Source organism: Hemiscyllium ocellatum, chromosome 11 (genome assembly GCF_020745735.1).
Source record: "Hemiscyllium ocellatum isolate sHemOce1 chromosome 11, sHemOce1.pat.X.cur, whole genome shotgun sequence".
Lineage (NCBI taxonomy): Eukaryota > Metazoa > Chordata > Chondrichthyes > Orectolobiformes > Hemiscylliidae > Hemiscyllium > Hemiscyllium ocellatum.
Window position 1 is genome coordinate 27,991,703 of NC_083411.1, and position 72,089 is coordinate 28,063,791.

Below are 72,089 nucleotides of genomic sequence, written 5' to 3' on the forward strand. Positions count from 1 at the left end.
GATCACGTCTGGGGGGAATCTGCGGTCCTTGAAGAAGGAGGCCATCTGGGTTGTGCGGTGTTGGAATTGGTCCTCCTGGGAGCAGATGCGGCGGAGACGAAGGAATTGGGAATATGGGATGGCGTTTTTACAGGGGGCAGGGTGGGAGGAGGTGTAGTCCAGGTAGCTGTGGGAGTCAGTCGGTTTATAATAGATGTCTGTGTTGAGTCGGTCGCCCGAGATAGAAATGGAAAGGTCTAGGAAGGGGAGGGAGGAGTCTGAGACAGTCCAGGTGAATTTCAGGTCGGGATGGAAGGTGTTAGTAAAGTTGATGAACTGTTCAACCTCCTCGTGGGAGCACGAGGCAGCGCCGATACAGTCATCGATGTAGTGGAGGAAAAGGTGGGGGGTGGTGCCAGTGTAGTTGCGGAAGATGGACTGTTCCACATATCCTACGAAGAGGCAGATTTTTTACTCTTATGACATGGAAAGCTGCATTCCATGAAAGGAAGAAGTTGCCAACAAAGACTATTATAGGTGATGTTATTGAATTGAAGAATGCTTGCCACTTTGAATATGCAGCAAATTTAGAAATTGACCTTAGAGGTAGATTTGTTGCAGAGGAGGCCTGTGCTGAGAGAACAGCCATAAAAAAAGGAAGACAGAGTTGCATTATTGCAAAGGAGACCTATTCCTAAGTTTGCACGACATCCACTAAATTTTAACAAGGTCCAGTCTATGTTCACAGTGTCAGTTAGAAATTTGGATACTACTGCATGAAAGCTACTAAGTATTTAAAACTTCCACATTCACAGACAAAATGTCATGCCAATGGGAAAGTCAATTATATCTGGATGGCATTCAGGAGTGGAGGAAACAGTAATGCTCCCATTTGTACTAATTCTCCAGTCTCAACCATGAAAGCTGGTTCAGGAGCATGAAAATTCTCAAATAGAAGTTGATGTTAACCAAGCAGAAAGATCAAGAGTTATAGTCAGAGTGAAAGAAAATAATACATCGAAGATGAAGTAAAAAGAACAAACACATCACCCAAAACAGAAGTAAAAGTCAGAGATTCACACCTTACTTTCACTGTAAATCCAACAGTGTCTGTTACCTCAAAAGGAGAGTATTAGAATTCTTCAAGTCATATTTCCTTTTGTAAAGCTAGTGTAAAACTGAAGAATTGTTCTAAAAACTATTCCAAAATTAGATTTAGAGGAGAATAAAGTGATACTTGTAATTACTTGGCATGAATATAGTGGTAGTAAGAGGGACTAAGTCTTGCTGGTGGGAACAAATTGGTTACAGAAAACATAGTTGTTTACAGCAGGAATCAGAAACAGTAAATCTGACATCAAGGAAGGGTTAAAATAGCACAAAGTGGTCTTTAAGAAAGGAGAACCCAATGATAAAATTAGACATCACAAGACCAAAGTCAAGATAAAGGACAATGAACAGCCAGTGTGCCAGGCTAGGCCAGTGCCTTATAAACAGTTGGAAGCAAAAACTAAAAAGAGCTGGCTTGATTAGAAATAACACGGTTATAAACAAGAAAACTGTGGGAATGAGTACATGTCATTCTTTTTATTTATTTTTAAGTGGAAGGGAAACAGTACTTTGTTTTTGTTGATTGCAAGAGCAAATAAATAAATATGGAGTCCATGACCAATTATACATGCCAAATCTATTGAGTCTTTGAGAAACTGGTGTCTGAAGATGGTCTATATTTCCTTCAGAAGATTAAGAATGGAGTCAAATAGGCTCTGGTATTATCATAGCACTCAGCATTGAATAGTGCTTCAGAAAAGAGTGTACAAATTATTTAAAAGGTCTTTGCAGGAGTATTTGCTAAATGATAAGTTAGGCAATAATTTCCATCTTGCTCTTTGACACAGGTCAATCTACTGTTTTACAGAATAACCCCAGAGTCTATAACAGGTCACTCTGTGAGTTAGTGTTTAAATCCGCTCTTGGACTTGATTAAGTTTGATATTGATAGCGAAGTAAGAAAAAGCAAGACAGTGAAAATGGGTTAGGATACACTATGCATTAATCTTAAACAGTTAAGTACCAGTTATGGAGAGAAGCTGAGGTGATAAGGAAAAGCATATGATTGGAATTGTTGGAAATAACAGTTTCGATTCCAATCGGGCAACTGTGTGGAGTTTGCACATTCTCCCCATGTCTGTGTGGGTTTCCTCTGGTGTTCTGGTAACCTCCCACAGTCTAAAGATGTGCGGGTTAAGTGAATTGATTATGTTAAATTGCCCATAGTGTTCAGGGATGTGTTGGTTAGGTGCATTAGTTACAGGAAATGTAGAGTAATAGGGTAGAGGTACGGGTCTGGGTGGGATACTCTTCGAAGGAACAGTGTGGACTTGGGCTTAATGGCCTGTTTCCACACTCTAGGGATTCTATGATTAAGTCGTCCTTCTCATTATTTTTCATCAAATGATGATATGTTAAAATACATAAGAGTGTTGAGAAACAATTAATAGGTAAATTTCTCCAGAAATATTGATTTGTGTGTTCTGGTTGTGATTCCAGCAGAAATAAATAAACCACCGATCTGTTAAATTTTCAAGTATTGCTGATTTGGTTTAGTGATCATGTATTCTGGAAACTTATAATCATTTTATATTTTAAAGTTCTTAATTGAAATGGTGAAGAAGCATGGTATATTGCAAGTTCAAAACATTTTGTTATATATTCTCTTGGCTACATCCTCTGTTGGCTAGGTGTAGATTTGTTCAATAATCTACTAGAGTCGACAGGCAAATCCTTTCTCATGGGTACATACCATCTCTTACTATGCTGCATTCATAGTAATTCTATTAAGAATGGGACTAAATGAACAGTTCTTTCAGGGAGCAAGCATCTTTCTTCAGTGTTCTCAGGTTGCATGATGACAGTTTCTTAGTTGAGAGCTCTGCAACATCAGTTACAGCTCCTGATAATTGTTCCTATGCCACAATTTAGACTGGACTTAATTTCTCCATTAGCCAGCACCCACAGTTTTAAATTTTCAAAACAACTGTTCATGCAGAAAAAGAGTATTTTTAAACTATTTCGTATTCATCCAAAAAAAAACACCTTGAATTCATTTAATTTAATTCACTAATGCTTAGCAGCAGTGTGTATTATGTACAAGATGCACAGACGTTCACCAAAGGTTCTTAAACACACCTTTCACACCTTCCATCTAGAAAGAATCATAGAATCTCTACAGTGTGGAAACAGGCCCTTCAGCCCAACAAGTCCACACTGACCCTCTGAAGAGTAACCCACCCAGACCCATTTCCCCCTACCCTATATTTACCCCTGACTAATGCACCTAACATATACATCCCTGAGCATTATGGGCAACTTAAGCATAGCCAATCCACCTAACCTGCATATCTTTGGACTGTGGGAGGAAACTGGAGCACCCGGAGGAAACCCATGCAGACATGGGGAGAATGTACAAACTCCACGCAGACAGTCGCCTGAGACTGGAATCGGACCCAGGTCGCTGGCGCTGCGAGGCAGCAGTGCTAACCACTAAGCTATCGTGTCACCTTTGGCATGGTGACATGGGTAGCAGATACATGGGAACACCGCTACCTGCAAGGTACACTCCAAGCCACTCATCATCCTGACTTGGAAATATATTGCCATTCCTTCAGTTTGCTGAGTCAAAATCCTGAAATTATCTCTCCAACTACAATGAGGGTCTACCAACAACACAGACTGCAGCAGTTCAAGAGGCAGCTCACCATTACTTTCAAGGACAATAAATGCAGGCCAGCCAGCAACACTCACATCCACAGAATCACAGAGTCATACAACACGGAAACAAATCCTTTGTTCCAATTCATCCACACCGACCAGACATCCCAACCCGACCTATTCCCGTTTGCAAGCATTTGGCCCATATCCCTCTAAACTCTTCCTATTCAAATACCCACCCAGATTCCTTTTAAACATTGTAATTGTATTTGCCTCCACCACTTCCTCTGGAAGCTCATTCCATTCACACACCCCCCGCTGTGTGAAAAAGTTACTCCTCAGGCCCTTTTTAAATCTTTCCCCTCTCACATTAATTGTATGCTCTCTAGTTTTGAACTCCCCATCCTAGATACACCATTCACTCTCCTATCTTGGCTCCCTTTCTATCCTTCCTGTAGGATCAGTACTCCGGAACCTTGGCTATTTATCCGATCCATATTCCTCATGATTATATAAACCTCTCGAAGCTCACCCCTCAGCCTCTATGCTCCAGGGAAAAAAGCCCCAGTCTGTTCAGGCTCTTCTTATAATTCAAGCCCTCCAGTCCTGGCAACATCCTTGTAAATATTTTCGGCACTCTTTCAAAGTTTAACAACATCTTTCATATAGAAGGACAATCAGAACTGTGCATGATACTCTAAAAGGGGCCTCACCAATGTCCTGTATAGCTGCAAGAAGACATCCCATCAATGCACAGACCATTGAATGCAAGTGTGCCAAATGCTTTCTTCTCTACCTTGTCCACCTGTGATTCCACTTTCAAGGAACTATGCACCTGTACCCATAGGTCTCTTTGTTTGACAACACTACCCAGGGTCCTACCATTAAATGTATAAGTCCGGCCCTCACATTTATCTAAATTAAATTCCATCTGCCACTCCTCAGCCTATCAGATCAAGGTCCCGTTTTACTCTGAGATAATCTTGACTGTCTGCTGCACCACTATTTTGTTGTCATCTGTAAACTTACCATTCATACTTCCTGTATTTAAATCCAAATCATTTATATAAATGACAAAAAGCAGTGCCCCCAGCACCAATGCTTTGCTGGGCACAGGCCTACAGTCCAAAAAGCATACTTGACCACCATCCTCTGCCTCCTGCCTTCAAGTCAATTTTATATCAATTGGCTGGCTCCCTCACAACCATTGTGATCTAATTGTACTAATCAGTCTACCATGCAAAATTTTGTCAAACACCTTGCTGAAAACCATTTTACAACATCTACTGTTCAGCCTTCAACAACCTTCTTTGTCACCTCTTCAAAAAAACTCAATTAAGTCAATGAGACACAATTTCCCATGCACAAATCCATGTTGACTATCCCTAATCAGTCTTACCTTTCCAAATGCATATAAAACCTGTGCCTCAGAATCCCTGCAACAACTCCGCTATTGTCAGGCTCACCCAACATCAGTCAGGTTCCCTGGTTTTTCCTTACAGTTTTTCTTAAGTAATGGCACCACATTAGCTGACTTCCAATCTTCTGACACCTCACCTATGGCTGTCAATGATAGCAAGGGGTCCAATAATCTGTCCACGAGCTTTCCACAAAGTTCTGGGAAATACCAGTTCAAATCCTGGGAATTTATCTACCTTTATGCATTTTAAGACCTCCAGAACCTCCTCTTCTGTAATGTGAACTCTTTCAAGATATTACTACTTATTTCTCCAAGTTCCTTATCCACAGTAAATACTGACACAAAATAACTGTTTAGTATCTCATTATTCTTGAGTTTCCAAACACAGCCATGTTGATCCATAAGAGGACGTATTCTCTCCCTTATTTAGTCTTTTGCCATTCATGTACTTATAGAATCTCTTTGGATTCTCCTTAACTTTATTTGCCAAAGCTTTCTCATGTCCCCTTTTTGCCCTCCTGATTTTCCTCTTCAGTATACTCCTACTGCCCTTCTACATCTGCAGGGATTCACTTGATCCCAGAAGTCTCGACCTGTCAACATTCCACCAGGACATCTATGCAGATAATCTTTAAAAAGTGAATTTCCTTTTATATGAGAAAGTACCTTTGCAGTCCAACCCTTGGAGTTCCCCTCACTCTTGTACAATAGAAACCTCAAATAGCCTTTTAATACAATGAATAACCATGGATAATTGGCATAGCACTGTTGCACCAGCAGCACATATAGATTCACAAGATCTTTACCACCCTCTGCTGGTCAAGCAGTATTTGTTGTTATAATCTATCAACCATGATCAAGTATATTTGCAAATAGTAAATTCTGATAATTATCTAAAAAATAAATCTGAACATTGCTTAATTGGCATTAAAGTGTATTAATACCATCTTTGATAAGAATTTGATTTCACATGTTGAATACCAAACCATACAAGAGGATAATATACTGGGCGTAGGGGCACTACTACAATGGAGATGCACCTATTTTCTAATCTAATCGACCAACTCAGAAATGGTATTACATAGCTCCAGAACAGGTGGTACTTAAACCCAGCCTCCTGGATTGGAGGTAGTAACATTATCACTGCGTCACAAAACTGTCTGATGGAAATGTAACAGTGCACATTGCATGTGATACAGGGGAGAATCAATTAAAGCAGGAAACAACTCCAAGATTTCACATTGACAGGAGGTTACAAACCTTTCATGAACAAGGCCTTATCAGCATCAAGCCTTGGTGTTAATTAGAAGTGAGTACAGCAAAGTGGTATTCTCACAGTTGCATAAACTTTGCTAAACTATGTTGTAAAGAACACATCTTTTTAGTTTATTTTTGATTATAGTCTGAAATGGGAAAATAAAGGTTTTTAAACTCAAGAATACTGAAGGAATGCTGCACATTTTAAAGCAAGTAACCAGACACTCATCATTGTCATGACACACTGGCATAGCGTACCAGAAATCTTCTGCCAACAACTATGTGATTGATTCCCAGGTAGCTGGACAGCTTGCTGACGTGAATATTTTGTCAGAAACAATCCAATCTCTGAAGAAGCTGTGTTTTTCTCTGCTGTTAAAAGCATCTCCAGCCTGAAGATAGCCAGTTTATTCCCCTTTCCAGCTTCTATTAGCTGTGACTTTTAACTGATAAGTCACGGACCTGTTAAGAGTGTGAACCAGTCACCCTGTGACTCCTACAAACAATGAACATATCTGGAGAGGGAGACCTAGAAGCAGCATTCCAATTAGCAAAAGGCTCATTTCAGCAATCCCTGTGGACAGTGATCATTTTTTATGTCTGTTCTTATAAGAAATAGAAATGGAGTTTTAGAAGTTGGTTAGAGTTTCAACTAGAAGACATACAAGTTAATGGTGCATAATTGTTTATCTGGAATTAGAATCCTTTTTTTAAAACATTCATTTGTGGGATGTCACTGGCTGGGCCAGCATTTCTATTGTCAATCCCTAGTTGCCCTTCAGAAGGTATTAGTGAGCTGCCTTTTTGAGCTGCTGCCATCCATGTGCTGTTGGTAAACCATCAGGGAGGAAATTCCAAGATTTTGACCCAGCAACAGTGAAGGAACAGCAATATATTTCCAAGTCAGGAAGGTGAGTGGCTTGGAGGGAACTTACAGGTGGTTGTGTTCCCATGCATCTGCTGACCTTGTCCTTCTAGATGGAATGGGTTGTTGGTTTGGAAGATGCAGTCTAAGGATCTTTGGTGAATTTCTGCAGTGCATCTTTTAGATAGTACACAATGCTGCTACTGAATGTCAGTGGTGCAGTGACTGAATGTTTGTGGATATGGTTTCATTCAAGCAGGCTGTGTCATGGATGGTGTCAAGCTTCATGAGTGTTGCTGGATCTGCACTTGTCCAGATAAGTGATGAATATTCCACCATATTTATGACTTATGCCTTACAGGCAGTGGTCAGGCTTTGGACAGTCAGGAGGAAAGTTACTCACTGCAATATTCCTAGCCTCTTGATGTGTTCTTGTAACCACTGTGTTTATATGGCAACTCCAGTTCAGTTTCTGCTCAATGGTAGCCCCAGAATGTTGATAGTGGGAGATCCAGTGATTGTAATGCCAAGGGGGGTGATTAAGTTGTCTCTTATTGGAGATGGCCATTGCCTGGTATTTGTGCAGCATGAATGTTACCTGCCTCTGTTCAGCCTAAGCCTGGATATTACCCAGGTTTTGTTGCATTTGGGTATGGGCTGTTTTAGTATCAGAGGAGTTACAAATGCTGCTGAACATTGTGAAATCATTAGTGAACATCTCCACCTCTGACCTTATGTCCGAGTGGCAATAATGTGCAAACAAAACAAAAGGAGAGAGAGAGAGAGATACTAAGTAAATTGTGACTCTGATTTTTTTGAAAGGCCTATTTATAACATGAGATTATTCAGGAAACTAGGTGGCAGGTGCCAAAGAATTTGACTCCCACAAAGGCATACCCAAATTCATTTAAATTTTGTTCCAAAGAAAATACAGAGTCATTTTATTTAAGAAGCACAACTATTACATAAACATTCTAAAGAATACAGTTTCTCAATACCTAAAAATTTCTGTGCATATTGTCGAAAGCCAGCTCGATTCAGCCAATTGGCCACGTCAGAGGGACACCATTCTATCAACGATTGCATGTTCACATCAAGTAGAGTATCCACTCATCTCACCTCACTGAAAAGGAAGAAACGAAAACCTGTGATCTTTAACAATCAACGTTAACTCTTTTCCAAAATTTGGCTGCTCAGAGGCAGAAAAAAAAATTTCATTATGGAATAGATTTGCAAATCTGCCATTTTAGAAAGTTTCAGCTTCAATAACCCAGCATAGAAGGCAAAGGGACTACTAGATCCATGAATAAAACAAATACATATTTTCAAATAAAAATTAAAATGCATGTGCAATTTAACAATTACTATCGTCATAGTGGATTACTTTATAAAAACACCCTTAAAAGAAACAAAAACAAATTGTTGGAGAAACTCAGCAGGTCTGACAGCATCTCTGTAGAGAAAACAGACTTAACATTGTGAGTCCCATAACTCTTCTTCAGAAGTTCACTGGATACAAAGTAGAAACAGAAACTGTGGAAATTAGCTCCCCTTCAAGCAAGTCAAGATCCCTACAACTACCCAATCAACATCATAGAGCTAAACATAGTCTAGATGTTGAACCAGAACACCGTGATATCTACATACTACAATGGACTGAACTTTAATCAACCAGCCATTGGGGAACCTTCAGAGTAGTTCAAATGGTAAAACATTAGAATGCACAATAAGCATTATATGGTACAAAGCAACAAATGAAGCATGCTTGATTCTATTTGGTGAATTCAGTATTCAACTGAACCCTCGCAACACACAGCCCTCCACTTCCTCCGCTCCAATCCTAACCTCACCATCAAACCAGCGGACAAGGGGGGGCAGTGAGTAGTTTGACGCACCGACCTGTACATCACTGAAGCCAGATGCCAACTCATGAATATCTCCTCCTTCTGCCCCCTCGACCATGATCTCATCAAACTAATCATCTCTCAGACCATCCACAACCTCATGACTTCAGGGGATCTCCCACCAACAGCCTCCAACCTCAGTTCGGGAACCCTGCACCGCCCAGATCTACCTCTTACCCAAAATTTACAAACCTGACTGCCCTGGTCAACCCATTGTCTCCGCCTGCCCCTGCCCCACCAAATGTATCTCCACATACCTCAAAACCGTCCTATACCCCTTGGTCCAGAATCTCCCCACATACATTTGAGACACCAGCCATGCTCTCCACCTCCTCCATGACTTTCAATTCGCAGGCCCCCAATGCCTCATCTTCACCATGGACATCTAATCCCTGTACACGTTCATCTGCCATGATGAAGGTCTCAAAGGCCTCCATTTCTTCCTCTCCCGCTGACCCAACCAGTACCCTTCCACCGACACACTCATTCGATTGGCTGAACATAGTCCTCACCTTCAACAATTTTTCCTTTGAATCCTCCCATTTCCTTCACGCCAAAAGGGTAGCCATGGGCATCCGCATAGACCCCAGTTATGCCTGCCTCTTCATTGGGTACATGGAACAATCCATCTTCCGCAGTTACACCGGCACCATTCTGTACCTTTCCCTCCACTACATCAATGACTGTATCGGTGCCAGCTTGTGCTCCCATGAGAAGGTTGAATAGTTCATCAACACATTCCACCCCAACCTCAAGATCACCTGGACCTTCTTGGACACCACCTTCCCCTTCTTGGACTTCTCCATCACCATTTCTGATGGCTGATTCAACACAGACATCTACTTCAAAACCACCAACTCCCACAGCTACTTGGACTACACCTCTTCCCACCACTCCCTTTTGTAAAAATAATATCCCTTACTCCCAATTCCTCCACCTCTGCCAGATTCGCTCTCAGGAAGATCAATTCCACTCTAGAACATCCCAGATGGTCTCCTACTTCAATGGATCACAATTTCCCCTTCAACGTGGTCAATAATGCCCTCCACTGCATCTCCTCCACTTCGCACACCTCTGCCCATATACCCCACCCCTCCAACCACAACAAGGATAGATCCTCCCTGGTCCTCACCTATCTCCAGATATAAAGCATCATGCTTTGCCATATCCGCCACCTACAATCAGACCCCGCCACCAAAGATATATTTCCCTCCCCACCCCTTTCAGCTTTCTGCAGAGACCATTCCCTTCACGACTCCCTTAGGTCCACACACACCACCACCCCACCCTCTACTCTCGACATCTTCCCCTCCCACCGCAAAAGCTGTAAAGCCTGCACCCACACTTCCCTCTCACATCCATCCAAGGCCCCAAAGGATCCTTCAACATCCGGCTGAGATTTTCCTGCACATCCAAACACCTCATCTCCTGTGTCCGTTGGCTCTTGACGTGTTCTCCCCTACATTAGGGAGACAGGACACCAACTTGCAGAACATTTCAAAGAACATCTCTGGGATACACACACTAAACAAGCCCACCACCTGTGGCCAACCACTTCAACTCCCCGTCCCACTCTGCCAAGGACATGCAAGACCTGAGCGAGCTCCACTGCCGAATCCAAGCAGCTGATGACTGGAGGAAGAACACCTCATCTTCTGTCTTGGGACCGTCCATTGGCATCAATGTCGACTTCACTAGTTTCCAAATCTCCCCTCCACCTCATCATAGATCCAACCCTCCAACTCAGCATCATCCTCTTGGCCCGTTCATCTTTTTCCCACCTATCCACTCCACCCTCCACTCCGATTTATCACCATCACCCCTTACCTTCATCTACCTTTCACATTCCTAGTTCCCTCCCCGCAGTTCCACCCCCCTCCCATTTATCTCTCAGGCCCCTTGATGAAGAGCTTATGCTCAAAACGCTGACTCTTCAGCTCCTCAGATGCTGCCTGACCGGCTGTGCTTTTCCAGCGCCACACTTTTTGATTCAACCTTACATGTCAATTTATGATTATTGACCATCAACGACTTCAAGGGTTGTAACAGTTAATGTTGCCATTAAAAACACACCTTGTTGTCTTGGTTCTTTTCCATGTCTGGTAGCACAAGGCAGAGAAAGCACAAGCTTTTGTCTGTTTGCATGACTAGTTTTGCCTGGAACAAGTTGCCAGAGGCTACAGCTTAAGGAACACCATTCTATATCAAGCCTGGTTGACCAGGAGACACACACACTGTTCCACCTGCTGTTTTGACCAGATTTAGAATTTGAAAGTCAACCCATTTGATCCAGTTATGAACACAGACATTAAATCCTGGAACAAGACTCAAACCTGAGGGTTGTGGTTCAGATGCTGCCCACTTCACCATCAAACCTTCACTAAGCACAATAACAAATCAGATATACATGTCAGAATTTTATCAAGTGCACTACAACAGTGATTTCTTCAAGAATCACATTTTTACAAATTAAATGGTTCTTTCAGCCAAACACTTTTCCATTTCCTTAATTCATTCCCAGAAAACCATTGTATGCAGGAGTGATTATAAGTGGTGCAGATTTACAAATTAGAATAGTGAAATCCTCTAATTATATCACTTTCTTTTGTACTGTCCAGAAAACGGAACCCATCGAAAGAATTAAACAAAGCAGATGTGAAATGGGCAAAAGTGAAAGATCTCAAAAGTGTACAGATATCAGATCAGGCAGAAAAAACACATTTTCAATGGAACACAAAAAGCATCTCAACACATTCTCAAAACAAAAAAAAACCAAAGGGGCTTTGTTCAAGACAAAGATGAATTTTACCTTATTGACACAAAATGAAAGTTTACAACCAAGTTTGGAAAACTGATTTATGAATGGGATGGCATCTTTGCACAAAAGAAGGTGACACTCGAGCTGTGACTGAACTGAAATCTTATTTGCAGAGTTCAAGAGCATAATAATATGAACACTAAATTATTGTAACTCTAACGTCTCACAAGGCAGGAACTGGGCAGATGAGAGAACCACTGCCTCTCCACAGCAGGTAAAGGCCTGGTCATCAGGTGTGACTTCCTCTCAGTGTTGCTCTATGTCGTACAGATCTGGCCTATTCTCCAAACATGCAGCACTACAGTCACTCAAGTCACCTTCTACTTCATTTGGAGGTTGAAGATGGACCAGGTCTGAAGGGACAGCATAAATCCTTGGTACACAAACACCTCGTGTCACTACATATAGAGATCCCCAGTGTTACAAAGGATACATTTGGTCTTGTTGCCACAGAACGCTCCAAGTAGTTGGCCCATCCCATATGGCCTGACCCTCACAGAAAAATTTCTGATACAAATATCTTTGACCACAAGTTCATCAGGAAGTGGTCAACCCAAGATCCTTCAGCAAAAACAGATTGTTTATCTTGTTGGGTGGTTTCCTCAGCAGACTGTTAAAGCCATTTGGCAGAATGTCTCCTCACCAGAACTTTCCAACAAGCACGAAGACATAGCTTGGCTGGTGGTAAGAAGGCAACTACCTGAAAGCTCCTTAATAATGCCCAAACTCTGCACCACCGCACTCTGTCCTCAAAGTGGCTGCAGGAGGGTCGAGGCTGTCACACATCTCCTTCTGGAATGATCCAATGTAAAGAAAGTCTGGAGAGAGATGCAGTGGTTTTTGTTGAGGTTCGTCCCAAACAGTTCCATGACACAGGATTCTGTGCTCTACAGTCTGTTACCTGGGACGTTGGTTAGGCCACTGTTGGAATACTGCATGCAGTTCTGGGCCCCTTCCTATCGGAAAGATGTTGTGCAACTTGAAATGGTTCAGAAAAGATTGACAAGGATGTTGCCAGGGTTGGAGGATTGGAGCTATAGGGAGAGGCTGGACAGTCTGGAGCTGTTTTCCTTGGAACGTCGGAGGTTGAGGGGCAACTTTACAGAGGTTTACAAAATTATGAGGGGCATGGATAGGGTAAATAGGCAAAGTCTTTTCCCTGAGGTCGGGGAGTCCAGAACTAGAGAGCATAGGTTTAGGGTGAGAGGGGAAAGATATAAAAGAGACCTAAGGGGCAACTTTTTCACACAGAGGTTGGTACGTGTATGGAATGAGCTGCCAGAGGATGTGGTGGAGGCTGGTACAATTGCAACATTTAAGAGGCATTTGGATGGGTATATGAATAGGAAGGGTTTGGAGGGATATGGGCCGGGTGCTAGCAGGTGGGACTAGTTTGAGTTGGGATATCTGGTCGGCATGGACGGGTTGGACCAAAGGGTGTTTCCATGCTGTACATCTCTATGACTCTATAACCGTGCCTGTAAGACCATCAACTGAGTGAAAGACACCCAGTGGTCTGCCCGAAACTTGCTCATCTTCCTGCGCAAAGTGTCAACCCCCACTCATATTGCAAACTGGCACATTTCAGGGTCCAGGACTACGTGGGGAAAGATGCACCAAAGCTTGGGGAAGCTGTCACCAAGGCACAGTAGGGAAAGACCACCATACCTTGTGCCAAAGTACAACAGTGGTCCATTCAGTTATTGGACTCTCCCGATGCCTCAGATACATGTAAATAGTTCCTAGTACCTTGCGTATTTAAGAAATACTTTTGGATTAGTTGTAACTAATAAAATAAAAATCAAACCCCAATGTTTATTTTCCTCACCATTCGCAAAAACTGTTGAGATTTGAACTGCTTTAGTAACTGTGTACGTACGTGAAGTTTTTTTGTGAATAAAGTATATTCTTGTAAAATAATTTAATTGTACAATGTTATATCCTGCTAATCCTATTTGTTCCATGTTCTTGCTTTCGACTTGATGTACATTTTATTGTCATGTGTACTGAAGTACAGGAGTACAGTGAAAAGTGTTTGTCACCACACATGATGTCATCTTAAGTAAAAGGGTGAAATCTAAAATGCTTTGTAGTTATGCTATGTTGAACTATGTTAGTTAAAGGGTTATCTGTATAGCCTGTAAAAAGCTATTTGTTAGAAGTTTATGAATTTTGTATATTTTTAAAACCATTACGAAGAAATGCTCATTATGGTGAAAGTTTCTAGCTTCCAAGCGGTAGCTGTGATGACATCCTGTCACTGCAACCTTTATTTTATATTAAGCAGGTCAACAATCTGTGACTGGTAACATTTATGATACAGTCACTTCCAAATATAGATACATGGCAACATTCAACCCTGGCCAGCAATACGGAAGGGACCTATTGCAAGATACTTAAAGGACCTCTCAGGAACACTGCCTGTCTCCTCTGAACTCTTGTTCCGAGCGAAAAACGTCAGTAAGTGCGTAAAGGAGACAAACAGTAGACTCCATGATCCAAGTGCTAAATTTTAGCTGCACTGGAGGGTAGACTCCCTGCATGGGGAGTTGGAGTTTTCAGATTCAAAGGAACTTTGACGCAGGACAGAATGGTAATCACCCAGAACAGGAGTCATTGAGCCAGTTTAAAACGGAGTGGCTGTTGGAAGGATGCTCTAAGTCCAGATCAGCAAAAGTGAAGCATTGTCAAATGTTATTAAACTTCACAAGGATGACAATCTACTGTGTGAGTTGCATCATGAAGAGTTGGTGAGAAATCCATGGGATCTGTCTTGATGGACACAGTGAATATTCACAGTATATGTTACCCATATTTACCATGTTAATTTGAAATGAGTTGTATGTTTATTGCAGATTGTATTACTGCTCTAAATTGTAAGTATTGTTATTTGTTCAAAACTATGAGAACTGCTATCATTCCTCACTAAGTCTCCTAGAGCACACCTTTGTCTGCCTCAAATGTGTCAGTTAGTCATCCCTCACCACATGGCAACAGAACTTTATGAAAATGAAACTTTGTAGTATGCACATCCTACTGCAATATTTTCAAAAATCAAACGTGTAATAGGGTTTAGTTTCTGATGTTGTAGCAGTCTTCCATAAACACATGCAGGATTACAAATTAGATGAAGATCCAGTTTATAAAGAATCGTGCAGGTTTTGTTGCCACATGTTAACTTGAAAGCCAAAACCTGGTTAAGAATTTGAATTTTGCTCATATTATCTTCGGGGGCGGGTGCAAAGCTCTCAAGAAAAATAGGAGTCAATTGAGTGGCGATGGTGCTGAATTCAGCACTGTCTGCTCTGCTTTAAAAGAGCTGAAGTCCACTTAAGGTGGTGGACAGACGAGGTGAATATTTTAGCATCAGACGGGGAGAAATAGAAGCGGTGACTTGCAACGTCAGACGTGTAGTAGTGAAATAAAGGATAATTTTAAGTGTTACTTCACAACTTAATTTGGAAATCAGAGAGAAGGCATGAAACCGAATGTACTTATAGTTTGCAACACAGACACACTGTCATGAATTTTTAAATATGTATTGCAAGTTAATAGTTTTCTGTCCACATGCAATTTAGTTGAAGTCCGCTCTTTGTTACAGGGTATCTGGCCAGTAGAGGTGCAATTCCTCACCAAACGTTAGGTGCATTTTAAATCATCTTACGAAGCAATTTAACCTTTTTAAAAATTAAACGACTTACAGATAAAATTTGCTGTATCCCTTTCTATGCTCCACTCTTTATCACTGCCATTTCCAAACCCAGGTGAGAGGAGAAAAAAAGAGAAACCTTTCTCCAGCGTCTTCCACCTGCCGGCCCCGCTTGTTTTCCCAACGCTTACGTTTGGGGCCTCGATGCAGCTCGGGAATTGTAGTCCACTGATTGCAGTAGATTGCCCTGCTCTCCAACAGGAGCTGCTGACTCGGACTACAACTTCCAAGAGGCTTCGCGTGGCACCTGCTGAGGCGCTTTAGCTTGTTAAGCGAACGGTGGCAGGGAAGGGTGGGGTGTGCAAACAGGTAACATTAAAAAACAATATTTTACGCACCTTTAAAAACAAACCGAATCGAACAACGTGCTTGTTTGACGCTTTAAATCAACGCTCATGAATTTAAACTCCCCCCTCCCCTAAGAGAAAAGTAAAATAGTGTTTATTGCTAAAGATCTGAAATAGAGTGTGGGGTATGAGGTTCTGGCAGCATCTGTGGAAACAGAAATAGAGTTAACATTTGGACTCGAATATGAACATGGTTCAGAAGAGAAATCATAGTGGACTAGAATTTTATCTGTACAAATGCTGCTGGACATGCTGATTTTTTTTCCAGCATATGTTTTATTTCGGTTTGATCCAAATAAATTCATAATGCAAAAACACATTCCACCTTTTAAATTCCTTTAGTGTCACCTCTGAAACCAACATTTATTGTCCATCCTTAGTCACCTCCTGTTGATACTGGGGGGTTATATGTATATAATTGCTGTGCTCTTTGTGATGAATGTGTTCTCTGTATGCAATTAGACTGTGCATTCTAGGATTTTGCCCTAAAAATGAAGGAACAGGACTTTATGGCCAATTGAAACTTAAGAGGCAAACTCGAGAGGGAATTCTTTCATTTGCTTCCTTTGCCTCTCTAGCTGATTTAGGAAGTCTTGCCATAACAGTCTGAATGAATGGTTGGAGTGCATACAGTAGATGGCACACATCATAGCCAGGATATACCAATAATGTAGAAGATAGATTTTTTTCCTTTATTCATTCACAGAATGACAGCACCACTGACTTGGCAACATTTACTGCCCATCTCTAATTGCCCAATGTGCAGTTAAGAGTCAACCACATTGCTGTGGATCTGGAGTCACAGGTTGGCTCTACCAGGTAAGGATGGCAGCTTCCTTCCGTAAAGGACATGAGAGAACCAGGTGGGTTTTTCAAACCATCGATTCATTGTCATCATTAGATTCTTAATTCCAGATATTTATCAAATTCAAGTTTCACTATTTGCCATGATCGGATTCAAACCCAGGTCCTGTCAACATTATCTGGTTCTCTGAATTAACTGTCCAGCAATATTACCACGAGGCCAACACCTTCCCTCCTCTATTAAAGCAAGAGGGTGATGTTTTGATCAAATGGACTAACCTGTGCTTAACATACACTCCAGTTGGAGACCCTGATTTGTGCATTGCAGATGGTGGGGAGTAATGTGAGCCATTCATCGCAATATACCCAATCTCTGACCCATTTTAAAATATTTATGTGGCTGCTCTAGTTACGTTTTTGGACAATGATGACCTGCAGGATGTTGGTGGTTCAGTGATAGCTATTCTATTGAGTAAAATCATTGAATATCAAAGGGAGACATTTGGGCTCTTTGTAGTTGGAGTTAGCCAATGCCAGCATTGGTGGGGCACAAAATGATGTCTGTTTTGCCACCAGCATGGCATCCTTACCTGACACAGCAATATCATCCTTCACAACATTAGAAACTAGTATATAGATAATGTGATAGTGAAAGATTCAACAAACATTAATTATAACTCTTTGGTAAGTTACAGTAGACAGAAGTGAGGACTGCAGATGCTGGAAACAAAAGTTACGATAGAGTCCAAGACATTTATACCCACAGTTCACATGCTATGATACAGTGATGAATCAAGATCATTTCTCTTAAAAGGTATATTAACATGCTACCTGCAAAACCTAATACAACACCCCTCTTTTTCCAAACATAAAGGTTATGTCAAAAAGACATACAGTTGTACACAGACATGTTTCTCAATTTTATAATTATGCAGACAGGTAGAAACAAAGTTTACAAAATTAACAATTCAGAGTTCAGTATAATGCTTTGAAAGTTTGACAATTTATGCTGATCTGGTGATCGTATATCCATGTGGAGATGTACATGTTGTTCTCTGTTTTACTTGCTTGACAACTTGGTTGCCATTTTGCTGTTTACTGTCACTCAATGTCACTGCACAGACATCATCATCAGAATATTCTTCCTCATTCTCATCATACATTATTTGAGTGTTATACATTGGTCTGAGTTGGCATACGTTCCTTCTCAAAGTAACACCATGATCAGTAATGACATCAAATCATCTGAGCTGACTGCATGATTGAAACCATTGCTACATTCAAGGATTTGTATTTCTAACTCATTCTCTGTATAGTGTGCAACTGTGGTATTTCTCTACCTGTTCACTCATCATGTATCTCTTTCATTCTCCTCTGTCTTCGAAGAAAAATATTGTATCATGGAATGGTTAGACAATTGGGTACTTGGCAAAGTTGCATGGTACTTGCCTTCCAAGTGTATGTTGTACTAGGTTGGCAATGGCTTTGCCAATGATGTTGCATGAAAATGCACCAATGTGGAAATCTTGTTTTCTTGCTTGTTAGATGATTATTGATTTGACAGGAAGTTCCACACACACTGCTGGACCATTTGAACGTGGGGTGATGTGATATGGTCATTCCCCACTTAGGACATGTCTTTAAATGGTTTGCCAGTGAACTGCAAACTGTCATCAGATGCTATCTACTCTGGGACACCGAATAAATAATAGTGGTGGTTATTGTGTCAGCATTAGTTGCATTGACTGTGTTGCCAAGTCACCATAGAATGGGAAATTTGCAGAAGTAATCTGTCACAAGGATGTAGCCTTTCCTATGCACTGTGAATATGTCTGTAGTTTACAGACCTGTGATAGTTCCCGCACTCGTATTGGCTGAGACGTGGACTGTCTACAGCAGACACCTAAAGGCACTGGAGCAGTACCACCAATGCTGCCTGCGCAAGAATTTGTGAATCTGATGGAAAGAACCAGTGTTCTCAATCAGGCCAACACCCCAACATCGAGTCACTGACCATCCTTGATTGGTTATGATGGGTTGGGCACATCATCCTCGTGATCAACAAGAGACGAGCAGCTGCTCTCCTCCCAGCTTTGAAATGGCAGGCGAGCCTCAGGTGGACAAAGAAAGCACTCCAGTGTTACCCTTAAGACTTCACTGATGAAGTGCAGCACTCCCACAGACACCTGGGAAACATTGGCCCAAGACCGTCCAAAGTAGAGGTTCATGTGGGAAGGTGTCCAGCACCTGGACACCTGCCGTCAGGAAAATAAAGGAAGCCAGGCGAACACAGCGAAAGGAGCGCACTGTCACCCCAATGCTCCACTCACCACCTGCCCCATGTACTGCATCCGTCTATACAGCTACTTAAGGACTCATCCTGAATGGAAAAAGAGACATCCTCATCTACGAGGGATTGCCAATGATGATGAATGCATCAGAACTGACAATTAACATTAAAGGATGCATTCTCTCTGGCAATGTTTCAACTAGCGTGCATTTTCCATCCAATCTGAACTCTCCTCTCTTGCAATAACATGTTGATTTCAACTTGAATTTGCATTCTTGCGAAATGTCCTGATGAATGCAAGAGGAAAAATCTTCTGAGTATTTTTTTCCAGCAGTACTCAAATTCCGTTTAATCAAAAAACTATTTGAACATGATAATATTTGTCCAAAAGAATCATTTAGGACAGATTATTTTAACAAGATATACAAGTGTAAATGTTTGTAGGTTTTCTCTTCTGATAGAATAGTGAACTGCCTGCTCATTGGTGATGAGCAATTTACCAAATCACTTCAAGCTAGAGCTAGATCTGTTTTTGGGGCACAGATAATCTCAACATTAATTAGAAAAAGAATGGGTTCATGAACTGTTTTGACCATTTAAAGGTGGGTCTAGAGAGAAATATTCCAATTCTTCCCCGTTCGATTAGCCATGGTCTAGTTTTGAAAAAGTGTTTTTGGGTCTGAAAAGAATTTTTTTTCTACTTCTACTTCTCCCATGAAATCATATGGTTCCAGGGGGGTTGAGGTGCAAATGTGCGGCGCTGCATTAAACATCATACTTAGATGGACCTCATTTCTTATTGTCCATCAATTCTAATTTTTGCAAAAAAAAGTCTAGTTCAGGTGTTTGTGGAAATTAATTACATATCAGGATTCTGCTGTCCCTCTCACCCAACTGCATCATAGAATTTTTACAGCATGGAAAGAGGTCTTTTGGCCCATCAAATCCAAGCCAGTCACCAAACATCTAACTTATTTTAATCCAATTTTACAACACTTGGCCCATAACCTTACATGTTATAATATTTCAAGTGGTCAGATCATATTTTCAGTAAGTTCCAGATACCTACCAATCACTGGGTTTAAAAAAGACATTTTTCCAGTCTCCCAACATCCTGCTGCTTAGATTAAATCTGTGTTCCTGATTATTCATCCCTCTAAGTGTCTCCCCATCAATACCTCTCAAAACTTTGTAGACTTCAATCAGGTCTTCCCTCAGCCTTCTCTGCTCTGAAGAAAAGAACTCTAGTCTATCTGGTCTCTCATCATAAGTGAAACACTCCAACCCAGGCAACATTCTGGTGATCTCCTCTGCACCCCCTCTAAAACAATCATATCCTCCCAATAATTTGAATTCTAGAATTGCATAAGCATTCCAACAGTGGCCTAACATTATATACAGTTTCATCATAAGGTATTGAGTACAGAGCACAGAAGTTGACTAATTAAGGCAAGTATCCCACATGCCTTCTTAACCACCTTATCTACTTGTCTACAAATCAGAAAAAGGCTATTTGGCCCATCAAGTTTGTGCCAGTCAAAAACAAACATTTTCCAGTACAAGGTTCATAGCCTCATATGCCTTGGCATCACAAGTGTGCAATTAAAGTACTTAAACGTGAAGTGTTTCTGCCTCTACCACGAACAGGTAATAGGTTCCAGTCACTTACCCTTGCCCCCCAGCTTTGAAAAACATTTCCTCTTATCCCCTCTAAACCTCCTACCCCCAACCTTCAATCTATCCCCTACCAAGGGGAAAATTTCTTATCTATCCAATCCACTTCCCTCAATGTTAAACAGCTCAATCACAACACCCCTCAATGTCCTCTGCTCCAAGGAAAACTACACACCTGAATTCTTAACTAAATGTTACCCAGATAACATCCAGATAAACCTCCTTTGCACCCTCAGAACAAAGAAAATTACAGCACAAGAACAGGTCCTTTACCCTTCCATGCCTGCGTCAATCCAGATCCTCTATCTAAACCTGTTGACTATTTTCCAAGGATCTGCATGCCTCTGCTCCCTGCCCATTCATGTCTCTGTCTTGATACATCCTAAATGACACTATCGTGCCTACCCCTACCATTTCTGCTGGCAATGCATTCCAGGCACCCACCACCCTCTACATACACCTTCCATGCATATTTCCCTTAAACTTATCGCTTCTCACCTAGATTTTGTGACCTCTGGTAATCAAGTCCCCCACTCTGAAAAAGCTATCCATTGTCTATACCTCTCATGATTTTGTAGACCCCCATCTGGTCCCCTCTCAACCTCAGTCTTTCTAATGAAAATCATCCTAATCCACTCAACCTCTCTTCATAGCTAGCACCCTCCATCCCAGGAAACATCCTGGTGAACCTCCTCCACACCCTCTCCAAAGTATCCGCATCCTTTTGGTAATGTGGCAACCAGAACTGTACATAGTATTCCAAAGGTGGTTGAACCAAAGTGCTATACATCTGTAAAGTGACCTGCCAACTCTTGTACTCAATACCACGTCCAATGAGGGAAAGCATGTCATATTGCTACCTTGACCACTCTATAATTCTTTGAAGAGGTGACAAGTAGGTTAGACCAGGGAAACCCAGTGGATGTGGTCTATCTAGACTTCCAAAAGGCCTTTGATAAGGGTGCCACACGGGAGGCTGCTGAGCAAGGTGAGGGCCCATGGTGTTCGAGGTGAGCTACTAGGATGGATTGAGGATTGGCTGTCTGACAGAAGGCAGAGAGTTGGGATAAAAGGCAGCCGGTGACAAGCAGTGTCACACACAGGATTCAGTGTTGGGGCCGCAGCTGTTCACGTTATATATTAATGATCTGGATGAAGGGACTGGGGGCATTCTAGCAAAGTTTGCCAATGATACAAAGTTAGGTGGACAGGCAGGTAGTACTGAGGAAGTGGGGAGGCTGCAGAAGGATCTAGACAGTTTGGGAGAGTGGTCCAGGAAATGGCTGATGGAATTCAATGTGAGCAAATGCGAGGTCTTGCACTTTGGAAAAAAGAATAAAAGCTTAGACCATTTTCTAAACAGTGAGAAAATTCATAAAGCTAAAGTACAAAGGGATCTGGGAGTGCTAGTCGAGGATTCTCTAAAGGTAAACATGCAGGTTGAGTCCGTGATTAAGAAAGCGAATGTAACGTTGTCATTTATCTCAAGAGGGTTGGAATATAAAAGCACGGTTGTGCTACTGAGACTTTATAAAGCTCTAGTTAGGCCCCATTTGGAGTACTGTGTCCAATTTTGGGCCCCACACCTCAGGAAGGACATACTGGCACTGGAACATGTCCAGCGGAGATTCACACGGATGATCCCTGGAATGGGTGGTCTAACATACAAGGAACGGCTGAGGATCCTGGGATTGTATTCATTGGAGTTTAGAAGATTAAGGAGAGACTTAGTAGAAACTTACAAGATAATACATGGCTTGGAAAGGGTGAATGCTAGGAAATTGTTTCCATTAGGCGAGGAGACTAGGACCCGTGGACACAGCCTTAGAATTAGAGGGAGTCAATTCAGAACAGAAATGCGGAGACATTTCTTCAGCCAGAGAGTGGTGGGCCTGTGGAATTCATTGCCGCAAAGTGCAGTGGAGGCCGGGACGCTAAATGTCTTCAAGGCAGAGATTGATAGATTCTTGATGTCGTGAGGAATTAAGGGCTACGGGGAGAATGCTGATAAGTGGAGTTGAAATGTCCATCAGCCATGATTGAATGGCAGAGTGGACTCGATGGGCCGAATGGCCTTACTTCCACTCCTATGTCTTATGATCTTATTGAAGTGTGTTGCCACCTTTAGGGTACAATGGACCTAAACACCCAGATCTTTCTGTACATCAATTTTCTCCAGGGCTTTTCCATTTACCGTATAGTTCGCTCTTGAATTGGATCTTCTAAAATGCATCACCCTGCGTTTGCCCAGATCGAACTCAATCTGCCATTTCTCTGCCCAACTCTTTAATCTATCCAGTACAATCACATCCCTCTGAATGTGTATCTCAGAACTGCACAAAATACTCTGGCTGTGACCTAACCAAATTTTAACGCAGTTCCAGCATAACCTCCCTGTTCTTAAACTCTAGATCTCAACAAATAAAGGCAAGCATTCTATTTGCCTTCTTAAGCTGGCACAGTGGTTAGCACTGCTGCCTCACAGCACCAGAGACGTGGGTTCAATTCCCATGTTGGGCAACTGTCTGTGTGGAGGTTGCACATTCTCCTTGTATCTGCGTGGGTTTGGTCCGGTTTCCTCCCGCAATCCAAAGATGTGCAGGTTAGGTGAATTGGCTATGCTAAATTGCCCGTAGTGTCAGTTGTAGGGGAATAGGTCTGGGTGGATCCCTCTTTGGAGGGTCGGTGTGGACTTGAAGGGCCTGCTTCCACACGAAGTAATCTAATCTTAACCACTTTACCTACGTGTCCTGTTATTTTAAAGGACTGGGGGACATGCACACCAAGGTATCTCTGAACTTGGTTTCCCTGGGTCCTATTATTCACCACGTATTTCCTTGCCTCATTTGTCCTGCTCAAGTTCATCACCTCACATTTATCTTGATTGAATTCCATCTGCCATTTATAAGTCCATCTGTATCCTCTTGTAATCTAAGGCTGACCGATTTACCACCCCACCAATTTTCATATCAATCATAAACTTATTAATTAACCCTCCTATTTTCAAGTCAAAATCATTTATAAATACTACAAACAGCAAAGCCCCCAAAACAGATACAGCCACAAACCCCCTCAACCATGACCCTCTGCTTCCTACCATTCAGCCAAATTTCATTTGATGCCATGGGCTCTTAACTTCACTATCAGTCACCCTTGCAGCACCTTCGATGTCTTGTTGCCTTCAGATGATCTATGGTCCCTCTGGTATTCTGTACCAATTTATTTTTGTACACCCTTTCCTTGGTAGCCCTCCCAAAATGACATCTCACATTTTTCAGGATTAAACTCCATTTTCTAATGTTCATCCATCCATATTATCCTATACACCAAGGCTTTCCTCCTCCCTATTTACTATACCAATTTACAGGTCATCTGCAAGCCTACTGATTCTACCACATATATTCATGTCTAGATCATTAATGCACAACAAACAGGAACAGACCAAATGTTGTGATGCTACTGGACACAAGCTTCCACTCAAAAATATCCTTCAACCATTAGCCTCTGCTTCCTACCATTAAGCCAATTTTGAATCAATTTGGCAAATTGGCCCCATGGGCTCTTAACCAGTTTTCCATGGGAGACCTTGTCAAAATCCCCATTGAAGTCCATAGTGCAGTTGAGGTTATCCATATCTTCCACCTAGTTACCCCCTTGATAAACTCCTCCCCAAAGCCATGCTGACTATCCTTGATTAATCTCTGCCTCTCCAAGTGGAGATTAATTCAATCCCTCTGAGTTATTTCCAAAAGTTTCCCCACCACTGATGTTAGACTCAAAAGGTCAATAGTTTACTGGTTTATCCCTATCATCTTTCTTGAATAATGCTTCATTAGTTGTCCTCCAGACCTCTGGCACTCCTCCTATGGCCAGAGAGGATTTTTAAAAAAGGCTCTGCAACCTCATCCTTTGCCCCACATAGAAGCCTGGGATAGATCTCATCTGGGACTTAGTATTTATCGATTTTCAAGCCTGCTGAAACCACTGTTTCCTCCGACTCTGCTAATTTGTTCAAATTTATTATAGTCTCCTTCCCTGAATTATACACCTGCATCATCCTTCTCTACAGTGAATATAGATACAAAGCACTCATGTAAAGCCTCGGCTGTGAATTTCAGCTCCACACACTGATTCCTCTTTCGAGACTGAAGTGGCATTGTTCTTTCTCTGGTTATTCTCTTACCCCAATATACTTATAAAATACCTTTGAATTATCCTTAATGTTACCCGCCAGTGATTCTTCATGTCCATTCTACGCTCTCCTATTTTCTTTTTTAAATAACATCCTGCACTTTCCATATTCCTCCAGTGCATCCACTGTTTGGAAGTCTCAGTATGTACCATAAGTTCCTTTGCTTTCCCAATCAATTCTATACATTTCCTGACATTTAGAATTGTCTGCACTTGGCGATCTCATCCTTCGCTTTTATAGGAATGTTGGCCTGCATACCCATTATTACCCTTTAGAATGACGTTCGCTGCTCTGATGTGGACTTTCCCTCAAGTATCTGCTCCCAATTCATTTTGCCCAGATTTTCTCTTATTATATGGTCTTTTCCCCTAATTCAGAACCTAAATTCCAATCCACCTGATCACCATTTCTCAATAAAAAGCCAGGACATGTGCACATTTATTTATTCAGCAGTCATTACAGTCCATTTCCAGTGAAAACAGAATTGTAAACTTACTTTGGTGCATCAGTGCTCTACAGTCCAAGAAAGACAATAATTGCTTGTAAAGCCGTTTCAACATTATAAGTGGACAATTGATTATATAAAAATTGGACAAAACTGAACAAATTAGTTTCGGACTACATTACATATACAGAAAACAAGACAGCAGCAAGCTAATTTCCATCATTTACAATGATCTACATTATTGAAACAATTACTTTTTGAATATTCTAAAGCTTAAGAGTGAAATCCTTGAGGCATGTGTGCAAGGGAACCCAACTTGTTGTCTTGTCCTTAGATGTTGCTGAGAGCATCTACTCCTGGGAGAACTTTACCTAGAAACAAAACAAAAATAGGATGGGGCTTGCATGAGGAAGTGTGTCAGGTAGGTTGCCAGCAGCATATTTTACAACCTTTTGTCATCTGTAGCACTATCTTCCATTTCTTAGAAAAGAACATTAGCGAAAGGCTTAGCTTTTCCTCACTTGTCTCAGTTTTGCAGAACCATTCAAACTTAATTTATGAACAGAATCTTTTTACATATCTAATACGGATTAAAATTTTTAAAACTGCAACAGATTTAAAACTTTCAACACCGATGCTGATAATAGTGTTGATATTTGGCTTAGTAAAGCTTGTGTTTCAAAAGCCCATTGCACAGTTCTTACAAAAATTTCAAGAAAAGGATCGGTTTCAGAGAACTGAGAGTTTTAATTGCAAGGATGAGCAAACAAAAATGCATTTTATTTCTTTATGTGACAGGAAGTGTGGGCCTTGCAAGATTTGTTTGTGGCACTGATCAGAAGCCATGAAAATAGCAGAAAATCAATAAGTCTCACTGGGCTGCTCATGTATCAACCAATGCAAGATCTTAATTGACAGAGGGGAGCTCAGTAATAGCATGGGAGTACTGGAATATTTGGCTGTAATTTAATGAACAAATGTTCATATGTCTATTTGTCCCAATTTAACCCTATGAATAACATGAGGCTGAGTTTAAAGGGAAATGTTAACCAACTATAACCACACAATAAAACATATGAAACACAAACATAGAAAAGAAGAGTAGGCCATTCAACCCTTCAAGCTGCTCCACCATGCAGTTACGGTCATGGCTGGTCATCCAACTCTATAGCCTGTTCTTGCTTTGCCCACATATCCTTTGACACCTTTAACCCAAAGTGCTATTTCCAACCCCTCCTTGAAACATTCAATGTTTTAGCATCAATCACTTTGTGACAGAATTCCACAGGCTCACCGCTCACTGGTGAAGACATTTTTCCTCATCTCAATCCTAAAAGTTTACCCTATATCCTTGGAATGGATTCCTTCCTGTAGGGAACACCCAGCCTATCTAGATCTGTTGGAATTTGGTAATTTTTTTTCAAAAATGAGATCACCCACTCATTCTTCTAAACCCCAGCAAATATAATCCTAACTGAGAACCTCTCCTCATACATCAGTCCCACTATTGCATGAACCAGTATTTATGATTAGGTTCCTTCACTGAACATTAAACAAAATAACATTTTCTCAGTTCTTAATGATTACACTGAACCCCAAATAGAAGACCCCAAAATCTGATGCTCACCTTCAAGCAGTTCTAAACTGGCTCCACCTCCAGTGCTAACATGGCTGACTTTGTCTTCAGTGTTCCACTTGGCACAGCAAGTGGCTGTATCTCCACCACCTAAAACATGATTTAAATAAAAAAGTAGTTAAAAATAGAGTTAAAATTTTAAGATCAGTACAGCTCTCCTTCAGACTCTCTGTTAGACCTGTTGAGATTCTCCAGTACTGTTTTTATTTAGGAAGGAAAGAATAATGGGGTAGCTTTGTTAGTATGGGACAGAATAAGTACAATTGCAAGAAATGGATCTTGGATTGGAAAACATAAAATCCAAATAAGTGGAGACATGAAATAACAATAGAAAGATGATACTAGTGAAAACTGTCTATAGGTCCCTTATAGGAGCTATACTGTAGGACAGAATAAGTCAAAAGATATTGAAAAGCCAATATATCAATGACTTGAAGCTTCATGTAGATTGATAAAAACCAAATTGGCAGAGGGAGTCACAAGGAAGAATTCATAAGAGTGTATTCAGGGAAGTTGCCGAAAACAATAGGTTATGGTTCTCACCAGGTATCAGGTTATTTTGGATCCGTTAGTGTAATAAGGAAGGTTTTTATAAGCAATGTCAAAGTAAAAAAGGTCCTCTGATAAAGTAACCATAACATGGTAGAATTTAGCATTCAGTTTGAGTGATAAACGGGTCAGAAACAACCTTACCAAATTTAAACAAGGGTCATTAGAAAGAAATGAAGGCAGAGTTGGGGGAGTCAACTGGGCAAGAGTGTAACAGAAAAAAAATAGCTGATGAACAATGACAGATGTTGAAGAAAATATTTAAATGACTCAAAACAAAGATATATACCAGTGAAGAGGAAAGATTCTAAGAAAGGGATAAGCTGACCATGGTAACCAAGGAAGTGAAGGCCAGCATCAACTTGAAAGCAACGTGCAACAGAGTAAAGATGAAGAGTAAACCAGAGGTTGCAAAGTGCTGCATTTTGGGAAAACAAATCTTAATAGTAAGTGTATATGTCCTACTAAAGGTCCTAGGGTGTGTTACTGAACAAAGAGACCTTGGAGTGCAGGTTCATAGCTCCTTGAAAGTAGAGTCGCAGGTAGATAGGATAGTGAAGGCAGCGTTTGGTATGCTTTCCTTCATTGGTCAGAGTATTGAATACGGGAGTTGGGAAGTCATGTTGCTGCTGTACAGGACATTAGTTAGGCCACTGTTGGAACATTTCGTGGTCTCCTTCCTATCGGAACGATATTGTGAAACTCGAAAGGGTTCAGAAAAGATTTACAAGGATGTTTTCCAGGGTTGGACGATTTGAGCTATTTGAGAAGTTGAATAAGCTAGGGCTGTTTTCTCTGGAGCGTAGAGGCAGAGGGGTGACCTTATTGAGGTTTATAAAATCATGAGGGGCATGAATACAGTAAATAGACAAAGTCTTTTCCCTGAGGTGGGGGAATCCAGAACTAGAGGGCATAGGTTTAGGGTGAGAGGGTGAAAGCTATGAGACCAAATGTGCAACATTTTCACACAGGGTGGTGCGTGTATGGAATGAGCTGCCAGAGGCAGTGTTAGAGGCTAGTACAGTTGCAATGTTTAAATCTGTAGGGGTATATGAACAGGAAGGGTTTGGAGGGATTTGGGCCGGATGCTGGGAGGTGGGACTAGATTGGATTGGGATACTTGGTTGGCATGGACAAGTTGGGCCGAAAGGTCTGTTTTCGTACTGTACATCTCTATGACTCTATTTGGCAAATGTTTGCAATTTTTGAGTAGATTTGACGTTCATGTTGTACGTTTGCTTGCTGAGCTAAAAGGTTTGTTTTCAGAGGTTGTCACCAGGCTAGGTAACAACCATCCAAGGACAGGCTTAAACAGACACACAAGGGAATTCCTGGAGACCTGCATTTAAACTAGAACTCTATTTATACACGTAATTGATTTGGACCCCATTTACCAACCTCTTAGAAAAAGAACCGGAAATGATATCACACACCTTAAGAGACCAAGAACAAAAATGAAAACCAGGATGTAACACTAGCATCAATGAGCCTTCTGTGAATTGATGTTACCTAGCATGGTACAGGGAATTGATGTTTGTGGGCGGCATAGTGGCACAGTGGTTAGCACTGTTGCCTCACAGCGCCAGAGACCTGGATTCAATTTCCGCCTCAGGCGACTGACTGTGTGGAGTTTGCACCTTCTCCCAGTGTCTGCATGGGTTTCCTCCGGGTGCTCCGGTTTCCTCCCACAGTCCAAAAATGTGCAGGTTAGGTGAATTGGCCACGCTGGATTGCCCACGGTGTTAGGTGCAGGGGTAAATGTAGGGGAATGGGTCGGTGTGGACTTGTTGGGCCGAAGGGCCTGTTTCCACACGATAGTAATCTAATCTAAGTAATCTAATCTAATCTAATCTAGCATGGTCTTGAAACATCCAAAAAGAAACCTTCCAGCTCAGCGAGCAAACTTACAACATTTGGGAAGTTTTAGAAACCAAATGATAATCAAGCAAATGATCTATAACAATGAACCCTTAAAATTCTGAAAAAGTGCTGGAAGATTGAAAAAGTGCCAATGTAACAAGTGTGTATTGGAAAAATGTTCTATTTTAAAGATTGCAAACAAAATATTTAAAATGCATAATAAAAATCAAATAGAGTCAGCATGACTTCACAAAGGAGAAATCATGCCTGACATTCTTAGTTGAATTCTTTCAAGTGATAACAAACAATAGATAAAGGGGAAGAAGTGGATGCAAGTTATGTGATTTCCCAGAAGATATTTGATAGGGTACCACACATTTGGCTAATTAATAAGATGTGAGCCCATGGTGTTGAAAGTTGTATATTACCACAGATAGAAAACTGATTAACTAATAGACAACAGAGAAAGAATAAATGAGACATTTTAAGGACAACAACACTAGTGTGGTGCCACATGATCACTGCTGGGTCACAATAATGACTTAGTATATTTATCAATCTCCAAATGACAAAAAAGGTGCGAAGGCATATGATGAGGCTGGAACAGAATTAAAGTGTTGAATGAAAGAGCAAAAACTTGGTAAATGGAATATAATATGGGAAAATAAGATCATGCATTTTGCCTGGAAGAGTAAAGAAGCTGAATACTCTAAGTGGAGAAAGACTGCAAAACGCTACAGTACAGAGAGATTTCGGAGTCCTTATTCATGAAACAAAATACTGGTAACCAAGCTCAGCAGGTAATAAGGAATGCAAATGGACTGGCCATCCATGTTGAGCCGACATTTTAATCTACTCCAAGATCAAACTAACTTACATACCTTTCATTCTACTATCATCCAACCGTCTATCTATCCAAAAGTCACTTTAATGTCCCTCATCTATCTTACACTACCACCACTGCTGGCAGTGCATTCCACGCACCAACCACTCTGCATAAAGAACCAATCTCTGACATGTCCCCTAAACCTCCTTCCAATCACCTTAAAATTATGCCCCCTCATGATAGCCACTTCCGCCCTGGAAAAATGTCTCTGGCTATCCACTCTCTCTATGCCTCTCATCATCTTGTACACCTCTATCAAATCACCTCTCATCCTTTTCACCAATGAGAAAAAGGAGGAGAAAGGGAGGTCTGCAGATGCTGGAGATCAGAGCTGAAAATGTGTTACTGAAAAAGCGCAGCAGGTCAGGCAGCATCCAAGAAACAGGAGATTCGACATTTTGGGCATAAGCCCTTCTTCAGGAATTAGCTCCCTCAACCTTTCTTCATAAGACAGTCCAAGCAGCATCCTGGTAAATCTCCTTTGCACCCTCTCTAAAGTTTCCACATTGTTCCCATAATGAAGCAACTAGAACCGGACACAATATTCCAAGTGTGGTCTAACCAGGGCCTTACAGAACTGTAGCATTACCCCATGACTCAATTCCCCTGTTCATGAAAGCCAACACAGCATATGCTCTCTTAACAACCCTATCAACCGGGGTGGTAACTTGAGGCATCTATGGACATGCACCCAAAGATTGCACTGTTCATCCACACTGCCAAGAATTCTACCTTTAACTCTGTAATCTGCATTCAAATTCAACCTTTCAAAAATCAATCACTTCACACTTTTCCACATTGAACTCCATCTGCCACTTCTCAACCCAACTCTGCATCCTTTAAATGTCTCACTGCACCCTACAACAGCCCTCCACATTATCCACAACTTCACCAATCTTCATGTCATCGGCAAACTTAAGAACCCACCTTTCCGCTGCCTCATTCAAGTCATTTATAAAAATTACAAAGAGCAGGAGGTCCCAGGACAGATCCCTGGGGAACACCATTGGTCACCAAGCTCCAGGCTAAATATTTTGCATCTGCTACCACCCTGCCTTTCAAGGGCCAGCCAATTCTCTAAGCAGACAGCCAGTTTTCTCTGTATCCCATGCCTCCTTACTTTCTGAATGAGCCTACCATGGGGAACCTTATCAAATGCCTTGCTAAAATCCACATACACCGCTATACCTTCAGGTGTGTTTTGTCACATCCTCAAAGAATTCAATAAGGCTTGTGAGGCATGATGTGCAATCTCTAATCAGGCTATGCTTTTCCAAAATATATCCTGTCTCTCAGAATCCTCTCCAATAATTTGCTCACCACCGACGCAAGAATTTCCAGCGTTATTCCTATTCCCTCTCTTGAACAAGGGAATAACATTTGCCTTGTGCCAATCATCTGGTACTACTCCAGTGGACGGTGGGGACACAAAGATCATCGACAAAAATGCAGCAATCCCTTCCCTCACTTCCTGTAGTAACCTTGGGTATATCCCATCTGGGCCAGGCAACTTACCTATCTTCATGTTTTCAAAATTTCCAGCACGTCCTCCTTAATATCAACCTGTTTCACCCTGTCCTCACAAATGACAAAGTCCCTCTCACTGAAGCAAAGTATTCAATCAGGACCTCCCCAGCCTTCTCTGACTCCAGGCACAAGTTCCCTCCATTATCCCTGATCAGCCCTCCTCTTGTTCCTCATGCAAGCATAGAATGTCTTGGGGTGATTAGAGAATAAACATGTTGTGTAGTTATAACTACACAAGGAATTAGTCAGACCACACCTAGAATATTGCAAAAAGGTTTAGACTCCTTTATCTAAGGAAAGATATACTGGTACTGGAAGCAATCCAGAGAAAGTTCTCTAGGTTATTCCCAGGTTTGGAGTGATTTTCTTATGAGGATGAATGGAGTAGGTTGGAACTGTACTCATTGGAGTTTAGAGGAATGTGAGGAGACCTTATTGAAACATAAGATTCTTAGGGGGTTTATAAGTAGATGTAGAATGGTCATTTCCCCTTACAGGAGAGTCTGGGACCAGAGGGCATAAGCTCAGAACAAAGTATCAGCCATTTAGGAAAGTGATGAGGAAAAATTTCTTCTAGGAGAGTAGTGGATTAGTAATATTCTTTACCACAGAGAGCTGGGTCATCAAGAATATTCATGGCTGAGACACATTTTTAATCAGTACGGGCATTAAAAATATATGAGTCTCAAAGATTCAGACCAGCCATGATCTAACTGAATGATGGAGCAGACTCAATGGGCAAAAATTGCCTGAATCTGCTCCTATGTCTTCTGTGCTTACTGTGATTGAAATATGTACATCCAGTAACTTTGTTTTTCCAGCATAAAAGTTATTAAAACATGTACAGTATTTACCCAAAGATAAGGAAAATGCTAGGTTCTCATGTCAAGATGGTGAGAAACAAGGGATGACAAGAGGGTTTGAGGCTATGAAAGGAGTGTTATGGACTAGGCAGACCACTCAAAACATTCTTAAGCAGATAGCACAAACCATAACTTTGCAATTTGTTTCGGTAAGCAGTGAAAATTACCCAGATTAAAGTTAGCTAGATTTTAAAACAGACAATCCTTTATTCACAAAATTACACAATGAAACACAAAAGAACAAAGAACTCAGCCTATCCAAGTAGACTTAATCTTGTTATTCCGAATCTACACAACAGTTCCAAATAAGCAAACTCCCTTTAGCTAGCTTTGTGACAGGAGATGCCAGGTTGGAAGGGAGCATTTGCTATTGATCGAACTTTGGGTAGAGCCCGATTATAATAATTTGTTGTACAGATGGAAATATGGAAAAAGTAATCTAACATTTAGTATTCAATTAACTCTGGTCATGATATATTTATAACTTTAAAGAAAAACAGCTTCACTTATAAAAATTATGTCCTACCTCAACAATAAAATTATTATGGTGACAGTTACAGAGGAACCTTGATTATCTGAATACCAATTATCCAAAAATCAGATTATCCAAAGGAGATCTCAAGGTCCCGATAGAAACATTGCATCAAAGACGTGTTTCCAACAGTCATCGCGTCTTTCGTTTAGTGATTAAACAGGCACCGTCTCCAAATGACTGACCTCCCGTCCTCTCTCTCCTCCCCCATACTTTCCCTAGAATTCTACGGAGGGGTGTACCCTAAACCCCATCCCCAGATAATCTCTCCAACATTGTCCTATACAGGACAAACGTGGAACATGTCAAAAAGTTGCTGTAAAAAGTTGTGTATATGGCTTTATCTGTGTGCGCATGCTATTTGGAGACTTACCCCACAAAGGGAGTTGCAGCAGCAGTCTTACTGTTGGTGTCCAGTCCGGCTGCCCCAAGGAAGGAGCGGGGCAGTGCTGGATGGGGTTAGGGATGGGGCCAGGCAGGAGGCTGTATTGGACAGGGTTGGGGGGGGGGCGATGTTGGACGTGTTTAGATCGCTTTGGGAGCTGGGAAGGAGGAATTAGTCACTGACAGTGTCTCTGGTACTGTGGCCATGTTTCTGTTTGTGTATCGCCGGCCTTAGACATTTGGTTTTTGGGGAAGTAAAGAATAATAAAAATTATTATTTCCAAAGCTAATTGTTACCTATTACCACTGTGGAAGGCAAATATGTGGATGTTAAGTGAGGACAAGAGCAGTGCAACTGCATTTATAGCTTGCAAATGTTAGGACCTGGACCACACAACATAGTCCCCATAGCTTTCAATGGCAAGGCAGGAGATGAGATCACCTCGTGGTATTATCACTGAACTGTTAATGCAGAGACCCAGATAATGTTCTAGGAATGTGGGTTTGAATCCTGCAATGGCAGACAAAGGATTTGAAAAATCAATTTTAAAAATCTAGCATTTAGAGTCTAATTATGACCATGAATCCATTTTCAATTGTCAGACAAACCCATCTTGTTCACTAATGTTCTTTGGGAAGGAAACTACCATTCTTACCAAGTCTGGTGTACATTTGACTCCATATTCACAGCAATGTGTTAGATTCTTAATTGCCCTTTGCACAATTATGGATGGGCAATAAATGCTCGCTTGGCCAGCAATGCCCTCATCTAATGGTGCTATTAAAAAACAGATACTTTTCATTGTAAAGCTTCTCTCACACTCTCCAAAAAGGGAAGGGAAATTGAAATACATTTTGTACCCAAGTTGATTTTCATGACCAACCTCAAAGTCATTTTTGTACTCATTAAACCATGAGCCACATCTAAAGGAGAATGCATTATATAATATCAGTGCAAACGTTTAAGAAGCTTTTTCAGAGTAACCCTAAACTTACACTTCATAGGGAATTAAGAAGTCCAGCTTCAACAAAAAATTATATTTTTGGCTTTCATTTACAGGGGGATTGAGTTTAAGAGTTGTGAGATCTTGTTGCAGCTCTATAAAACTTTGGTCAGACCGCACTTTGAATACTGCGTCTCTTTCTGGTCGCCCTATTATAGGGAAGATGTGGATGCTTTGGAGAGGGTTCAGAGGAGGTTTACCAAGATACTGCCTGGACTGGAGGGCTTATCTTATGAAGAGAGGTTGACTTAGCTCGGACATTTTTCATTGGAGAAAAGGAGGAGAGGGGACCTACTAATTAGGTATACAAGATAATGAGAGGCATAGATACAGTCAATAGCCAGAGACTATTTCCCAGAGCAGAAATGACTCACACGAGGGGTCATAGTTTTAAGCTGGTTGGAGGAAAGTATAAAGGGGATGTCAGAGGTGGGTTCTTTACACAGAATTGAGAGAGCATGGAATGCATTGCCAGCAGCAGTTGTGGAAGCGAGGTCATTGGGGACATTTAAGAGACTACTGGACATGCACATGGTCACAGAAATTTGAGGGTGCATACATGAGGATCAGTGGTCGGCACAACATCGTGGGCTGAAGGGCCTGTTCTGTGCTGTACTGTTCCATGTTCTAATTACAAAAAATGTGAAACTGGATTACATGAAAACCTCAACACTAAGTTCTACGATTAACAATATAGCCCACCTTAACACATGGAGACCACAAACTGGCAGGAGTTTTCCCATCTGAAAAAAGGAATTTTCCAAATGTCACTCCATACTTACCAATAATAGTGATACAGCCTTTCTGGGTAACTTCCACAACCTTGTCCATAACTGCCTTGGTGCCATTGGCAAACTTGTCCCACTCAAAAACGCCAACAGGACCATTCCACACAATCAGCTTGGCCCTGCCCACAGCAGCAACAAACTTCTTAACACTCTCAGGACCACAATCAAGACCCTGGAGGATAAAAACAATTAAACATACATCAAAATCTGATTTGGGGAAATAAAATTTGACATTTCTAACAAATGATAAAGGTATTAAACACCTTTATCGATATCTTAAGGTCATTGTTATACAGAATAGTAAGAAAGAGTGCGACCAAATGTAGCAGATATGAACTAGGTAAAGGTGAAATATTTAGAACATTCAAGTTGCTCCACACAAATCTTGATATTTACAAATTTGCAAAACACTAATTTGTTTCTTAGAGTAGTACATGTTAACTCACACGAGATTTGGTTTCATATACTGAAAAGGCTGATGAGTCAAAATTGTGTTTTTCTGTTATATGCAGTTGTCAGGCACAAAGTGAACTTAAGTGTTTTCAAGCCAGTTCTTATTGGATACAGATTCACATGACAAAATGGCTTTTAATTTGGAGTCAATATCCAGCGAGACTATAATGGGGTTATAGTGGTGAGCATAGCTGCCAGTTGACCTGGGTTCGTTTTCTGGCAGTGTTTTTGTCAGCACGGACCAGTTTGGACCGAAGGGCCTGTCTCAGTGCTATAGGACTCTATGACACTATAATGATGAACTGATACAGGAAACAAAAATGTCACCAGTACAGAATGAATACTTTTAGAACAAAGGCCTGTTTGAAGATGGAGAAGAGTATTTTTCTTCTGCAACTGTCTCTGTTATGGGGTGGGGCACTTGAAATGGCAAAATATTCCATCTCCTTCACATGGCTGGTCTCAATTAGCGTGAAAGTCTTAACCAACATAACTAAAGTTGATCAGATTTGTTTACTTAGTAAATTTGCGATTTCCAAGACTAGTCTTGGCAAGTTAGCTGCTAAATTTCTATGATAATAGGGATTAGAGTTCAAACACTTAAACTATATCGTTAACTTACCATCCAATTTGCCGGAATTCCTGCAGCCACTGTGGCTGTTCCAGTATTGGCATTTTCATCAAATTTATCTGCGATCACAAAATCTTCAGGCAGTGTGATGATTACACCGTTCTTCTTAGCCTTGGCCATCAAATCGTTGACTATTTTAGAGCCTTCTTCATCGTAGAGGGAAGTACCAATCTGAAAGTGTAAAAATTATGTAATATTTATAAATATCCAGAAAGCATTATACACTGTTCCCTTATAGCTGTGGGCATGGAGATGTTTATCATGATTAATTAAATCAAAGATCTCAGAATATTTGACACAATTTCAAAATTATGACTTATTATCTCTGCCGGTTAGGGGTAGGCAGAGGAAATTTAGATAGATTTTATAGATCATCTTTGTTGTTGTGATGTAATTACTTACAGCAGTCAAAATGTGAGCAGATTATTCAGAACAGATTGTTGAAGGTGAATTGGCCTGAAACCTCCTTAGGGAGACTCAAACTCAGAATAAAAGGATTTGTTATTTCATTTTTGTTTTTACAGAGCATCAATGAGGGAGGGAAAATCTTGAGAAAGAGCTACACAATGTTGAATTGACATAGTACAGCAACTGTGTTTTATTGAGCATCCTTTTTTTTTAAAAACAAGAGTCCTAACTCATGCAGCAATACCAGATCTATACTTAAACAATGGCTTTACGAAAAAAAACTCTGGAAAGTCAGAAAATGTTGGTATATATGTGCACTGTACATTTGTGGCAAAGAAGAACAGAAGGAATGCATTTCATATCATACATAAACCTTCTACTCCCCCATAGTGCCTGCTCTCAAATCAGATCAGGTTTTGGACAATCAATATTGTACAGACAATTACATTAATAGGGCAGTAAAAGGAAAAACAACAAAAGATAATGCCCTAAAAAAAACCAAGATAATAACCTGCACATGAACATGAAAGAGGATAAAGTGCAAATTCTGTCTAGTGTATGCTATGTCTCATGGATGCATATATTCTAGTGTTCAAGAGTATCAGTACAATCCTGGTCTCAGCCAGAGGGCAGGGAAAAAAACTACAATTCAGAGACTGAGATTGTGATGGAAGCAGCAGGGAACAAGTTGAAGAAAGGAATAAATATAATGTATAAAGGCTCAAAGGTTGGTCAGAGCAGTGAGTATAGGAATTGGGAGCTCCTATTGCAGCTGCACAAGATGTTGGTTAGGCCACTTTTGGAATATTGTGAGAGATTCTGGTCTCCCTCCTATAGGAAGAATATTGTGAAACTTGAAACGGTTCAGAAAAGATTTACAAGGATGTTGTCAAGGTTAAGGGCTTGAGCTATAGGAAAGAGACTGAATAGGCTAGGGGTGTTTTCATGAGGCATCAGAGGTGAGCTTAGAGGTTTATAAAATCATGAGGGTCATAGATAGGGGAAATAGGCAAGGTCTTTTCTCTGGGGTGAGAGAGTCCAGAAACAAGAGTACATAAATTTAAGGAGAGAGGGAAACATTTGAAAGAAAACTGAGGGGCAAATCTTTCATACAAAGGGTGGTGCATGTATAGAATGAGCTGCCAGAGGAAGTGGAGGAGGCTGATATAATTACAACATTTAAAAGACATCACTTTGGGTATATGAATAGAAAGAGTTGAGAGGGATATGGGCCAAGTGTGGGCAAATAGGACTAGATTAAATTTAGCATATCTGGTCGGTGTGGATGAGTTAGACCAAAGAATCTGGTTCCGAACTGTACCTCTGTCTCTAATGTTACTAGAGAAAAAGCAAATATTCTGGCAAGGGAATATAATTTGAAAATTTAAAATGGTGTAATAATTGCTACAACAATGTTTTCTTATGCAATGCTTTAAACAGAAATTCTGTATTGCAATAGGAAAATAAAATCTGTTGATTAACTTAGAAAAGGGGAAGAATGATGGTGCAATTCTGTTAGTGCACATACCTCCATCTTATTGAGGACTTTCAGGAATGTAAAGGCCATGCCACCTCCGATAATCATTTCATTCACCTTATCTAGCAAGTTACTGATGAGCTGAATCTTGTCTTGAACTTTAGCCCTGAACAGCAGAAGAAGCAGTTTTTAAGGCCATATAATTTCATGTCTTTCATCAAACTGCTGTACAAATTGAACAAGTACTGATCATTACCAGCTGACAGAAGAACGATGGAACAGATCAAGAGACTGGAATAGCAAACTCCCACAATTGATTCATATCTTGTTAACAAAATATCTTCCATCAGGGCAAATTTAATGGATTGGAATCAAGAACGTACAGTTTAATACTATAGCTTTTTTTATAAAACGCACTTTAAACTGATTTGCAGGCTTTGTTAAAGACGTCTCAACCTCAAGTTCAATTCTCAACATACGCAGTTTTATTGTTCTCAATATTATGCTAAACAGACAAGATAGCCTTTAAAGAGTCCAATAATTGAGCACAATTCAGTTTCTGAAGTAATTAAAGTTACTCCATCAGCTGCAGTGACTATGGGGTACTACAGTTTGGTCAAAGAAAGAGGTTGTAAAAACAAACCTCTCAGCTAGTTATTGTAACAACTGCTCAGATAAAGACACTATTCTTCTTCTAATACAGGTGCAAATGAAGCTAGTGCAAAAATACTATCCTATGTAGGAAATTTGAAACAATTCCTGAAGAACTCCACCTCCTGATATTACTTGGCTTGCTGTGCTCTTCCAGACTCCTTTGAGACTACTTTGAGTTCCAGCTCTGCAGTTTGTTTTTGTCTCTTTTATACAAGCTTTCTGTTTTTACATTGTATTATTTCCTTCCCACACATAATTTTTCTAATCTCAGCCATACTTTACTCAAAGTATTGTGTTACAGAATTAACATTGCAGAATCTGAATAAAGGTAGTTCATAAGTTATAGGGGTTCCTGATAGAGTACTTATGTAAATTGCATGAAACGGCAATGATATTCAAACTACAATAGCCCACTACAGTTGGTCACTTTATCAGAAAAACCAAATCCCAACAATCTTTGGTGCTTCACTCTGTTCTGAAGAAGACTTATAGCATGCAATATCTGTCTCCTAGAGAGTTATAGAGATGTACAGCACAGAAACAGACCCTTCAGTACAACTCATCCATGCTGACCAGATATCCTAACCTAATCTAGTCCCATGTGCCAGTACCTGCCCCATATCCCTCCAAACCCTTCCTATTCATATACCCATCCAGATGCCTTTTAAATGTTGTAACTGCACCAGCCTCGACCACTTTCTCTGGCAACTAATTCCATACATGCACCACCCTCTATTTGAAAATGTTGCTCCTGAGGCCTATTTTATATCTTACCCCTCTCACACTAAACCTATGCTCTCTAGTTCTGGAACCCCCCCCGGAACTAAAACCTTTATCCTATCCATGCCTCTCAGGATTTGATAAACCTCTATAAAGGTAACCCCTCAGCCTCTGATGCTCCAGGGAAAACAGCCTAAGCCTATTCAGCCTCTCCCTACAGCTGAAACCCTCCAAACCTGGTTCTTTTCTGAACCCTTTCAAGTTTCACAACATCCTTCTGTTAGCAAGGAGACCAGGATTGCATGATACAGCCAAAACAAGATCTCCCAACTCCTATACTCAATATTCTGACCAATAAAGGAAAGCATATCAAATGCCTTCATTATCTTATCTACCTGCGACTCTACTTTCAAGGAACTATGAACCTGTACTCCAAGGTATTTTTGTTCAGCAACACTCCTTAGGACCTTATCATTAGTGTAGAAGTCTGGCTCTGATTAGTGTAACCTAACAAAATTTGTCAATTTTATTTCAGGATTACGTATTTGCCATAAAATCACATGCAACAGGATAGTTCTAATAGTTCTTACAAAGTTAAGCAAGCAATACCATACTGGATGCTAATGTCCTGAGAACCTGTGTTCAAATCCCACTGTGGCAGATGATGGAATTTGAACTCAATAAAGAATCTGGAAGTTAGGGTCTAATGATGATCACGAAACCATTGTTGAAAAAATCTGATTAATTCATATCATAAGGAAATCTGCCATCCTTATCTGGTCCAATCAAAACGTTACTTTAGACCCACAACGATGCCGCTGACTCTCTATAGCCCTCTGGGCAATAAATGCTGACCTAGCCAGAGATGCCCACATCCCGTGAGTGAATAAACATACACTGAATAATTTGACACTTACCCACCCAGAATGGCAAGGAATGGTCTTTCAGGGGTTTCTAGAGCTTTGGCAAAATACTCAAGCTCTTTCTTCATCAAGAAGCCAGCTGCTTTCTTTGACAAATTTACACCAACCATGGAGCTAACAAAAATATAAAAATAAATACTTAATCAGAGGAATTAGTCAAATGAATTAATATTTGGTCATCTTGTTTACAAAGGTTTCAGGTTAAGTTTGGGTCTATCAACTGGTGAAGAACTTAGACCAAAAGCATTACTTGGGTTCTGGTTATTTTACAAATCTTTCTGATGTACTGTAAGTAATTTTTATCTAATTTCAGGCTTAAGAATTTGTTATATACATTCACCATGGATGCTTTGTTCTTGTATTTCAACATAAAATTCCAATGCTTTTTAAAAAATATATTTATTCATCAACATTAACAGGTAATGGTACTTGAGTTTCTACTTATTCATAATCATCCATACTATCAAGTACTCTTCCATTGGATGTATGCTCCCAATCAGTTTATCAAACCGTACTACTTTATACTTAACCAACTAAATTACATTCCCCCATCAGCCCATTCCACTAACCTATCCATAACACCTTGAAGCTTTTTAACAGTGCACTGTAACATTTGCCACGTTCCTACTTCAGCATAAAAGTATATTAGGTTTCTATGCCAATTACAACTCGCAACATATTCACCTGAATCCTTCTCTTGGCCATGAATTTAAGTGATAAAAACAATTCACCTGTGAGCTCTGTGTGCTGTTCCAAAAGCATCATTGACATACACATCACCTAACTTGGACAGTGAAGCTCGGAAAGACTTGACCTTTTCATCATCTGCTTTTATCTGAAAAGGATTACACACATATACAAACAATTTTTGGAAAAAAGACTAGTTCAGTGTACTTTTTACAACTTTCCTACATTTTCAAATCAAATTTGATCAAGTAAACTGTTCCTCACTTACAGCTAATAATTTTTTGCAATCAATTTTTCTACAGTCTGATTTAAGATTTGTAGCTTGGGTGTCCGTTGTTGTGGTTCTGCTCGCTGAGCTGGAAGTTTTTGCTGCAAACGTTTCGTTCCCTGGCTAGGGAACATCATCAGTGCTGTTGGAGCCTCGTGTGAAGCGCTGCTTTGATGTTTCTTCCGGTATTTATATTGGTTTGTTCTTGCCGCTTCCGGGTGTCAGTTTCAGCTGCAGTGATTTGTATGTGGGGTCCAGGTCGATGTGTCTGTTGATGGATGTTCTTGCCGCTTCCGGGTGTCAGTTTCAGCTGTAGTGGTTTGTATATTGTGTCCAGGTCAATGTGTCTGTTGATGGAGTTTGGGGATGAATGCCATGCTTCTAGGAATTCTCTGGCTGTTCTCTGTCTGGCTTGTCCTATGATAGTGGTGTTTTCCCAGTCAAATTCATGTTGCTGGTTGTCTGAGTGTATGGCTACTAGAGATAGCTGGTCGTGTCGTTTTGTGGCTAGCTGATGTTCATGGATGCGGATTGTTAGCTGTCTTCCTGTTTGTCCTATACTCCAAAACTCCATCAACAGACACATTGACCTGGACACAATATACAAACCACTACAGCTGAAACTGACACCCGGAAGCGGCAAGAACAAACCAATATAAATACCGGAAGAAACATCAAAGCAGCGCTTCACACGAGGCTCCAACAGCACTGATGATGTTCCCTAGCCAGGGAACGAAACGTTTGCAGCAAAAACTTCCAGCTCGGCAAGCAGAACCACAACAATTTTTCTACATTTAATGCCAACAAATTGCTCCTTTGTGAGGAGTGTATTTCAAACTACAAAAGTACCACAGTCTTACAATTTAAAAGTTCCAGTTGAGTGAGAAAAATCTGAAGCATGTCCAAGTGCACGTGCACACAGAATAATACAACCACAACAAACATTTATTAAATGTGTGAAAATACATATAAAAGGTGGTGAATTACCAACATGCAACTACTTACTTAGAGAAGACAAAAAAAAACTTGCACGTTATATTTCTGGAGTGCCTGTGAAAAGTTCCTCCAAGCTTTCAATACCTTACACAAATATTCACATTACCAATTCCAGAAAATAGCTATTTCACAACAGGACAGCACTGGGGCAAACTCAAATGTAATTCATCTAACGTGCATTTTTCTAGCACTGAAATGTAAATCTTAGATGTTCTACTTTCTTCTCAGTGCAACACTGATGATCAAATAGTTTTAGTAATGGACAACATAAAATATCAAGTTTTAATTAAGTGTGTGGCCTGAAGCAAAATCATTTAATTTATGAAGGATGAAGGATGATGATAGTAATTGATAGAAATTAACACTTATTGAATGTGCTAATAGGTAAATATAACTGGTCAGACTGTTTTTATTCCAATGAATTTTCTGGATCATGACAATAGATCATGATTATCTTTTAATTAAAAGTTCACTTTTAGCTCTACCTCAGTTACTAGAAAGATGAAGCAGTGGGCATGTGACAATTAACTTCAGTGACCTAGGAATGGGAAAAGACAAAGAATAAAATTTTAGCCTGGTCTCACATTCCTAAGCATTATTTAGTAACTTTTGTTGGAAAGGAGGCTCAGCTAAAATATTGCTGTAGCATTTCCAGTCAATTATCTAATCAATCTTGAGCATTAAAAACATATTGGAGATTCAGCAACTGTATGGAACCATGCTCTAACATGAATAAAGCTCCAATTGGAACAAGTGCAAAAGCAGTCCATATGGCACCGGTGTTACATGACAGCATTAGTGAATAAATCAACTGTGTTAATCCTTTATAGATATGTTCCTACCAAATCTTCTAGGGTTCAATTCACTGCAGTTCACCATTATATTGAAGATCTTAAACGGTAGCCATTCCTTTTAATTGTCGACCCAAATCATGCCTAGGTGCCCAAGCTGTTAATGTAAACTTGTTATTCATTGACATCCATCCTTTTGTTTTAAAATTGCAGAATACTTATAAATGGAATTGTGCATACATACAGATGGGAATAATGCTGAGTCTGCAAAAAGAATACCCCATATTTACTACAGTTATTCATAGACCATATGTGTACTAAATTAAGTCACCACCAAAATCCAGTTGACTTTGCAGCCCATATATTCTTGAGTTCAAGGAGTCTCCAATGTCAGTCTGTAAAGGTCAGCATAACTGAGAGCAACTAGTATTACTGTATCTGGGTTGATTTCAGTACAAGAGACCCATTAGACTTGGATTGCTGTGACTTTCTAGAGCTACAAAGAGTCAGGATACAACTTGACCTTAAGGATTAAGTCATCATTCTGTAATGGCGACTTCTGACATTCAGACATTATGATTCACAGAATCCCTACAGTGTGGAAACAGATCATTTGGCCCAAAAAGACCCACCAAGTATTCCATCCAGACCCATTGTCCTACCTCTTACTCTTTCTGCTGACTAATGCACCTAGCCTACACATCCCTGAACACTATAGCCAAATTTAGCACAGCAATTCACCTAACCTGCACATGTTTGGACTATGGGAGGAAGCCGGAACACCGAGAGGAAACCCACGCAGACGCAGGGTGAATGCCTGTGGAGTTTGCACACAGTCACTAGAGGCTGGAATCAAACCTGGGTCCCTGGCACTGAGGCAGCAGTGCTAACCATCGAGCCACCCAAAGGTTTAAATACTAGCCACAAAACCCTTCAATAAAAATGAAACTTCATAGGAATAATCTTCAAAAACAAGACACTTGACAAATACATTTTCAATAAAGGTACACAGCGGAGTTAATAATTGTTCACAGCACAGAATCAGACAAGTTAATCGTCGTTTTAAGTGTGGCCTACAGAGAATCTGCAGTAGTGAGCAGAGTGGGTTCTTTCCTCATTATGTTTTTTTGGATGTCTCTTGATTAAACTTAAAATATAAGCCATAACTGTTAATTTAACCTGGGGCAGTGTCTGTAAAGGAATAAGATGGTGTTACTTCTGGGTCTGTAGATTGTGAAGGAGCACAAATGGCCTTTAATAGAGTGATATGTACTTCTTGTCAGATGTGGGAATTTAAAGAGAATTTAAGGGTTACTGCAGATTATGTCTGCCATAAGTGCTGTTGGATGTGAATCTTATCAGATCAAATGGATCGGTTGGGCAGACAGTTAGAAGCAATGAGGAATTTGCAACAGCAACAGTATGTGATGGAAGGCAGTTATAGAAAGGGGGGGGGGGAAGTCTCAGATACAGTCACAGATGGATTAATTCCAGGAAAGGTAAGAGAGGGAGACAGCTAGTGCAGGAGTCTTTTGTGGACATACCTATTTCAAACAGGTATGCAATTTTGGAAAACGTAGGGGGTGATGGATTCTCAGGGGAGCATAGCACAAACAGCCAAGTTTCTGGTATTAAGAATGGCTCGAATGCAATGAGGGGTACGTTGGGTTCCAAGAGATCAATTGTGTTAGGGGATTCTCTAGCCCGAGGTACAGACAGATGTTTCTGTGGCCAGCAGCGAAGAAACAGAATGGTGTGTTGCTTCCCTGGTGCCAGGATCAAGGATGTCTCAGAGGAGGGTGCAGAATGTTCTCACAGGGGAAGAGGGGCCAGCAAGAGGTCACTGTCCACATTGGAAGCAATGTCACAGGGAGGGAAAAGATTGAGATTCTGAAGGAGAGTTAGGCAGGAATTTAAAAAGGAGGTCTTCAAGAGTAGTAATATCTGGATTACTCCCAGTGCCACAAGCCAGTGAGGGCAGGAATAGGAGGATAGAGCAGATGAATGCATGGCTGAGGAGCTGGTATGTGGGAGAAGGATTCACATTTTTGGATCATTGGAATCTCTTTTGGGGTAGAAGTGACTGTACAAGGAGGACGGATTGCACCTAAATTTTTGATAAGGGATAGCATTACAGCTGTACTGAGGGAGAATACTCCCAGAAATACATCCAGGGAAGTTATTTGGGCGGAACTGAGAAATAAGAAAGTGATGATAACCTTATTGGAATTGTATTACAGACCCCTAATAGTCAGAGGGAAATTGAGAAACAAACTTGTAAGGAGATCTCAGCTATCTGCAAGAATAATAGGGTGGTTATGGTAGGAGATTTCCGAACATTGACTGGGACTGCCATAGTGTTGAGGGTTTAGATGGAGAGGAATTTGTTAAGTGTGCACAAGACAATTTTCTGATTCAGTATATGGATGTACCTACTAGAGAAGGTGCAGAACCTGACCTACTCTTGGGAAATAAGGCAGGGCAAGTGACTGAGGTGACAGCGGGGGAGCATTTTGGGGCCAGCGACCATAATTCTATTAGATTTAAAATAATGATGGAAAAGGATAGACCAGATCTAAAAGTTGAAGTTCTAAATTGGAGAAAGGCCAATTTTGACAGTATTAGGCAAGAACTTTCAAAAGTTGATTGGGGGCAGATGTTCGCAGGTAAAGGCACCGCTTAAAAATGGGAAGCCTTCAGAAATGAGCTAACAAGAATCCAGAGAAAGTATATTCCCGTCAGGATGAAAGGGAAGGCTGGTAGGTATAGGGAATACTGGATGACTAAAGAAATTGAGGGTTTGGTTAAGAAAAAGAAGGAAGCATACAGAAGGCATAGACTGGATAGATCAAGTGAATCCTTAGAAGAGTATAAAGGAAGTATACTTAAGAGGGAAATCAGGAGGGCAAAAAGGAGACATGAGATACCTTTGGCAAATCGAACTAAGGAGAATCCAAAAGGTGTTTACAAATATATTAAAAACAAAAGGGTAACCAGGGAGAGAATAGGGCCCCTCAAAAATCAGCAAGGCAACCTGTGTGCGGAGCTGAAGAAAATGGGGGAGATACTAAGTGAGTATTTTACATCAATATTTACTGTGGAAAAGGATATTGAAGATATAGACTGTAGGGAAATAGATGCTGACATCTTGCAAAATGTCCATATTACAGAGGTGGTGCTGGATGTCTTGAAACGGGTAAAGGTGGATAAATCCCTAGGACCTGATCGGGTGTACCCTAGAACTCTGAGAAACTAGAGAAGTGATTGCTGGGCATCTTGCTGAGATATTTCTATCACCAGTAGTCACAGGTGAGGTGCCGGAAGACTGGTTAACGTGGTGCCACTGTTTAAGAAGGGTGGTAAGGACAAATCAGGGAACTATAGACTAGTGAGCCTGACGTCAGTGGTGGGCAAGTTGTTGGAGGGAATCCTAAGGATGTATATGTATTTTGGGAAGGCAAGGACTAATTAAGGATAGTCAACATGGCTTTGTGCGTGGGAAATCATGTCTCACAAACTTGATTGAGTGTTTTGAAGAAGTAACAAAGAGGATTGATGAGGGCAGAGCGGTAGATGTGATCTATGTGGACTTCAGTAAGGTGTTCAACAATCTAATGATTAGCAAGGTTAGATCTCATGGAATACAGGGAGAACTAGCCATTTGGATACAGAACTGGCTCAAAAGGTAGATGACAGACGGTGGTGGTGGAGGGTTGTTTTTCAGACTGGAGACCTGTGACCAGTGGAGTAGCACAAGGATCAATGCTGGGTCCTCTACTTTTTGTCATTTCCAAAATGTCTTTGGATGCGAGCATAAGAGGTACAGTTAGTAAGTTTGCAGATGACACCAAAATTGGAGGTGTAGTGGACAGTGAAGAGGGTTAACTCAGATAACAACAGGATCTTGGGCCAATGCGCCGAGAAGCGGCAGATGGAGTTTAATTCAGATAAATGCGAGGTGCTGCATTTTGGGAAAGCAAATCTTTGCAGAACTTATACACTTAATGGTAAGGTCCTCAGGAGTATTGCTGAACAAAGAGACCTTGGAGTGCAGGTTCATAGCTCCTTGAAGGTAGAGTTGCAGGTAGACAGGATAGTGAAGGGGGGTTTGGTATGCTTTCCTTTATTGGTCAGAATATTGAGTACAGGAGTTGGGAGGTCATGTTGCAGCTGTACAGGGCACTGGTTAGGCCAATGTTGGAATATTGTGTGCAATTCTAGTCTCCTTCCTATCGGAAGGATGTTGTGAAACTTGAAAGGGTTCAGAAAAGATTTACAAAGATGTTGCCAGGGTTGGAGGATTTGAGCTATAGGGAGAGCATGAACAGGCTGGGGCTGTTTTCCCTGGAGTGTCGGAGGCTGAGGGGTGACCTTAGAGGTTTACAAAATTATAAGGATAGGGCAAATAGGCAAAGTCTTTTCCTGAGGATCAGGGAGTGCAGAACTAGACAGCATAGGTTTAGGGTGAGAGGGGGAGATCTACAGGGCAACCTTTTCACACACAGGATGGTACGTGTATGGAATGAGCTGCCAGATGAAGTGGTGGAGGCTGGTACAATTGCAACATTTAAGAGACATTTATTTGGGTAAATAAATCGGAAAGGTTTAGCGGGATATGGTCGGGTGCTGGCAGGTGGGACTAGATTGGATTGGGATATCTGGTCGGCATGGACGGGTTGGACCGAAGGGTCTGTTTCCATGTTGTACATCTCTATGACTTTAAGTAACTTAATGAATGCAGTTCCCAAAAAATCATGAACTCAACAGATGACACGTAAATTTTGTTCAATCATTTAAATTGTGATTGTCTTGCAGCATATTAAATATACTGGTACCAAAGTAATATAGAGAAATTAGTGCTTGAAGATACATTAGTAAAGCAATACTTTCAACTCATCACTTCAAATTACTGCAACTACTAGTCATACTGTTAGATACTAGTATTTCAACACAATATCAAGACACAGACTGCCTATTCCTTTTAAAACCACATACACAATTGAAGTGGATGCAGTATGAACATTTAATATCTCGTTATCATTTTTCATTGAAGTGTTAGTGATGGCATTATCGCTATATATTCTTGTGCTCAGCTCCTAGTCTCAATGCCACTGGATGCAAGGTCAAACCTGCTCCACACCTATGTGTTCATGATTTATGAAACTTGAATAGCAAATCTTTTATTATTTCCTATGTATTAAAAAGGTTCTAATTCTGAGCAACTTCCTAATAAAATTAGAAGGAATGATGCAGCTGGATACTAAGTTATTTCAAAGCTATACTTTGACTAAGAAGAGATGAGCTGCGGAGGGGATGTGGTGGGAAAGGGATGAAATCACTTCTTACTTTTTACACTTTATAAAAAACCTTGGGAGTGTAGTTGACACAGGGAACCTCAACCTGTTTTTAAAAAAAAGAGTAATTGAAAGAAAGAATCATAACATTCTGGCCTCTGACCCAAGCACTAGAAATTCCGATTAGTGTAGGTTTTGTTAGTGAGGACTCAATAGGCTTAAGTGCCTTTTCTGTACAGTGTAATTCTATGAAATCTCCCCTATTTCAACATCCTGTCGCTACAAGTGTACTGACAAATTACACAACATGCAGAGACTCTAAGAGAAAACAATGACAAGTTCCAGTTTATATTTGTTTCCTAGAACTAAAAAATTTTCAGGTTAGATGGCTTCAACATTAGATGATCACTAACTCATCTGAAATGACTTTTTATCTCCAATCTAATTATATCTGCTTCATAAATTCTTGAGACTTTCAAATATCTTTGTTACCTGTATGAAATCTCACCTTATTCCCAGACGCATCTTTCCCCTTGCCCTCCTCTTCAACATGAAAGCGCAGATTTTCCAGAAGAATCACACTTCCATTAGCTGGGTTAGCGCATGCCTCTTCAACTTCAGATCCAACACAATTTTTCAGGAAGATAATATTCCTATTTGTAAATCAAAAATAAAAACTTTGAAAGGCACCAACACAAGTTAACATTTTTTAAAAATGTTTTTTAAATGCTGTTACTAAATAATAGGCATAAATGTGAATGGTCAAAAGACTGAACTACCTTACTGAACACCTGTACCATCACCAAGTTAAGAATTAAGCTCTGTGGAGTTGAATTGCAAGCATTAACTATTTTAATGGCACAAGCAATTTTTTATCCAAAAGTATTTGGCTTTAAAATTTTGTTACCAGCTCAAACCCACCCCTTATGTTTCAGAAGTATACATCACAGAAGCAATTTTCATTTACAACACATTAAAAGTTATTCTGCATCACAGTGCTCAAGAATCTTAGAAGTATAGTTTGAAAAGTGCAATACAAAGCCTACTTCATAAAATCCCTCATTCTCATCTCAACAAAAAAAAGCATTATGTTAAGCATCTTAAACACAACTTTAAAGACAATGTCGACCTCTTGAAAGCACCAGCTTATCTCCTCTGCATCCCTTTGAATATTTTATTTTCAAAAAAAAGGGTTTCTTGAAGCAAGTTATGCATATTAGATAATAGTTTCTTGTAGCGGTTCTGTTCACCGAGCTGGGAATTTGTGTTGCAGACGCTTCGTCCCCTGTCTAGGTGACATCCTCAGTGCTTGGGAGCCTCCTGTGAAGCGCTTCTGTGATCTTTCCTCCGGCATTTGTAGTGGTTTGAATCTGCCGCTTCCGGTTGTCAGTTCCAGCTGTCCGCTGCAGTGGTCGGTATATCGGGTCCAGGTCGATGTGTTTATTGATTGAATCTGTGGATGAGTGCCATGCCTCTAGGAATTCCCTGGCTGTTCTTTGTTTGGCTTGTCCTATAATAGTAGTGTTGTCCCAGTCAAATTCATGTTGCTTGTCCTCTGTGCATGTGGCTACTAAGGATAGCTGGTCGTGTCGTTTCGTGGCTAGTTGGTGTTCATGAATCCACATCCATGAACACCAACTAGCCACGAAACGACATGACCAGGTATCCTTAGTAGCCACATGCGCAGAGGACAAGCAACATGAATTTGACTGGGACAACACTACTATTATAGGACAAGCCAAACAAAGAACAGCCAGGGAATTCCTAGAGGCATGGCACTCATCCACAGATTCAATCAATAAGCACATCGATCTGGACCCGATATACCGACCACTGCACCGGACAGCTGGAATTGACAACCGGAAGCGGCAGATTCAAACCACTACAAATGCCGGAGGAAAGATCACAGAAGCGCTTCACAGGAGGCTCCCTAACACTGAGGATGTCACCTAGACAGGGGACGAAACGTCTGCAACACAAATTCCCAGCTCGGCGAACAGAACCACAACAACGAGCACCCGAGCTACAAATCTTCTCCCAAACTTTGAATGCAGTTTCTTGGTTTCAATTTTACCTTCCCATAAGTTTCTTCAATTCCTCTGCAACCGGTGCCAGTGAGAACTTCTCAGGCATAGGGATGCCATCAGGCCTTCCCAAGTGGCTCATGAGCACCACTGACTTGGCTCCACTGTTTAAACAATGCTGAATACTTGGAATTGCAGCTTTAATCCTGTAAAATGAATCAAATATCTTAGAACATTTCTTTTTTTAACTTCACAGTATCACATTTCTGTTTCTCCTCCCTCCAAAACTTTGTTCTGCAAAAAAAATTTCCAAAAGGTACCGGTTGGCCATAACTTGTATTTTGTTTTCACATGTTAAAGCATGGCAAAGTTCAAAGAATATCTGATCGCCAGATAGATGATAACCTAAAAAAACTCAAATATCTTAAAATGTATCATAATCTTCCTCAACTTCAGATGTTGAGTACGTAAGTGTGTCTTGTCTTATGCATTGCTTCAATAAATCAGTATTGCATACCACAATATAGCCCACAATTATACTCCCAAATAACATGCTGCTAGAGAAAAAAAAAATCAACACCACGATCAATGTCAAGACACCACAATGTCGCAGCTAACCTCTGCATCAACCTTTATCTACATTACATTTCTTTGGCATATATGATTGATTCCTGGAAGATCATTATCAACATTTTGTCAACTGTTCAAAGGATGCACAAGCAGGTATCAAATGAGATTGGGATCAGGTACATCCCACTGTTTCTAATAATAGGTCAGCCTATCAAAATACAGTGTTTGTTCTCATGCATATAAAATAAACATTCACATAAAGATGATTTCAGAGAATGATCACCGCCTTCATGGGGCGAAGAAAGAGGCACCAACGTATAAAAACCAAAAGAACTGCGGATGCTGTAAGTCAGAAACAAAAACAGAAGTTGCTGGAAAAGCTCAGCAGGTCTGGCAATATCTGTGAATAGAAATCGAAGTTAAAGTTGAGTCCAGTAACCCTTCCTCAGAAACCATCAAAGCAAGAGACAAAGAAAGTATGTTCATTTTTGATACAGGCTTTAACATAACAATCCAAATATTTTTTGTTAACCATACAGTGAATTTGAACATCCCAACCTCAGTTTTAAGCTACATCACATATAAAATTAATACGTAACTGGGAATCAAAGTACTGATTACCTTTGGTTGTTAGTGATCTGATTATTCTTCATTGGTACATTGAAGTCCACCCTGTAAGACAGTAATAATAAAATAATATAATTTCAGGTTCAGGAATATCACCAAGGAATTAATCATTTTGAATAGGTGGGTATTACTAAAGGTCAGAGTAAAGATGTGTGATGAAATGCTGTGTATATCATAGCGGTGTGCACATATCAAAACAGCATTTAAAATTAGCATGAAAACACAAATTGGAAAAGAAATACAAACAGTTTATGGAGAAATTTGGTAGGTTAAGTAAAGGGGCAAAAAGTTGGCAAATGGAGCGTAATGTGGGAAAACATGAACTTGTTCACTTTGGAAGGGAAAACAAAACAGCACAGTATCACTTCAATGGAGAAAAACAACCAAAATTCACAACACAAAGGGAAATGCACACAAAATTTAAACTGAGCAGACATGCACAACAGATAATCATGAAAGCTAACAGAATGGCAGCCTTATTTCAAGGGAATTGGAATATGACTGTGGGGAGATCCTACTGCAATTGTACACGATGCTGGTAAGACCACATCTCAAAAACAGAGTTTTGGCCCCCTTATTTAAGGAAGATATGGAGACAGTTCAGAGAATGCTCATTATAATCTATGGTTTGGAGGAATTGTCTTTGAGCAAGAAGTTAAACAGGTTGGGACTCGGCTCACTGGGGTTTAGATGAACAGTGATCTCATTGAAACATATAGGAGGGCATAGTTTCAGAATAAAGGGGGCAATTTAAGACTGATACGAGACAAAAAGGCAGCAAAGTGGACGTAAGGATTACAGCTGATCTGACATTCCTCCGAATGGTGGTACAGGCTCAAAGGGCCAAACAGCCTACTCCTGTTCCTATTTCAAAAGTTAGGTCACGGTGATCATGGGAGACTTCAACATGCAGGTGGACTGGGTAAATAATGTTGCCAGTGGATCCAAAGAAAGGGAATTCATGGAATGCTTACAGGATGGCTTTTTGGAACAGCTTGTCATGGAGCCCACAAGGGAGCAGGCTATTCTGGGCCTAGTGCTATGTAAAGAACCAGACTTTATGAAAGATCTTAAAGTAAGAGAACACTCAGGAAGCAGGGATCATAATATGGTAGAGTTCAGTCTGCAGTTTCAAAGAGAGAAGGCAAAATCAGATGTAATGGTGTTACAGTTAAATAAAGGTAATTATGAGGGCATGAGAGAGGAACTGACGAAAATAGACTGGAAGCAGAGCCTAGCGGGGAAGACAGTAGAGCAAAAATGGCAGGAGTTTATGGGTATAATGGAGGACACTGTATAGAGGTTCATCCCTACGAAAAGAAAGATTATCCGGGCAGGGATTGGCCATGGCTGACAAAGGAAGTCAGGAAATGTATTAAAGAAAAAGAGAGATCCTATAAAGTGGCCAAGAGCAGTGGGAAATCTGAAGATTGGGAAGGCTACAAAAACAAACAGAGGATAACAAAGAGAGAAATAAGGAAGGAGAGGATCAAATATGAAGGTAGGCTAGCCAGGAATATTAGAAATGATAGTAAAAGTTTCTTTCAATGCATAAGAAACAAACGACAGGCAAAAGTAGACATTGGGCCATTTCAAATTGATGCTGGAAGCCTAGTGATGGGAGATAAGGAAATAGCAGAAGAACTTAATCAGTACTTTGCGTCAGTCTTAACAGTGGAAGACATGAGTAATAACCCAACAATTAAAGGGAGTCAGGGGGCGGAGTTGAGTACGGTTGCCATTACAAAAGAGAAAGTGCTTAAAAAAAAGCTAAAAGGTCTTAAAATTGATAAATCTCCTGGCCCCGATGGGCTACATCCTAGAGTTCTGAGGGAGGTGGCTGAGGAAATAGCGGAGGTGTTGGTTGAGATCTTTCAAAAATCATTGGAGTCAGGGAAAGTGCCGGATGATTGGAAGATCGCTGTTGTAACCCCCTTGTTCAAGAAAGAATCTAGACAAAAGATGGAAAATTATAGGCCAATTAGCCTAATCTCGGTTGTTAGTAAAATTCTAGAATCCATCAATAAGGATGAGGTTTCTAAATTCTTGGAAGAGCAGAATCAGATTAGAACAAGTCAACATGGATTTAGTAAGGGGAGGTCATGCCTGACAAACCTGTTGGAATTCTTTGAAGAGGTGACAAGCAGGTTAGACCAGGGAAACCCAGTGGATGTGGTCTATCTAGACTTCCAAAAGGCCTTTGATAAGGTGCCACACAGGAGGCTGCTGAGCAAGGTCAGGGCCCATGGTGTTTGAGGTGAGCTACTCGTATCGATTGAGGATTGGCTGTCTGACAGAAGGCAGACAGTTGGGACAAAAGATTCTTTTTCAGAATGGCAGCCGGTGACAAGCGGCGTCCCACAGGGTTCAGTGTTGGGGCCGCAGCTGTTCACGTTATATATTAATGATCTGGATGAAGGAACTGGGGGCATTCTAGCAAAGTTTGCCAATGATACAAAGTTAGGTGGACAGGCAGGTAGTACTGAGGAAGTCGGAAGGCTGCAGAAGGATCTAGACAGTTTGGGAGAGTGGTCCAGGAAATGGCTGATGGAATTCAATGTGAGCAAATGCGAGGTCTTGCACTTTGGAACAAAGAATACAAGCATGGACTACTTTCTAAACAGTGAGAAAATTCGTAAAGCCAAAGTACAAAGGGTTCTGGGAGTGCTAGTCGAGGATTCTCTAAATGTAAACATGCAGGTTGAGTCCGTGATTAAGAAAGCGAATGCAGAGTTGTCATTTATCTCAAGAGGATTGGAATATAAAAGCACCGTTGTGCTACTGAGACTTTATAAAGCTCTGGTTAGGCTCCATTTGGAGTACTGTATCCAGTTTTGGTCCCCACACCTCAGGAAGGACATACTGGCACTGGAGCATGTCCAGCGGAGATTCACACGGATGATCCCTGGAATGGTAGGTGTAACATACGAGGAACGGCTGAGGATCCTGGGATTGTATTCATTGGAGTTTAGAAGATTAAAGGGGAGACTTAATAGAAACTTACAAGATAATACATGGCTTGGAAAGGGTGGACGCTAGGAAATTGTTTCCGTTAGGCGAGGAGACTAGGACTTGTGGACACAGCCTGAGAATTAGAGGGGGTAAATTCAGAACAGAAATGCGGAGACATTTCTTCAGCCAGAGAGTGGTGGACCTGTGGAATTCATTGCCGCAGAGTGCAGTAGAGGCCGGGATGCTAAATGTCTTCAAGGCAGAGATTGATAAATTCTTGATGTCACAAGGAATTAAGGGCTATGGGGAGAATGCTGATAAGTGGAGTTGAAATGCCCAGCCATGATTGAATGGCAGAGTGGACTCGATGGGCCGAATGGCCTTACTTCCACTCCTATGTCTTATGATCTTATTGCATTTATATTCTAGGAGTTTTCCAAACATACAAGTATGGAAAAGCACTATGTAAGCATATTTTTCTTAGTTTATATGTACTTTTCAATGATTTTCAATATCTATTGCAGGTGCTTATGTACACAAGGCTAAGAGGTGCCCTTGCTAAATAATTTTAGGCAAAAAAATTCCAACATTGTACTTGGTATAACAGTTTCATTACTTAACACTAACTGTCATTTTATGTCCAGGATAATACGAACCTGACCTGTGGCAACAGCAATCAAATGTGTCTTTCAATAACTGCAAGGTTATTTTCAAACTGGAACACCAATAACTAAGAGAGTCCTATACAGTCACCAGACATCTTCCTGTCATCAAATTTCTAATTTGATTCTTCAATTGCTGTACTATTTACTGCAATGATTGGGAAACCTATCACAATCACGAGAAATGTCAAAGTACTTTATACTCAATGACAAACATCGAAGCGTGATCACTATTTAATACACCAAACCACGGAAGCCAATGTGCACAATAGTACAGATGATTTACTCTCACCCAAAAGTGCTGATTAAGCCTCAGTTGAATACCTTTTCTGAAAGATATCACAATGAATATTTTGCACCAGTAATTATTGTGGAGAAGGACATGGAAGATATAGAATGTGAGGAAATAGATAGTGACATCTTTAAAAACATTCATTTTGCATGCAATTCTGTCTCCTTCTTGTCAGAAGGATGTTGTGAAACTTTGAAGAGTTCAGAAAAGATTTACAAGCATGTTTCCAGGGTTGGAGGGTTTGAGCTATAGAAAAGGCTGAATAAGCTGGGGCTGTTTTCCCTGGAGCGACGAAGGCTGAGAGGTGACCTCAGAGGTTTATAAAATCATGAGAGGCATGGATAGGGTAAATAGGCAAAGTCTTTTCCCTGGGGTGGGGGAGTCCAGAACTAGAATGCATAGGTTTAGGGTGAGAGGGGAAAAGATATGAGAGACCTAAGGGGCAACGTTTTCATGCAAAAGATGGTGTGTGTATGGAATAAGCTGCCAGAGGAAGTGGTGGAGGCTGGTACAACTGCAACATTAAAAAGGCATCAGGATGGGTATGTGAATAGGAAGGGTTTGGAGGGATAAGGACCAAGTGCTGGCAAATGGGATTAGATTAGGTTGGGATATCTGGTAGGCATGGAAAAGTTGGACAGAAGGATCTGCTTCCAAGCTGTACATCTCTATGACTATCTGGTAATGCAGGAGGAGAAATTGAGGACTGCAGATGCTGGATATCAGAGCTGAAAATGTGTTGCTGGAAAAGCGCAGGTCAGGCAGCATCCAAAGAGCCAAAGAATCCACGTTTTGAGCATGAGCCCTTCTTCAGGAATGAGGGTAATGCAGCATTCCTTCAGCTTTAAAATGGAGTGTCAGGCTTGATTTTAGTGCTCAAGTCCAAAAGTGGGCTTTGAACTCCACAATCTTCTGACTCAGAGACAAGACTCCAGCCAACTAAGTCATGCTAACAAATATATTTTCACATTACCCTTCATCTGAATGTTCATTATTTAATGGAAATTTAATATTAATTTAGTACATGCATTGCTGGAGGAACCTTGCAGAGTCGGTGCCTAAATCACCATCCATTTTAAAGAATTATCTTGAATATTCATCCTGAAAACCCCTCACAATGTAAAATGTCACCTACTCCACATTTCATTACTTAATCGTGGTCTTCAGATTATTCATCACACATTCTGCTTCTGAACGTACTGCATAATGGAAACAACCAACTCAAACAGGAGGATTAATAAAAAGGTACACATAACTGCAGTATGACTATTGGTTTAAAATTTCCTTTGGCGTTACTTATTAAAACTGAGGCAATTCAATTCATAAGTGAAGAGAATCTGAGGATATGACCTAGAGGAGCTGGTGTTGGACTGGGGTGGACAAAATTAAAAATGACAACACCAGGTTATAGTCCAACAGGTTTATTTGGAAGCACTTGCTTTCATCAGACAGTTGAGGAGAATAAGATCACGATCACAGAATTTATAGACAAAGGAGTCCAGCGTGAGTACCCACACCAACACACTCACATGCACACTCACTGCTGATCCTACACGCAATGTCCAGTTTTGTCTTTCAAATTAAAAGGCTAACATGTATGAATTAGCTTAAACCACAAAAGATGTAAACCCATGTTACCATAATTAAGGCTCACAAATTCTGGGCAGAGTCATACTTGCAGATAAATCATAGGCAAAATGCCAGTGGCTCACCTAACATCTACAGGTTAATTAATTATTCTTTCAGAATATTCTAACGGTATTCTCAATTACACAAATCAAGAGCATAGCAAATCTTTCTTCCCCCCGAAAAGAAACATGCTTTGAAGCTAATATTTAAAGATCTTGATCAGCCCAAGAACTCATGCTCTGACTGCAGTCAGTTATTGATAACCACATGCAAGATGCTATAACTTCAGGAATATATCCTGCTCCTAACTCCTCATTTCAATTTGCCACACTGCAGGTTGAATGGCACCAGAGAATTTTAAAAGGAGTAATATGCTGTAATTCTGATTTACAGTCGCAATCTGGTGTACATTTTAGTTAAAGACTCAGTCAAAAATAACTGTTAATCTGTCTTGGACCATCAAAAGCCACATTAAGACAAATCAACAATTAGAGAGGTCAACATGCTATTGTTTTCACTGGAAGATTTGGCTCAAAATTAAGACCACTACCTTTCTTATTCCAAATCAACTTGTTCAGAGACGGTATTACACAAATCTGGAGCATGTGGGACTTGAACCCAGGCCTCCTGGTTCAGGAGTAGGGACACTACCACAATGCCATAAGATGGCCCTAAAGTATACCATAACCTGTGCACAGTCCAACTCAAATATTCCACATCATGCCTGTCAAGAAAATTGAACTCCAGTCTCCTACAAGAGGCATAGATTCTAACCAATATATTAATGAGGAGCTGCTTAATTAAGCCCTCATTACATCTCTGATATCAAACAAGAGAGAATATTACAAAAGTCATCATCCTATGCAAACAACACAAAACTAGGTATGATTTTCTTTCCAAAAAAATCAGAACGTCAAACAAGGAGATTAGGATAATTAGAAAAAAAACTGCAATGCAGTCTGGAATCAGTTCTGAACTGCCTGCAAAATGTGCTGTAAACCTTGTGCAATATTAGAAGCCATCTTTCAGAGCAGTTTTTTTTTTAAAAAAAGGAAGATTATGCAATTTTCCCCAAAAACCCTTAAGCACAAAAAGGAAGAAATAATCTTAATTTAGTTTGTGGAGATTTCTCCTTTAACCATTTACTTCTAATGTGGAAATACACTGACATCTGTGCTCTGACAGTGAAGATTAAAGGTCATCCAGATAAAGTATTCTCTTGCTCCTCAATTTAGCAAACGGTAGTAGCAGTGATATCTTTAGGCTTGTACTTTTAGACTCTCATACTTTCACAGGGAGCATGTTAATTTCTGATAGCTTCTTATAACAACTAGTTAAAAAGGTGAGAACACCAACATATGACAAGTAATGAAATTGAAACAGGTCTAGATTAATTTGATGAATAGGATGCAGCATCTCATAACTTCAACGAATTAAAACTTGCTCCCAAAAATATCACTGTGTGTGTTCCCTTCCAAAATACGGACGAAGCTAATTATGGAGTATGCTTGGTCCGAGAGCTTAAATGCGTGTTGCACTAGCAACAACTCAATGATTGAAATTCTATATATCACATATGATTTGAATATTTTAGCTGTCTTTATCTTGATCTCAGGTAGAAGCATAACGAAAAAGCGAAATTTGTCATGCCCTCCCCAAAAAGGCTGCAATTCATAAAATTCAGGCACATTACTCAGCGTGAGGCTGCTTGACACAATTCCATTAATAATTTACAGACAACATACACAGAGGAAAGCAATATGTGCGGAATTTAAAAATACAAACATCAGCAACGCTGGAGACGACTGGATTACATTTAGAAATTCACAAAAACGAATTAACTTGAACCTTTACACTGGTCATTGATGGAATTTTGCATTTTCATCATACTATAAACTTGAGCTAGCACACACTGAAACGTTCGACTAATAGTACAGTGACGAATGTCCATTAAAATATGATTCTCAATTATAAATAATATGTAATTAGCAGCGTTTTTCAATTAAAAGTGGGACCAGTAAGTCTGAAATGCCACTGAGGCCTCCTGTACTAAACTCACCGCATCACTACTCTCTGATTCTTCACGTCCACCTTATCCAAGGTCAGTTTATTAGACAGAGACATCTTTCTTTATTTTTAAAAATACTAATATACTTATTCTTGCTTTAAAATATCAGAATGCCCTGTCTCAGCACCTTCACCTCAGTGACCTCGAGAGAAATGGACGGTTTTTTTCCAGAGCTGACACGAGCCGGCTTAACCAAGCCCCGCCCTCCCCCACGGCGGGTCTCCCTTCACGATTGGCTGCTGTCGAACGGATAGGCGCAGATTGACGGGCCGTCCCGTTTGATGAATGGTGAGCTCGTCCGCCTATCATTCGGGCCCTGCCCACCAACTGGGCCTGAACCACGTGGTCTTTCGCGACTGCATGGGAGCTGCGGAGTCACGTTCGGCACGTAGCCGCGAGGGAGGGGCGGGAGCCCAGCGGTCAATCAACATTAGGGGCCAAGCTGAGGACCGGCTGAATTAACATCACGTGACAAAGTAGGCATGGGGTTGGCCATTCAGCCCGTCCAACCTACAGCACAATTCAATGTGGAGATACCAGTGTTGGACTGGGGTAGACAAACTTAAAAATCAAACAGCACCAGGTTATAGTCCAACAGGTTTATTTGGAAGCACTTCAGTAAACTTAGGGAACAGTTCATTGAGCATTGAACTGGGTCAGCAGGGGCTGAGTAGATCTCCATTTCAATTCCCACCCATTTCAATTCCCCCAACCAGTCCCTTACTGACATGACCATCCTTGGCCTCCTCCATTGCCAAAACAAACCACAGCTGCTATTGGAGGAACAACATCTTATCCTCCATCTGGGCACCCCACAGCCTGGAGGACTCAACATTGAGGTCTCCATCTCCGGCAACTGACTCAACGCGGACATCTATTTCAAACCCACCCAACTACCACAGCTACCTGGCCTACACCTTTTCCCACCCTCCCCCGTAAAAACGTGATCCCTTACTCCCAATTCCTCCGCTTCAACCATATCTGCTCCCAGGAGCAATTCCACTCCAGGACATCCCAGATGGCCTCCTTGTTCCAGGACAACAATTTCCCCTCCCATGTGTTCAACAATGCCCTCCAGCATATCTCCTCCACTTCCCACATTTCCACCCTCGAACCCCACCCCTCCACTACAACAAGCATAGAACGCTTAAGGAACTTGGCAAAAGACGTTCTGAAAAAATGTCATACTAGACTGGAAACATTAACTTTGTTTCTCTCTCCACCTGATGAGTATCTCCAGCATTCTCTATGTTTAGTAAAAGAAGTAATGGCAACATGAGGAAAAATCTTGTGATACAGCAAATAGTTAGAATCTGGGATGCATGTTGCCCCAACAAAACATATCACTTTTACCCAAGAATGATACATTCTGGTTTATTTTGTCCATGCATCAGGACTAATAGATTTTTAATTTTTAAATGAGTAAGTAAAGTGCTATTTTGAATTTTAAATACTACATGATCACAGTTGGTGAACATTCCCAATTATGACATAATGATGGAAAAAAGGACATTGATGAAGTATCTGAAGGTGACTGGGCTGAGGACATCATTTTGAGAAACACTGTGGCAATGTCCTGAGCGGAAATGATTGACCTCCAACAATCTCAACCATCTTATTTTAGGCCAAATCTGATTCCAGCTACTGGACAGTGTTTTGCCAAACCTACCGAACTCAGTGATGATTGGATGTAGACTGATTAGACTATAGTTGGTTGATTTGGAATTGTTGTGATATTTGTAGACAAGAGACATGGTAAGCAGATTTCTTCCCAGAATTACCATTATAACCTAAATTTGTTAGTCTTTCAACAATAAATTCTGTGTGATTCAAGCCAGAATAATTATAAACATGTATCATTTCATATCAATTGATTCATAACACTGGAATACAACAATCTTCAGATTACATTAAATGACAAACATGCTTGTACATATCCAAGGTGATTAGCCTCCGTAAGCTGTCTTCTTGATTGTCCTCCTTTCTTTTAAACCCCAGTGAAACCACTCTGAGTCTATTTTCACTTTCTTTCTATTTTCCCCTGACATAGGCTTCAAGCTTACAATGTTTCAGAAATCATATTAACATGTATATTAAATACATAGAGCTTCATGGGCCCTATGGTCACATTTTACCTTCTGAAAATCCTTTTGGTGATTTATATTCCATTGCTGGATTTCTAGTCTAATTTGGCTTTCTGTTTCCTTTGTTGATTTTTTAAAAAATAATGTTTCAATGCAACATTTACATGATAACATGTCTAAGGTTAATTTGGCCAATACTGCATGTCATTGGCACGGAAGGAGATGGGATAGGACCATTCACCACAGCAGATTCGCCGCCGATTAGCCACTGCCTTTGCAGACGCTTAGCCACCGGCCATTGGCTACTGAAGAAGATTTGCCATTGTAAATACTGCAAATAGCAGTATATACAAAAATGGATGAACCCCATCAAATCTTTTTGCTAAAATACAATATACCTGAGAGAATAAAATAGGGGCTATGTTGAACGTACCATCCACAAACCACATTGATTCTGCTAAATGATATATCCAAGATTCCCTACCAAATATGATTACTTCCTTGACCGTTCAAAAGTGTATATACTTCTAGCAAATAAACAGCGTTTAATGTATATCTGCATGTTTAAAATGGTGAAGTCCTTGGTACCTAATCCCAGACCACAGTATATCCATTGTGACTTTGAGCAGGCAGCTATCAGTGCTATGAGGGAATGTTTTCCTGAAGTTAGAATTAGGGGCTGTTTCTTTCATTTGGCACAAAGTATGCTTAGACATATTGTTGCAGTTGGAGCAACTCGTCAATACAACACCGATCCTGATTATGCTTTAAAAGCAAACATGATAATTGCTTTGGCTTTTATCTTTATAAAAAATATAGCGCATAACTATCAAATTAACTAAAATTTCATTGTTTAATATTAATGAGAGATTTTACTGCCATTATAAAGATTTTAAAAATATATTTCCTTTTTCTGGTTAAAGTTTGTAACTCATTTTTATATATAAACCAATAAAACGATATTTATTTTATTTTTTTTAATCAATATGTAGTATGTAGTTGTATAAATAAAGGGGACTGAGAAGTATGAAAGAACAGGCGGGAGGGAAAACAATCAGTACACCTATATTTCCGGTGGCAAATAGTCTCCAGAGGTCAAACGACCCCACTGGAGAAACGCTGGTGGTGAAAGCGGCGGTGAATGTGCCATAGTGAATCGTCACCAACCCAGAAGGAGAAAGTCAGCATGAATTGTACAGAAAAGTATCTGTCTTTTCTGCCATAGTTATTTTTGAGGGCCATGGACTTCCAATGGATTTCTCCAGGCAGTTTGCTATTGCCTTCTACGGGATGACTAACCAGAAGACGTTCCCACTCTTACTGCCCAGCATCATGCTTATTGGAAGAATTTACATGGTGATAAATTACCCGTTTAGCCAATTTGTGAATCACTTTCTATGGCCAACAAATCTTGGTGTGGAAGTCAAATCTAGAGCTTCGGATAAGGAGACAGGGATACTACCCACAACACCTCACAGAAAGTACAGAGTACAATATTACCAAAACGTTCATGGACTTAAGATACTATAGCTACTATTCATCAACTTCATTACATTTAACAGGACGTACCTACACTTCACATACCTATTGCTGATTTGACATTAATATTGTAGCTGTACTTTCACACCTCAGTTAACATAGCCACACCAGGTTAATTAATGTTTTGATTAAAGAAAACTAACATAAACATGGTTGAACAATTTAAAATGAATTAACTTTGTTTCCTTCTCCACGGAATTTGCCAAACCTGCTGGGTTTCTCCAGCATTTTCTCTTATTTCAGGTTTTCAGCAATTTGCTTTCATTCATTTAGTACAATTCTTGAATTTACCAAACACCAGAGCAATTGCACCAAGTGAGGAGATCAGCACATTAAATGGATGTACTAACTGTAACTTGAAGAGTAGAGCTATAATCCTTACCTCAACCATACCAAAATCTACTTTACACTTTAGTTATTCCAGGGTGAACACTGGATTATGGAAAATGTGTTTGAAATATTAGATTATCAGATTGCAAATCTAAAATAAAAATGCACTTCCCCCATGAGAAAGCTCTCAAAATCATATTTCTCATGGTTTCTCCTGAAGATGCTGACTCCTGCTCTGTTACAGGTGAACTAGAATCATTGCTGAAATTGATCTGATTATACATCTTTTATCTATTCATAGGATGTGGGCATTGTTGGCAAGGCCATTATTTATTATCCATCTCTGCATGTCCTTGAGAAAGTGTAACCCACAGACCAGTCAAACCAGGAACATTCCTCGTCACAATGGACATTTCAGCACTCTACACCAGCATCCCCCACAATGATGCATCACGGCAACAGTCTCAGTACTCAATACCTATAACTGCCAATATCCGAGCACCACCCTACAACTCATCTGCTTTATCCTCGACCACAACATTTTCACCTTTGACAACCAGTTCTTCATCCAGACACACGGAACAGCCAAGGGGACCAAATTTGCACTCCAATATGCCAACATTTTCATGCACCAGTTTGAAGAGGAGTTCTTCTCTATGCAGGACCTCCAACCAACATTATACACCAGGTACATTGACGACATTTTCTTCCTCTGGATCCACGGCAAGGAATCACTGAAACAACTACGCAGTGATATCAGCAAGTTTCATCCCACCATCAAACTCACCATGGACTACTCTCTAGTATCTGTCTCATTCGTGGACACATGCATTTCCATCAAGGATGGGCACCTCAGCACCTCACTCTACCACAAACCCACAGATAACCTCACGATGCTTCACTCCTCCAGTTTCACCTGAAACATATTAAAATAGCCATCCCCTACTGACAAGCCTGCGCATACACAGGATCTGTTCAGATGCAGGGGAAACATGATGAGCACTTTTAAGTACTCAAGGATACCCTCATAAGAATGGGGTATGATGCTCAACTCATTGACCACCAGTTCTGATGTGCCACAGCAAGGAACCATAATGACCTCCTCAGGAGACAGACACGAGGTGCAACTGACAGGGTACTCTTCATTGTCCAGTACTTCCCAGGAGCTGAAAAACTACGCCATGTTTTTCGCAGCCTGCTTATCAACGAGGTTGAGCACCTTGCCAAGACCTTCCCCACGCCTCCACTTCTCACCTTTGAAACAGGTCATTGTTCTCAGCAAATTGCTCGGACAATATAATATAACCTTGTCATGGTAAGCGCTGCAAGACATGTCAGAGTGTCAACATGGATACTGCTATTACACTTGGGGACACCTCCTACCATGTATGTGGCATCTGACTCAGCCAACATTGTCTAGCTCATACGCTGCACACAAGGATGTCCTGAGGCATGGTACATTGGCAAGACCAAACAAAAGCTATGGCAATGGATGAATCAACACCGCACAACAATCACCAGCTAGGAGTCTTCCCTCCCAGTTGGTGAACACTTCAGCGGTCCAGGACATTTGACCTTGGGTCTTCGGGTGACCATCCTCTAAGGCAGACTTCGGGATAGGCAACAACGCAAAGTGGCCTAGCGGAGGCTGATAGCCAAGTTCGGAACCCATGGGGATGACGTCATGGGACCTTGGGTTCATGTCACACTACAGGTGATCCCACTGCACTACACACGGTCTCTCTCTCTCACACACACACACACCCCTACAGACGCATACACTGACATAGACCCTCTCTCATACGTTCACACACATTCCCACACACACATGCCCACTCAAAGACTTATACCCTTTTACACTCACACCCATACACACTGTCTCACAGACACTTTTTACCCTTCCCACCCCCCCACCCCCAAAGCACACAGACACTCACATGCACACACACATGTTTGTGGGGTGAATTTGTACTTGTAGAATTACATTTTATTTTGCTCAAAAACTGCATGAATCCATGTAAGATTCTGTAAATCCCTTTGTTTCAGAAACATTGGGACACAGACAGCCTCACACAGGGCACCTTAGACCTTCAATGCATTATCTAGGCCAACATGGCACCTATTGTTAAAGTTCACTTGAGAATGTAACTTTTTTAAAAAGTTCTGGGATTTACATATGAAAGAAGTGAAACCAATATGCCCATTCTAAAAATAGTTAAAAATCACACACCTCCTCCCACCCTGCCCCCTGTAAAAACGCCATCCCATATTCCCAATTCCTTCGTCTCCGCCACATCTGCTCCCAGGAGGACCAGTTCCAATACCATACAACCCAGATGGCCTCCTTCTTCAAAGACCGCAATTTCCCCCCAGACGTGATCGACGATGTCCTCCACCGCATCTCCTCCACTTCCCGCTCCTCCGCCCTTGAGCCCCGCCCCTCCAACTGCCACCAGGACAGAACCCCACTGGTTCTCACCTACCACCCCACCAACCTCCATATACAGCATATCATCCACCATCATTTCCACCACCTCCAAACGGACCCACCAGCAGGGATATATTTCCCTCCCCTCCCCTATCAACGTTCCGAAAAGACCACTCCCTCCGTGACTCCCTCGTCAGGTCCACACCCCCCACGAACCCAACCTCCACTCCCGGCATCTTCCCCTGCAACCGCAAGAAATGCAAAACTTGCGCCCACACCTCCTCCCTTACTTCTTTCCAAGGCCCCAAGGGATCCTTCCATATCCGCCACAAATTCACCTGCACCTCCACACACACCATCTATTGCATCCGCTGCACCCGATATGGCCTCCTCTATATTGGGGAGACAGGCCGCCTACTTTCGGAACGCTTCAGAGAACACCTCTGGGACACCCGGACCAACCAATCCAACCACCCTGTGGCTCAACACTTCAACTCCCCCTCCCGCTCCACCAAGGACATGCACGTCGTTGGACTCCTCCATCGCCAGACCATAGCAACATGACGGTTGGAGGAAGAGCGCCTCATCTTCCGCCTAGGAACCCTCCAACCACAAGGGATGAACTCAGATTTCTCCAGTTTCCTCATTTCCCCTCCCCCCACCCCTTGTCTCAGTCAAATCCCTCGAACTCAGCACCGCCTTCCTAACCTACAATCTTCTTCCTGACCTCCCCGCCCCCACCCCACTCCGGCCGATCACCCTCATCTTGACCTCTTTCCACCTATTGCAACTCCAACGCCCCTTCCCCAAGTCCCTCCTCCCTACCTTTTATCTTAGCCTGCTGGACACACTTTCCTCATTCCTGAAAAAGGGCTTATGCGCGAAACGTCGATTCTCCTGTTCCTTGGAAGCTGCCTGACCTGCTGCGCTTTTCCAGCAACACATTTTCAGCTCTGATCTCCAGCATCTGCAGTCCTCACTTTCTCCTCAAAAATCACACAACACCAGGTTATAGTCCAACAGGTTTAATTGGAAGCACACTAGCTTTCGGAGCGTTGCTCCGAAAGCTAGTGTGCTTCCAATTAAACCTGTTGGACTATAACTTGGTGTTGTGTGATTTTTAACTTTGTAATCCCAGTCCAACACCAGCATCTCCAAATCATTCTAAAGATAAGAGACTTAAACAGTTAATTTCAGTTACATCACACTGTAAACTTTTGCTATAAATTCTGTGTCCTACAATCTTATACTCCATAACCACCTGACAAAGGAGCATCACTCTGAAAACTAATGCTTCCAAATAAACCTATGGTGTTGTGTGATTTTTATTTTTAACTTTGTTCACCCCAGTCCAACACGAGCACCTCCAAATCATGGCTACATAGAAAGATAGTTACCAATTTTCCGTCTTCTTTAAAAGGTAACCAATTCTCAATATCTTTATTGTACATTTATCACATTAATTCATTTTATATTATTTTATGCTACATTCGTCCATTTTTGGAACTATAGATGTAATTTTACGGAGAACCACTAGATGGTGACCAGGAGCTATAAAGATACTGCAGACACTGGAAATCTGAAACAAGGGCAGAAAATGTTACAAATAGTCACATTACTTTGTGCAGAAAGGAAATTAATTCAGCTAAAATGGCAGGTTTTGAGCTTTCATCGCAATTCCTGAAATTGGAATTGGGTCTAACCCGACACCAGATCAAAGAAGCGTAAGACTCATAGAAGAAATGTCTAATTTTACTTGGTTTTGGGATCAGTTAATAATTTCACAGAAAGCTTTCACTAAGGGGAGAACAGTCCATTTTACCGATTCTGTCAGCAACAATCCTAATAATGGTTGCAATCAGTCCCCCTCCCCTCTCTCTGTGGAAATTGTTGCCTTTAAAATATTAGCCTCAGCAATCAATCGTTTACATGAGTGCTAGCAGTTGTGTACACATCAAGATCTTTAATGAAATATTAACTGCCAACATCGCATGGTATTTCAAGTTACCCAGAATAATGTCTGATTCATTTTAGGACAGAAAATGTAGTTTTGCTGCTGAAGGGTCACTGAATGTGAAACGTTGATCCGGTTTTTCTCTCAACCGATGTTGTTGGATCCGCTGAGTTTCTCCAGCAATTTTTTGATTTTCGTTCAGATTTCCAGCAACTGCAATTCTTTATTTTTTGTAGGTTTCCTTTGATGCTCTGGGTTTTCCTGCCTTATTACTTTCTCATTTTTTAAGAACCAAGCAAATCACTTCTAGGTCACTACCACTGGGAACACTTAGCTGCTCAGCAGCAAAGATAGAGCAGTGCAATAGGAAAGATCAGCAGTACGATTCCCAATTTCATTTCCAGTCTGGGGAGAGAAATAGATATTTAGCTTCCGAAAGACAGCCAAAACCAGGAAGAAAAAATATTCAAGTGGAAAATTGTCGTGTATTTTCCCCTCCGTGTGACCTCACATTAGGCAAGAGGACATGATTAAGCAGTGGAAGCTTGGAAAGAGAGCAGGTTCATATGTTTTGAACAGCTGAGAAAAAAAAAGTCATGTTCAAAATGATTTATTCCTCATCATAAACACTTATGCTCCTCTATTGCTCTACCATCTTGCTGAACGTCACAACTTTAATTCGCATTTACCCAGCAACATATAGTCGCACACTGCTTTCACCTACTGCGTTTTGCCTCAAACATTTCCAAAAAAAAGCGTTATCTTTGAGAAAAAGATTTTGAATGTTTTACAAAATTAGAAAACTACAACAAAAAAAGCATAACAATCTTATAATATAACAACAGTCACAGTAAACAAACTACTACTCTACACTACAAACAATTTAGAAAAAAAGAGAAAAAAAACCCATGCAAACTACAATTCAATAAATAGCTAAATAAAAAAAAAACCTAAAGTAAACCAAATTGAGCCAAGACAAATTAAATTCAGTTACAACATTCAGCGCAATCCCACCAAAGTTCCCCACCACCAGGAGCATCACTTGGGATACCCATATTTGTTCGGAGTTCACCAGGCACAGCCCTCATGGCTACACACAGGCCCTGACCAATATAGCCGACAAGTCTGCATCCATGTCATTCAAAAAAGGTCACCACGTCCTATAAGAGTTCCATTTTCTGGTGGACCACACTGATAAGGAAGTTTAGGGGGATGTGCGCCATAACTAACCTATGCCACGCCAAGACTCCCAGGGGAATTCTCCGACACCCAACTCATCAGAATGTTCTTCCTCACACAAAATAAAAGAATATTAAACAGTTTCTTCCCATTTGCATCCAAAGAGGGAATATTTGGCAAACCGAAGAGGAGGGACGCTGGATCTCCCTTGAATTCGGTTCCCAAGACCCCAACCAAAACACTCACTATAGTGCCCCAAGCATGACCACACAAGCGATGAGTAAGAGTTCCAATATCTATTTTACATTTGGGGCAGATTGGGGACACTCCTGTCTTAAATTTTGCAAGCTGCTTGGGTGCGAAATAAGTCCTGGGGAGAACGTCTAGTTGCATAGCCTGTGTCCTATTGCAAATCAAAATCTTCCCATCGCTCTCCCAAATATCCTCCCATGCTTCTAACGAGATCTCCACCTCCAATTCCCGAGTCTAGATTCTGTACAGCCACTCAATGTCCTACGAAACACTACCTCCTAATAAATGATAGAGGGCGCTAACCAAGAGAGTACCCGTGGACCGGAATACTCTCCTTTCCACTTCTGACTTATTGTCTTTTTCTGTATGTCGTCCCTAATCTAAAAATAACAAAAGAGGTCCCTCCTAGATAGTTCATATTTGTAGCTCAACTGCTTGAAAGCCTCAAAGCATTTTTAAGTCTTCCCCAAAATAATTGTCTTTCATTTGGATCCTCAGGCCAAGTGACATAGGTTTCCTTCTACACGAGTTTTTACACTTTGCGATATCTGGAGTATTTATAGTCTGAAATTCTCACCAGAAATATCAGAATGAGAACATCCTGATAATCAACAAAAAGCCTCCTACTGGCCAGTTGGACCTCCACCTTGCACCATTCTCCAAATCATTTACTGCAAACAACAACTTAGGAGTCCCAGCACTGATCCCAGAACACTGCTGGTCACAGATCTCCAGTCAGAACCTTCTACTGCTCCACTCTGACTTCTATGACTAAGCCAGTTCTGCAACCATCTTAACAGCTCACCACAGATTCCATGTGATTTCACCTTTTGTATCAATCTGCCACGAGGGACCTTGTCACAGCCCTGGTTGAAGTCCATCTGGATATTTCACGGTCCTGTTCTCTCTATTTTCTCAAAAAACTTAATCAAGTTTGTGAGATACAACCTTCCCTGCACAAAGCCTTGCTACCGACCTCTAATACGTCCACACTTCCCAAATATGAGAAAATCCAATCCCCAAGAACCTTCTCCAATAATTTCCTGACCACTGATGTAAGGTTCACTGTCCTGTAATTTTCCTGATTATCCCTGTTGACCTTGTTAAACAAAGGAACAACTTTGGCTATTCTCCAGTCCTCTCGGACCTCTCCCATGACTAAATAGGACACAAAGATTTCATTCAAGACCTCAGCAATTTCCTCACCTGCCTCCCTCCGCATTTTGGCACAGATCCAAACAGGTCTTGGCCATTTGTCTACCTTAATGCTTTTCAAAACACCAACACCTCTTCCTTTTTTATATTGACATGCCCTAGAACATCAACATACCTCTGACTTGGAATTTTCTCTAATCCTGTTTGCCAAAGACATTTCATAGCCCCTTTTAACCTCCCAATTCCTTGTTTGAGTTCTTTCCTGTTTCCTTTATTTCTTCAAGGGCTATGTCTGTCTTCAGTTTCTGAAACTTGCACATGCTAGAAACAACCTTGCTTGCTGAGCTGGAAGGTTCATTTTTAGGTGTTTCGTCACCATACTTGGTGACATCATCAGTAAGCCTCCAGTGAAGTGCTGGTGTTATGTCCTGCTTTCTATTTATATGTTTAGGTTTCCTTGGGTTGGTGACATTACTTCCTGTGTTGGTAATGTAATTTCTTGTTCTTTATCTCCGAATGACATCACCAACCCAAAGAAACCTAAAGACATTAATAGAAAGCGGGACATAACACCAGCACTTCACTGGAGGGTCATTGATGAGGTTACCTAGTATGGTGACAAAACATCTGAAAATGAACCTTCCAGCTCAGTGAGCAAACTTACATCCAGAATCTCAACCTGAGCTACAAATCTTTTCAAAATTCGCTAACTTATATATGCCTCCCTTTTTGACTAAACTCTCAATTTCTCTTGTCATCCAAAGTTCTGAATCTTGCCCTCCTCATCCTTCATTTTCACAGGAACACATTGGTTCGGAATTCTAATCAACTGACATTTAAAAGATTCCCACATGCCAAATGTGGATTTACCTTTGAATAGCTAACAGACATTCCCCAGTTCCTGCCTAATATTATAGCAATTAGCCTTTCTCCAATTCAGTACTCTAGTGATGGAGAAATAGATCTTGGTCTCGACAGCTCTCATTTGGAAGCTGACTCATTGATTACATCATCCATGGGCAAAGGCTGCATATTTAAGATGAAGAGTAGGGAATCCTTGGGTAACGATAGAAGTTATTCTGCATGATTGATAGAGAAACATAGATATGTTTCCTGCAGAGGCAGGGTTGGGATAGATCCATGAGCAGTCTCATTGAGTTGAATAATGGAAACGTGATAGTTGACTTCGGTGAGCATAGAAGAGAAATCGGGAAGAACAGAAAAGGATAGTGCACATAGGCACAGAAAATGCCTTTTGTACCTGTGGTTGAGGTAGTCTCAGTGATGTGAGAAGAAACAAAGCCAGACTGTGGTTTGAACGGACGGGGTGTTTGAAAACAGATGGGTAATGTGTTGGATGATGATAACATATGTGAGAACATAACAAAGAGATGTGAGAGATGATTGGATGATCTGGCCAAGTAAAAAGATTTCAAGTTAATGAAAAAAAGGAAGACTCCACCAGATTACCACACAGTTATCAATTAAAAGCAACATTCATAATGGCCATTATTCAATGTGCAATTAGTAGTTAATTATGAGATCTGGGCTTTTAAAAAATTATTTAATTGAACATGGATGTTCATTCATAATTGTTA

General features: G+C 40.8%; 1 protein-coding gene across 1 annotated transcript; it reads right to left on the reverse strand.

Annotated features, from left to right (window-relative positions):
• Positions 1 to 25,390: 25,390 nt before the first annotated feature.
• On the reverse strand, positions 25,391 to 59,783 carry pgk1 (phosphoglycerate kinase 1). The gene is made up of 11 exons (XM_060832091.1): positions 59,562 to 59,783; positions 51,962 to 52,012; positions 50,821 to 50,976; positions 49,255 to 49,399; positions 41,442 to 41,545; positions 40,705 to 40,824; positions 38,465 to 38,579; positions 36,520 to 36,699; positions 35,439 to 35,616; positions 27,043 to 27,141; positions 25,391 to 25,786 (listed from the first exon to the last, which is right to left on the reverse strand). The coding sequence occupies exons 1-11, from the start codon at positions 59,624 to 59,626 to the stop codon at positions 25,746 to 25,748; spliced, it is 1,254 nt and encodes a 417-aa protein (XP_060688074.1). The 5' UTR covers positions 59,627 to 59,783; the 3' UTR covers positions 25,391 to 25,745.
• Positions 59,784 to 72,089: the final 12,306 nt, after the last annotated feature.

What these genes read in the sequence shown, in the direction of transcription:
- pgk1 (XM_060832091.1), bottom strand. Translation starts at nt 59,626, where the DNA reads ATGTCTCTGTCTAATAAACTGACCTTGGATAAGGTGGACGTGAAGAAT. An exon ending in CAGATCACTAACAACCAAAG is followed by an intron (nt 50,977 to 51,961) that starts GTAATCAGTACT and finishes TTCATTTTACAG; the next exon opens with GATTAAAGCTGCAATTCCAA. An exon ending in GAATTCCGGCAAATTGGATG is followed by an intron (nt 35,617 to 36,519) that starts GTAAGTTAACGA and finishes TTTATCCTCCAG; the next exon opens with GGTCTTGATTGTGGTCCTGA.